The sequence below is a fragment of the Salmo salar genome, chromosome 20 (genome assembly GCF_965601325.2).
Source record: "Salmo salar chromosome 20, fSalSal1, whole genome shotgun sequence".
Taxonomy (NCBI): domain Eukaryota; kingdom Metazoa; phylum Chordata; class Actinopteri; order Salmoniformes; family Salmonidae; genus Salmo; species Salmo salar.
In genome coordinates, this window is record NC_138310.1 from 35,192,178 (window position 1) to 35,264,266 (window position 72,089).

A 72,089-nucleotide genomic window follows, 5' to 3' on the forward strand; every position below is an offset into this window, starting at 1 on the left:
TGAAAAAAATCTATTTTGGTTAATTAACTACAGTAGGTAAAGTGGATTAACACCTGGTAACAGAATTGCGGTAACAGAATGACATTATGGGTCCCTGATCTGTACTATACAGAAATGCATAATTATGAAAGTCATTCTCTTCATGGTGATGTATCCTGAATAGGCACACAAAGGTAGAAATACGTAATATTTTGAGGTATTATTCTACACACTGGCTATTATTCTATTTGTATTTAACTAGGAAAGTCAGTGTAGAACAGATTGTTATTTACAATGACGGCCTAGGAACAGGGGCAGAACGACAGATTTTTACCTTGTCAGCTCGGGGATTCGATCTAGCAACCTTTTGGTTACTGGCCCAACGCTCTAACCACTAGGCTACCTGCCGCCCCGAATGAGGCTCCGCCACCAAACAAGACCATATTTGGTTGGTCCGCACTGAACCAAATCTGTACCAATCAGACTGATGTGTTTCACAAGTTTGAACATCACAGTAGAGTACAGTATAGCACAGCACAGCACATTATAGTAGAGTACAGTACAATACAATCAATTATACTGTACACAACTCTAGTGTGCTCTACTGTACTAAACCTTATTCTACTGTACAGTACTGTACTGTATTGTACTGACCAATACTCTGCTATATTTTTCTTTACTGTTCTGTTCTGTACTGTACTGAACTATACTGTACTGTACTGTGTTGTCCAAAATTGTGAAACAGACATCTATGATTATTTCAGATTTGGACCGACAAAATGTCAACTAATTTTCCACGTCCGGTATCAGTTGGTGCTGTGTGCATGAGAGGGCTGGTTATAGTACAATATATGGAAAGAAAGGGGAATCATGGGTAGGTGTCAGTAATAGTTGGTAGTGTTGACATTAACTGGAGAGAGAAGAGAGAGAGGGAGGAGTTGTCCAGACTGTTTTCACATTCTTGCTTTGACCACCACATGACAGAAAGAGAGAGACAACAGTTATTAGCTGAACATAAAAGTATGCCAGTTGAAGAGAGAGATAACAGTTATTAGCTGAACATAACAGTATGCCAGTGGAAGAGAGAGACAACAGTTATTAGCTGAACATAACAGTATGCCAGTGGAAGAGAGAGACAACAGTTATTAGCTGAACATAACAGTATGCCAGTGGAAGAGAGCGACAACAGTTATTAGCTGAACATAACAGTATGCCAGTGGAAGAGAGAGACAACAGTTATTAGCTGAACATAACACTATGCCAGTGGAAGAGAGAGACAACAGTTATTAGCTGAACATAACACTATGCCAGTGGAAGAGAGGACAATAGCAGTTGAGCCAACAGTGGTTTGTGACTACTATGAATTCCCATTGTAGCTAATTCAGTTGCAGTCGTTCTGTTACTGAGTTTTGGGGAATTCTGTTACCGATTTGGTAACATAATGACACATTTGAATCACTTAATAAATCATAAACCAAATTGTTATCAGTAAAAACACTATAACAATTGGTAGGTCTACCTTTACTTGTTACTTCTGTGAACTTTCATGATCCTCTCTCATGAGGGAGAGAAATTAGAAAATATCTTAAAGATATGGGGTTTTTTTGTAACAGAATGGCAAGACACGAAGCAATATTTCTTAAACTTACAGAAGATAAATCAGTTCTGCAAAACGAAATATGTGCTGATATTAGTTGGCAGGAGTCTTTACTTCAACATTGTGTTGATGTATTTCTAACACCTTTTAAGACTTTATCTGATAGATGTTTTCTAAGACCCCTTTTCCATCTGTTTGACCAGAAATCATATCCCAATGTTTAGGATGAAAAATAGTTACAAAATGTAAATATCTCTTATTTAAATATATATATATATATATATATATATAGACTCTTAGCTTTCATTTGACTTCAAATGTGTTGTGCCCCTATGAACATCATGGGGCTTTTTACATGGAAATGCCCTCAGGCTACTTTATGAATGTGTAGTTTAGTCAGTATTGTTCATGAACTTTGTGTACCACGTTATGATGTTACCTGGGAATAGTAAGACACACAAAAATGAGAAGCCTAAGTATTGTGAATGGCATTGCCCCATATCTAGTGGTATGTCAAAATGTCACGTGCATGAAGTACTCTGCTCATCTGTTTTAATTATTACATTTCCATTGAGTTGGCCTGCCATTTAATTATTTCCACATTGATCTGTGATCCTCAGCAGCAGCAGCCTCACATGCAGGTCAATGCACAGGGCTTACTGCTCCTGGGCTTACCAGGCTTCAGTTGGGTCTCACGCACGCACGCACGCACGGACACTCACACACACGCACACAACTACAATAGTAGCTATATAGTCAGTCACATCCATGCAAGCACTCTTCTAAGTGCATACAGTATAAGTGAACTGTCTCGCCCCTCGAATCCTTGGCATGTTCGCTACATTCTCAGGGTCTCCCAGAAATGGGAAATGTTCGGCACTCAGTCTGTACACACACTGACCTGTAATTTGTGAACATGATCGTTGTGTATTGCCTGGCTATCCAAACTTTTTTCTTCGGCCAAATGCTACTCACTGACAATATTTTCTTCTCCGCAATGCTTCTGGATCTGAGTACCTCTCCGATGATTTCTAGAACACAAATACATTCTAACCATTCTGATTGATCGTAGAAACCGATGGGTTGTCAACTAAGATTGTGTAAACTGTGCTAAATACACACAGTTCTTCCCCTTACTGTCTTTCTTTTTTCCAGGATGGACCATGAGCGAATGGGAGACCGGGGTATGGGAGACCGGGGTATGGGAGACCGGGGTATGGGAGACCGGGGTATGGGAGACCGTGGTATGGGAGACCGGGGTATGGGAGGCATTCACCATGGATATGATGAGGAGGAGGGTAAGTGAGACACAGCACAGTACATCAGGAATCTGTCCTCATCTACAATAAAAATTCATGATGTATAATGTACAATAGACCTATCATGATGGAATAGGTCTAACAGTCTGTTGCTTACAAGAATGGACATGAGAGATTTACAGTTACAGTTAGTTTGTTTTCAATTCCAGTATTGTGTAAAACAGTGGCAATTATTACTGAGTGGACTATCCTGGCTAAAATTGAATGAAATGACATTGATCATTTCAGTGTATTTAAGTATCTAATGTATCATTATTAGATCTGATCATTTGTGTAAATGTGCTGTTTATCTTGAAGAATGAATCATGTCCTATGTGATGATAATTGCCAATAACAAAGATGAAAGAATAACATGATCATGATGGGCATTGAATACCATTTTATATGTGAATATGAGTTTGTGTGTGTGTGTATGTGTGTATAAATGATTGTGTGTGTGGGTGTTTGCATGTACTTTCAGTTTGGTTCACCATGTCCTAAGCAGGCCCCTATCTATCCATTTGGCAGCAGGGCTGTGTGTATTTTCAGCAGGGCTGTATGTTGTTGTTCCAGCATTGATTTCTCTGTATTTAGCTTTGCACTGAGGCGGATGTCACAGACTTTTCATGTTTCAAGTTTTATTAGTCGTATGTACAGGGTACACATGGTATACACCATCCAAATAAATTCTTACTTGCGGGTTCCTTCTCGACAATGCAACAACAATAATAAATAATAAAATATAAGAATACGAACATAAATGGCTCAGTAGAATAGAATAAACATTTTAGCATAAGTATTATACAGGAAGCCACAATTTATAGTCCAATATTTACACGAGTATAGGGGATTGGGGGGCAAGCGTTTAAATTGTGCAGTATTAGCAATAGTAAATAAGAATCTTGTAGCAGCAGTTGTGATGGATTTGTTTAACAGAAGTCCCCACAAGAATAGTAAACAAACAACAATTTGACCAACTGGGGACATTTTGTTAGTCCCCACAAGGTCAAATGCTATTTCTAGTGGGTTTAGGGTTCAGGTTAGAATTAATGTTAGGGTTCGAATTAGGTTTAGGGTTAGGGTTAGGAGCTAGGGTTAGCTTTAGGGTTAGGGTTAGGAGCTAGGGTTAGCTGTAGGGTTAGGGTTAGGAGCTAGGGTTAGCTTTAGGGTTAGGGTTAGGGTTAGGAGCTAGGTATTAAGTTTGAAGGTAAGCCCCAGGTGCAGACAATGTCGAAGTAACAAAAGTTTATTAATTAGAACACGGGCAGGCAAAGGTACAGGATGGCAGGCAGGCTCAGGGCCAGGACAGGCAGAGGTCGGTTATCCAGAGTAGAGGGGCAAAGGTACAGGACGGCAGGCAGGCTCAGGGTCAGGACAGGCAGAGGTTGGTTATCCAGAGTAGAGGGCAAAGGTACAGGATGGCAGGCAGGCTCAGGGTCAGGACAGGCAGAGGTCGGTTATCCAGAGTAGAGGGCAAAGGTACAGGATGGCAGGCAGGCTCAGGGTCAGGGCAGACAGAAAGGACAAAACCAGGAAAACTAGAAAACAGGAATATAGACCAGGCAGGAGCAAGGGGAAAAACGCTGGCAGGTTTGAGGAACAAAACGAACTGGAAACAGACAAACAGAGATCACAGGTATAAAGACAAAGGGGATAATGGGGAAGATGGGCGACACCTAGAGGAGGGTGGAGACAATCACAAAGACAGGTGAAACAGATCAGGGTGTGACACTAGAGTTAGGTTTAGGGTTAAAGTTAGGTTTTTGGGTTAGGGTTAGGGTTACGGTTAGGGTTAGGGTAAGAGTACGGGTTAGGTTAGGGTTAGATTTAGGGTTAGGGGTTAAAGAAAATTGGATTTTGAATGGGACTGAATTGTGTGTCCCCATTGTTAGCTGTACAGGACTGTGTGTGTATGTGTGTGAGTGGGTGCATGCGTGCGTGCGTGTATGTGTGTATGTGGATGTGTGTCTGCGTGAGTGAGTGAGTGCATGTGTGCTAAGGTGCGGAGAATCAGAGCAGGTGGACAATCCAGTTCAAGTGTTTAGCAGTCTAGTGGTTTGTAGATAGAAACAGCCTCTGAGCCTTTTGGTATAAGACCTCACGCTTCTATAACGTCTCCCTGACAGTAAGGGATTGAACTGCTCGTGTTTCCTGGATGGGTGGGAACACAGTCCCAGTGAAATACTTGGCGAACTTCACCACACGCTGGAGGGCCTTGCGGTCATGGACCGAGCAATTCCCGTACCAGGCCATAATGCAACTGGTCAGGATGCTCTCGATGGTGCAGCAGAAGTATTTGGCAAGGACCCGGGGTGGAAAGCCGAATTTCTTAAGCCGCCTTAGGGTGTAAAGGTGCTGTTGAGCCCTCTTGACAAGAGTGGTGTTGTTGTTGGTCCATGTCAAGTTATCTATGATGGGGACGCCCAGGAACTTAAAACTGCTGACTCTCTCTAATGCAGTCCCGTTGATGTGGATCGGGGCTTGTTCCCTCCTCTACTTCCAGAAGTCAACAATCAACTCCGCTGTTTTGCTGACATTGAGGGAGAGGTTGTTGTCCTAGCACCACAATGCCAGTTCACTTACTTCCTCCCTATAGGTAAATTGGAGTGGGTCCAGTGTGGCTAGCATGCTAGCCTTGATGTGGTCCATGACCAGCCTCTTGACGTACTTCATGATGACAGTGGTGAGTGTGATGGGTGATAGTCATTTGGGCATGTCACATTGGTTTTGGGCACTGTGACAATGGTGGTCTCCTTGAAGCAAGTGGGGACTACATCCTGGGACAAGGACAGGTTGAAGATGTCAGAGAAGATGCCCACCAGCTGGTCAACACACACCTGGCCAGGGATGCCATCTGGCCAGGTGGCTTTGTGAGTATTTCATCTTTTGAGAGTTTTCCTCATGTCAGCCTTGGAGAGCAAAAGCACCTGGTCACCTGGAGCAGCGAGAGCCTTCCTGAATACCTTGGTATTATCTGCCTCAAAGTCAACATAAAATGTGTTAAGCTCGTCTGGGAGGGAGCCTTCAGTGGGCACCACACATTTGGATCTGCCTTTGTAGTCCCTGATAGCCTGTAGTCCTTGCCACATGTGTCGGAAGTCTGTGTTGTCGAACATCGATTCAAGTTTGAGTTTGTATCATCTTTTTGCGGAGTTCGTACCTGCTTGGCTTGTAAGCTTTGCGCGTCAACGAGTCATCGGGGTTTGTTCTGCTGACATTGAATGCTGCAGTATGGGCTCTTAGCATGGTACGGATTTCACCATTCATCCACTGTTTTTGGTTTGGGTATGTACAGATTGTTATTGTTGTTACAACATCATTAACACTTTCCTAATGAAGCCTGTGACTGATGATATATATTCCTCAATGTTGATGGATGAGTCCTGAGTAGACTCTTTGAACATATTCCAATCAGTATTCTCAAAACAGTCCTGCAGCATTGATTCTGCGTCTGTCACGGATGTTTGTATATCCTCTTACAGATGGTCCATCACATTGTTTCCTCTCATGAGACAGGATACATGTTGGTGATACTTTGGAATAATTTGTTTTAAAATCTCCTGCGACAATAAAGACTGCTTCCGGGTGAGAGGATTCTTGCTGGCTAATGTCCTTGTACAGTTCGCTGAGTTCTGCCTTGATGTTTGCTTGTGGCGGTAGGTACACACTGTGATAACAACACCGGAATTCCTTCGGCATATTTTAGCATCAGAAACTCAAGGTCAGGTGACCAGGAGCTTGAGATGTTTTGTTGATGAGGATGCATACCCCTCTCCCTACTCTTACCAGAAGCCGCCGTTCAATCCATACGGAAAATGGAAAAGCCGTCTGGTTGAATAGCAGAGTCAAGTGAATTGTCTGTAAGCCATGTCTCTGAAAAATAAAGACACAGCATTCCCTGATGTCCCTCTGCGATTGAAGCATTAGCCATCAGAATGCTAGGAAGAAGAGGATGTGTAGCCAGTCTTTTCAGCCTAGCTTGGAGTCCCCCTTACCTTCCTCTTCTTCATCACCAGCGTTGCCTTCGGTCATCTTGGTCAGCAACAATGGGTAAGACCACTGTGAGGGGAAAAAAGGAGTGGATGTAGTATTCCAGATCTGGGAGGCTGAGAAATGCAGTTAGTATGTAGCTTCCGATTCATGACCCAGAAGTGTTTGTCGGTCATAGGAAATTATTGCACAAACATTCTGAGCAAACAAAGTAGAAATAGCAATAAAAAAGTAGAGAAGGAACCGGCAAGATGCGCTCCTTCCTCAGTGCCTCCATCTTTAGTCACCCCTAAAGCTAGGGGTGACTAAAGGTAACTTTGGTCAACTCTGAGTTCAACTTGGGATAACTGGTACCACGAAAGTGGATCACCTTTTAGCCAAGTAACTTTCTATGACAATGAATCCTTCAGATCTAACCTGCTGGTTAATTCAGGGTTAATGACATTTATGCTGAATGAAGTGTCTGAGCCATGAGTTGAGGACCAATCAAATCAGATTCCCTCCCTCTCGCAAAGATTGCGTCATCATCCACTTTATATTAATCAAATGTTTTTTTGTGTGTTAAAAAATAGGGTAACACTTCATTTGGATAGTCTGGATTATCCATCTGTAGATACTTATACTATCTGTTGATAAGAAACTGCTTGCTAAGGTTACAGTTAGGGTTAGCGCTATGGTCAGGGTAAGGGTTACATTTAGGGTTAGGATAAAGGTTAAGGTTAGGGTATGAGCTAGGTTTAGGGTTAGTAGTTAGTTAGTTGAAATGTTACTGATGGATTATCCAAATAAAGTGTTACCAAAAATGGTAATGTTAAAATAACTATCACATTAAACATTTACTAATGACAAAATTATTTGAAACCTCAAACACAATAAAACGTTTGTATGACTTAATACAATTATTTTATCGATAGGAGTGGGAAAAAAGTATTTTACATTAAAGTAATAAAGTAAAGACGGAACTTCTAAAAGCCTGCTGAATTTTCAAGACAGCTTTTCTTTCATTTTGATTTCGGCACAAATGAAAAAATGACACTAACTTGCCCATGGCTTGATGTTTCAGCATTGTCTCAATGAAGAGTTTGGAATTCGACTAGTCACGTGCGACTTGCACGCGCAGTTACAAGCCTGCTAGAGTTAGTGGCAGGCAGAAGAGCAATATCCACCGTCCTAGCACAGATGAAGCCTGAGATGGAATGGGAAGCTAACTGAAGCTGGATAACTTTAGAAAACCCTGAGTAGATCTGGCTTGCCCCTCAGGCCTCACATGCTAGGTTCATTTTTGGGGGGTCCTTTCGGCAAACAGCGTATTATTCAATTATTGGTTTAGAACAATGTTCTAATTGTGTTTTAATGTAGTTGTTGCGTAAAATGAACTTGATCATGCATTGATAATCAAAAAGGAGCCTATTGCAAAGCGACAGTACAGTTGGTATCAAAGTAATGTAAAACAACACAAACGTTGACATGGTTCCTGCTGTTAGTAGCTGACAGAAAAACATGACAAAGTATGTAATGTAAGAAAAGACAATGTGTAGAAGAAGAGTCAGCTTTTACATGCAAATCATTGATTAGAATGCATTTTCTTTGTCATTCAACCCTGGCTTAAATACTTGAGAATGGTTTATTTATTACAGAAACAGACATGAACACTGTATCATAATTTATTCATTGTTTGTTTCAATGATTGAACACTTATGGAAATATCCCTTTGTGTACCAGGGATTAATGAGTGATGTGGTAGGACTCAGTGATTATGTTAGTCTGTCAAGGTTGTTGTTTGGCTTTTCTAGATACTATTAAACTATTATTAAGCCCAGTTTAATCTCTTTTTGAGGATGTTCTGTTTCTGTAGTACATGTTTGCAGTACGTTCTCCTCAATGACTGAGTTAAATCATGTATGATATTGTGACTTTACATTACGGTTTGTTTACAGGCCATTAGTCCATCTGCATTGGTGTCCCAGTAACCAACTTTGATGTTAACGGAAATTGCATTACCGTTTGACCACAGACCAGCAGAACATCTACATCGGTGTCCCGGTGCCTCGTGGGTACAGACGGAAACGCCGGCGAAGACGTTCTGCGGGTGGCCGTGAGGCAGCAGACAAGGAGAGGGGGGACAGACACTACGACCACCACAGACACCATGACCATGATGACAGAGACAGATACAGAGACCTAGAGGAGGGACTCATGGACCCACATGACCTCCAAGTCCCTCAAGACATCAACCGCACAAGTGAGTCATGGTCTGCGTGACAAATGGCACCCTATTTGCTATGTAGTGCACTACCTGGGCTTCAATCACATCACACTCCAGTGCCTATGCACCAGAACAACCAATGATGTAAATGCATGTCTAATCACTTCACACATCACATCACAAGTGAGTCATGATGAGTCACATGTCACTATGCTGCACTCCAGTTTGGAATGGAATGAATGGTATCAAACACATGGTTTCCATTTGTTTGATTTCATTTCATTCCATTCCCTCCACAAGTCACATCAGACTCCTGTGACGCTGGCTGCATCATAACAACTCTCAGTGACGCACGGTTTGGACAGTTGACGAAGAAAGTATTTCAGATTCAATAGCCAGCTGTTATTTCCCTTTTGGAGGCAGGTAGCCTAGAGGTTAAGCATGTTGGGCCAGTCATTGAAAGGTCGCCGATCCGAATTCCCAAGACGACTAGGTGAAAAACCTGTTTATGTGCCCTTGAGCAAGGCACTTAACTCTAATTTCTCCTGCAAGTCCCTCTGGATAAGAGCATCTGCGAAATTACTAAAATGTCAAATGTAGATAACTGCATATGTTTTCCTGTATGAGGAAGTGGATCTGTAATGCTTACAGGAACCAAAATAGAACTTAAATCAGGTTTGGTTGGAATTGCATCCCTTAGCCAGAATGCTGACCTGGTTGAATTGCTAGGTGAAGCTGTCCACATCACTCTATGTGGTGTAATTGAGTTCAAAGCAGCACAGTAGTTTGAATACGCAGTTGTTTTTAATCTCAGTCAGCTTGTTAGCTGGTGTAAGAGAGCATCTGCATGGCTGCAATCTTAGGAGAGGGCTGTTACACAGGAATAAAAGGAACACTATGTTTGAATATATTTGAGAGAAGGAAATACACGGTATAGTTCAGTTCCACATAAATATGTTGTTTTGTAGAACTATCCCTATAAGATTAGAAGCTGTTTGAAGGTTGTGAGTCGTACAGAAGTACCTTCAGGACAACAACGTTTTGGGAGATGAGAGCTTAGAAAACGCTGAATAAAGGGAATTTCAGGAAAGTGAATGAAACTGCTTACTGTAGCGACAGTCTCTCTGTCTACCCGTACCTGTCATTTTCTCACACTTTGTAAACAGTTTGTGTCAGTGTTTTTATTACAGTTGGATAAATACGTAAAGGTTATATATATATATACACTACCGTTCAAAAGTTTGGGGTCATTTAGAAATGTCATTGTTTTTGAAAGAAAAGCACATTTTTTGTCCATTAAAATAACATCAAATTGATAAAAAATACAGTGTAGACATTGTTAATGTTGTAAATGACTATTGTAGCTGGAAACGGCTGATTTTTAATGGTATATCTACATAGCAGGCCCATTATCAGCAACCATCACTCCTGTGTTCCAATGGCACGTTGTGTTAGCTAATCCAAGTTTATCATTTTAAAAGGCTTATTGATCATTACAAAACCCTCTTGCAATTATGTTAGCACAGCTGAAAACTGTTGATCTGATTAAAGAAGCAATAAAACTGGCCTTCTTTAGACTAGTTGAGTATCTTGAGCATCAGCATTTGTGGGTTCGATTACAGGCTCAAAATGGCCAGAAACAAAGCACTTTCTTCTGAAACTCGTCAGTCTCTAACCAGAATAGAAAGAGGAGTGGGAGGCTCCATTGCACAACTGAGCAAGACGACAAGTACATTAGTGTCTAGTTTGAGAAACAGATGCCTCACAAGTCCTCAACTGGCAGCTTCATTAAATAGTACCTGCAAAACACCAGTCTCAACGTCAACAGTGAAGAGGCGACTCCGGGATGCTGGCCTTCTAGGCAGAGTTGCAAAGAAAAAGCCATATCTCAGACTGGGCAATAAAAATAAAAGATTAAGATGGAATAAAGAACACAGACACTGGACAGAGGAACTCTGTCTAGAAGGCCAGCATCCCGGAGTCGCCTCTTCACTGTTGACTTTGAGACTGGTGTTTTGCGGGTACTATTTAATGAAGCTGCCATTGGAACACAGGAGTGATGGTTGCTGAATATTTGTTCCTCTGCTGAATATTTGTTTCCCAGTAGTTTTCATGTTTTCTACATTAGGAAAAAGTCATATGCTCTGTCTCATTCGCATGTACTGTCTTTCTACATAGAAATAGAATCACTATGATGATGGGATTCTGTTTCTATGGTCCTTCTCCATAGGCTGACAAGTGAGATCTTTGTGGGTACTAATGTATGCAAACAGGCAATATAACAGGAATTCACTCCCGGGTTGGTTCCTGTCGATACAATGATTTAAAGCCATTGATCCATCATGGCCTTTTACAGCTCAGTGTGTAATTTCTAGCCGGCTCTGGTCCATCCATCGGTTAGGTTAGAACACTGTGACCACCAGCTGTAGTGCAAAGCTCCCTTCCCCCAGCTAACTACAACCCACATATGGAACGTGTCCCAAATGGCACCTTGTTCCCTATTTAGTGCACTACTCTTGACCATAACCCATAGGGCTCAGGTCAAAAGTAGTACATTATATAGGAAATGGAGTGTCATTTGGGACGCAGGTATGGACATCTATGTCAATCTTCATGTAAATGTTAGAGAAAAAAAAACAGATTTTCAAATGAATTTATTGTGTTATAGGTTTTATGATGCTTGTATCTAAACCCAAGTAGATCGTTTTAAGATTGTTTTATACATCAGTTGGGGTCTCTCTCAGCTACAATATGAGGTCCTAAACCTAGAATGAAAGTGCATACTTGTACCTGTATGGGCTAATATGAGCCAATGGCCACCATACATACCCCCTGTTAGGTTCTAAGTTCAGGTACAAATCCAGTTGGACTACAGTTGGAGTCACCTCCTTGTATTTCTAGTTCAAACAGTCTGTCACTGTTGCTGGGCAACAACTAAGTCTGTTCCTCCTATTGGTGTTGTGATGGCCTAGTCTGAGTCCAGAATCTTCAGTCAGATAGTCTCCAACACGTTTAGTCAGTTTTATGCATAAATGCATCGTACTTTAGCAAGGTGTCATCCATATGAACTCAAGATTTTGTATTGTTACAGAGCTGACATCATCAAGCCCCGTGTAAACAAACGGAAAACAAGCAGGGGTCTAGCCCCCCCTTTGAGATTCTTGACAGAGCAGCCAAGGAAGTGAGAGAAGGGAAGAAGTCCATAAGAGTATCAGCAACTAGCAAGGGCTGAAAAAATAGACTGAATGACACTGAAGAGGTACAGTGACAAACAAACATGTAGCTGTGTGAAAGTGAGGCTGTGACAGAGTAGCAGAGGAACACAAGGTCTCATCTGATGACTTGGAGTCTGAGCTTGATAAACAAATCAAGAATCTCGCGGATCAGTATCATGGGCTTAGTAGCCTCAAACACAGAGAACTTGCCTATGAATTGGCAGATTGAAACATCCCTGTCCCAGATAACTGGTCAAGAGATGGAAGGGTAAGTGATATTGAATAAAGAGATCTATATCTGAATGTAGGCATACATTTAAGATAATACACCACAACCCTCCTTCCATTAATTAAACTTTGACCTACCAGCACCTTCACCCAGTCACAGGACACCGTCACTCACATACCCTGAACCTATGCTTAATTTACCTCATACCCGGGGTAAGTTGTGCCAAGATATCACTTTTTCTGGACAAGCTATGTTGTTATTTTTAAAATAATTCTGATTATTTCCAGGGATACACAACATCCTGAATAATAGATATCTTTGTTAGAAAAAATACTATATTTCCCTTGACGTAGCGATGTTGAATGTATAAAACGTCTCAACACACCCCATTCTCCCCTATATTGAGGTTGTAATGTGACAAGCCAGGTCGCTGATTTAGCCTAAGCATTGACCGCTCGGTGTGGAGACCAAACCCTCTGGTTATGGGTGTTCCTGTTGGATTGATAGAAATGCTGTCAAGCTCAAGATTAGATCATTACCATTTCAGTGGAATGAAAGGGGAAGACAAGTTCAACACTTTCTGATGTATCAGCAAACCATCCCTAAATAATAACGTGTGAGGAATTATAACAACAAGCCAGTCACATTCTAATATTCAGCTTGACCTTTTCGATATTAGGAAATGTGATCATCACTGTCTGTTGTTACACCATTTCTTGAAACTAATAAGTGGGCACACCGGGAAAAGATGATGCATGCTTAGATTTCTGATCCATAAAAGTAAAAATAAATAAATAATCTCCAGAGTAAATATGAGTCTGACATCAGTGATGATATCTGACGTGTGTGTGTCCGGTGTGTGTCCGGTGTGTGTCCGGTGTGTGTCGCCGGTGTGTGCGTGTGTGTGTGTGTTCATCCCAGTGTCCCCTGCAGCTGAGCGGCTGCGCTATATCCTGGGAGAGGATGATGACATGCCCACCCCCACACTGTTCACTGAGATGGACACGCTGCAACAGGACGGGGATGAGCTGGAGTGGAAAGAGTCTGCTAGGTGACTGCTGACCCACAGATTATACACACAGACCTACAGAATCATAACAGATTACTCACACAGACCTACAGAATCATAACAGATTACTCACACAGACCTACAGAATCATAACAGATTACTCACACAGACCTACAGAATCATAACAGATTACTCACACAGACCTACAGAATCATAACAGATTACTCACACAGACCTACAGAATCATAACAGATTATACACACAGACCTACAGAATCATAACAGATTACTCACACAGACCTACAGAATCATAACAGAAACATACAGTAGAAGCCAAACAATGTCAAATATGTTCATGCCAAAACAAGTTCTTGCCAAGAAGTTGACAGCCTATGTTATCAACGTCTGAGTCACCTGTAGTATAGGCTAATTTATATTTTAACATGTGCATGGTGATTCCAAAAATACATGCCATAAAACAAATTGTCCCACTCCTTCACCATAGACAGATGTCATTCTAGAACCCACCAATTTTGAATGAATGAATGTCTGAGCTACTGAATATCTGAGCTACTGAATGTCTGAGCTACTGAATGTCTGAGCTACTGAATGTCTGAGCTACTGAATATCTGAGCTACTGAATGTCTTAGGTACTGAATGTCTGAGGTACTGAATGTCTGAGGTACTGAATGTCTGAGCTACTGAATATCTGAGCTACTGAATATCTGAGCTACTGAATATCTGAGCTACTGAATGTCTGAGGTACTGAATATCTGAACTACTGAATGTCTGAGCTACTGAATGTTTGAGTGTGAGTCATTCCCAAGACAAGCAGTCAGTGTTGACCTAATACCAGATTCGACATTAGTAATTTTTAACTTCCAACTCATTTGACACCTCCAACTCATGTACTCTATCTGTCCCTGTGCTGTGGTCCAGGTGGGTGAAGTTTGAAGAGAAGGTGGAGGAGGGAGGAGAGAGGTGGAGCAAGCCCCATGTGTCCACCCTGTCCCTGCACAGTCTGTTTGAGCTGAGGACCTGTATACAGACCGGCACTGTGCTGCTTGATCTGGAGGGATACTCACTGCCACAGATAGTTGGTGAGCAACACAAACTCCTTTGTACAGAGCACTAATGCATGCCAAATCAGGTTTGTGTGATTCTTGCCTAACGTTTAGATGTAGTACTGTAAACAATGTCAAGTCTCTGTCACAATTGACAAGCAGAGGCATTTCAGCATGGTTGCCCTTCTAAGAACAGTTAGCTTAATGTGTACAGATGTAGGATCTTAATTTGATCACCCTATTGCATGAGAACTTTCCTGCAATACAGGAAATGTAAAACCTGTAGTGTATTTGAGGTTTAAACGGCTTCTGAAGTTTGTAATTACCACTTACAAATTTCAGACTTGATTTTCCCTTACAACATTTTGTATCAACCTCGACAAAAATGTCCATGAATTATAATCTACATAATAATTTACATTTCTTGTTGCTGCAGGATTATTTTCCTGCTGTAGCAAATTGGCTCAAATTAAGATGCTAGTAGCCTTCAGTTGTTGACAAGAAATGTGTTATGGTACCAAGAAGGAAATTAATTGGTGATCGTGAGTGATTCTACACAAACAGTAATAAGACCACATTCTCCTCCAGATGAAATCATTGAGCAGCAGGTAGATGAGGGCATGCTATCTCCTGACCTGAGAGAGAAGATCAGCTTTGTCCTCCTGAGGAAGCACAGGCACCAGACCAAAAAGCCCATCCACCGCTCTCTGGCTGACATGGGCAAGGCCAGCGGCGGTGGTGCCCGTGAGTGTCCCTCTGCTCTCTGGTCAAGTATGGCCGTCAGTAGCTTGAGACACATTATAGTACTTCCTAAATGTTACATTTGTATTCTACTTATATACATTAAAACATCAAATTGTATGCCCACTGCCCAGGCTGTTACACTTTCATTAATTGCAATTGACACATTTTCATGCAATATTCTCAGTTTTATTCAATTAAATTCAACAAACGTTATTTATCCCCAAGGCGAAATTATAATCTTGTTCAGCAGTCTCCCATCTCTTTATTTGTATTACCTCCTCAGCCCGTAGTCCAGGTGCAGCGGCCGCATTCAACCGCTCCACAGAAGACCTCCGCATGAAATCACAGCCAGGAGGCTATGGTCGTCTGCGTGAGTCTGCCTATTCCTCTGTCTCTCTCTGTCTCGCTCTCTCTCTGTACCTCTGTCTCTCTCTCTCTCTCTCTGAACCTCTCTCTCTCTCTCTCTCTGTACCTCTCTTTCAATTCAATTCAACGGGCTTTATTGGCATGGGAAACATATGTTAACATTGCCAAAGCAAATGGAGTAGATAATATGCAAAAATGAAATAAACAATAAAATGAACAGTAAACATTACACTCACAGTTTCAAAAGAATAAAGACATTACAAATGTCATATTATGAAACAATGTGTTGTAACGATGTGCAAATGGTTAAAGTACAAAAGGGAAAATAAATAAACATAAATATGGGTTGTATTTACAATGGTGTATGTTCTTCACTGGTTGACCTTTTCTTGTGGCAACAGGTCACAAATCTTGCTGTTGTAATTGCACACTGTAGTAGTTCACCCAGTAAATGTGGGAGTTTATCAAAATCTGGTTTGTTTTCGAATTCTCTCTCAATTCAATTCAAGGGGCTTTATTGGCATGGAAAACATATGTTAACATTACCAAAGCAAGTGAGGTAGATAATATACAAAAGTGAAATAAACAATAAAAATGAACAGTAAACATTTAACATACAGAAGTTTCAAAAGAATAAAGACATGACAAATGTCATATTATGTATATATACAGTGTTGTAACGATGTACAAATGGTTAATGTACAAAACAGAAAATAAATAAGCATAAATATGGGTTGTATTTACAATGGTGTTTGTTCTTCACTGATTGACCTTTTCTTGTGGCAACAGGTCACAAATCTTGCTGCGGTGATGGCACGCTGTGGTATTTTACCCAGTAGATAAGGGAGTTTATCAAAATTGGGTTTGTTTTCGAATTCTTTGTGGATCTGTGTAATCTGAGAGAAATATGTGTCTCTAATATGGTCATACATTGGGCAGGATGTTAGGAAGTGCAGCTCAGTTTCCACCTCCTTTTGTGGGCAGTGTGCACATAGCCTGTCTTCTCTTGAGGGCCATGTCTGCCTACGGCGGCCTTTCTCAATAGCAAGGCTATGCTCACTGAGTCTGTACATAGTCAAAGCTTTCCTTAAGTTTGGGTCAGTCACAGTGGTCAGGTGTTCTGCCACTGTGTACTCTCTGTTTAGGGCCAAATAGCATTCTAGTTTGCTCTGTTTTTTTGTTAATTCTTTCCAATGTGTCAAGTAATTATCTTTTTGTTTTCTCATGATTTGGTTGGGTCTAATTGTGTTGCTGTCCTGGGGCTCTGTGGGGTGTGTTTGTGTTTGTGAACAGAGCCCCAGGACCAGCTTGCTTAGGGGATTCTTCTCCAGGTCCATCTCTCTCTAGGTGATGGCTTTGTTATGGAAGGTTTGGGAATCGCTTCCTTTTAGGTGGTTGTAGAATTTAACGGCTCTTTTCTAGATTTTGATAATTAGCGGGTATCGGCCTAATTCTGCCCTGCATGCATTATTTGGTGTTCTACGTTGTACACAGAGGATATTTTTGCAGAATTCTGCATGCAGGGTCTCAATTTGGTGTTTGTCCCATTTTGTGAATTCTTGGTTGGTGAGCGGACCCCAGACCTCACAACCTTAAAAGGCAATGGGTTCTATAACTGATTCAAGTATTTTTAGCCAGATCCTAATTGGTATGTTGAATTTTAAGTTCCTTTTGATGGCATAGAATGCCCTTCTTGCCTTGTCTCTCAGATCATTCACAGCTTTGTGGAAGTTACCTGTGGCGCTGATGTTTAGGCCAAGGTATGTATAGTTTTTTTGTGTGCTCTAGGGCAACGGTGTCTAGATGGAATTTGTTTTTGTGGTCCTGGCGACTGGACCTTTTTTTGAACACCATTATTTTGGTCTTGCTGAGATTTACTGTCAGGGCCCAGGTCTGGCAGAATCTGTGCAGAATATCTAGATGCTGCTGTAGGCCCTCCTTGGTTGGTAACAGAAGCACCAGATCATCAGCAAACAGACTTCAGATTCCAGTAGGGTAAGGCCGGGTGCTGTAGACTTTTCTAGTGCCTGCGCCAATTCGTTGATATATGTTGAAGAGGGTGGGGCTTAAGCTGCATCCCTGTCTCACCCCATGGCCCTGTGGAAAGAAATGTGTGCGTTTTTTGCCTATTTTAACTGCACACTTGTTGTTTGTGTACATGGATTTTATAATGTTGTATGTTTTACCCCCAACACCACTTTCCATCAATTTGTATAGCAGACCCTCATGCCAATTTGAGTCGAAGGCTTTTTTGAAATCAAAGCATGCCTTTGTTTTGGTTTGTTTGTCAATTAGGGTGTACAGGGTGACTACATGGTCTGTTGTACCGTAATTTGGTAAAAAGCCAATTTGACATTTGCTCAGTACATTGTTTTCACTGAGGAAATGTACGAGTCTGCTGTTAATGATAATGCAAAGGATTTTCCCAAGGTTGCTGTTGACGCATATCCCACGGTAGTTATTGGGGTCAAATTTGTCCCTACTTTTGTGGATTGGGGTGATCTGTCCTTGGTTCCAGATATTGGGGAAGATGCCAGAGCTAAGGATGATGTTAAAGAGTTTTAGTATAGCCAATTGGAATTTGTTGCTGTATATTTGATCATTTCATTGTCACGGCTGTCAAAAGGATCGAACCAAAATGCAGCATGGTTGTAGTTCCACATATTTATTTAATCCGTGAAACGTCGCGATACACAAATAACTAGAATAACAAAAACAACACACCGTGAGGCACAGAGAAATAAACACTATTCAAAAGATAAATCACCCACAAAACCCAGGAAGAAAAACCCCTACTTAAATATGATCTCCAATCAGAGGCAACGAGGACCAGCTGCCTCCAATTGGAGATCAACCCCCCAAAAAACAACATAGAAATAAAAAAACTAGAACTAAAACATAGAAGTAAAAGAAATAAAAACACACAAAACACCCCCTGTCATGCCCTGACCTACTCTACCATAGAAAATAACCTCTTACTATGGTCAGGACGTGACAGTACCCCCCCCCCCCCCTCCCCAAAGGTGCAGACTCCGAATGCTACCCAAACAAAAAATAAACAAAAGGGAGGGTAGGGAGGGTGATAATTGTCTATGGCGGCTCAAATGCAGTCCACATAACCTTAACCTCCAGCAGAGGAGGTGGCTCCGGTTCGGGGCGTAATCCCCGCTCCACCCGCTGATCCCTCCGCTCTAGTACCACCGGACCGTGGATCGTCGTCGGAGGAACTGGACTGTAGATCATTGCTGGAGACTCTGGGCTGCAGGCCGCCGCTGGAGACTCTGGGCTGCAGGCCGCCGCTGGAGACTCAGGACTGGGGAACTTCTCAGGAGGTTCCGGACTGGGGAACTTCTCAGGAGGTTCCAGACTGTAGGGCGTCTCAGGAGGTTCTGGACTGTAGGCCGTCTCAGGAGGTTACGGACTGTAGGCCGTCTCAGGAGGCTCCGGACTGTAGGCCGTCTCAGGAGGCTCCGGCCTATAGGCCGTCTCAGGAGGCTCCGGCCTGTAGGCAGTCTCAGGAGGCTCCGGCCTGTAGGCAGTCTCAGGAGGCTCCGGCCTGTAGGCCGTCTCAGAAGGCTACGGCCGGTAGGCCGTCGCTGGAGGCTCCGGACTGGGGAGCGTCGCTGGAGGCTCCGGACTGGGGAGCGTCACTGGAGGCTCCAGACTGGGGAGCGTCGCTGGAGGCTCCGGACTGGGGATGCGCCGCTGGAGGTCTGATGCGTGGGACTGGCATAGGTGGCGCCAGACTGGTAACACACACCTCAGATTGAGTGCGGGGAGGAGGCACAGGACGTACTGGGCTGTGGAGGCGCACTGGAGGCCTGATGCGTGGGACCGGTACAGGTGGCACCGGGCTGCTGACACGCACCTCAGGGCGAGTGCGGAGAGGAGGCACAGGATATACTGGGCCGTGGAGGCGCACTGGAGCTCTGGAGTTTATGGCTGGCACAACCCGTCTTTGCTGGATGCTCAATCCAGCTTGACAACTGCAAGGCGCGGGCAGAGATTGCACCGTGACGACACAGTGCGCATCACCGCATAACACGGTGCTTGCCCCGTCACTTGCTCCCCACGGTAAGCACGGGGAGTTGGCTCAGGTCTCCACCCTGACTCTGCCAACCTCCCCCTGTGCCCCCCCAAAAACATTTTTGGGGGTGCCTCTCGGGCTTCCGTTGGGCTAGCTCCTCATAGCATCGCCGTTCCACTTGCTTCCACCTGCTTCCATGGCAGGGTCTTGTCCCCTGCCATTACCTCCTCCCAGGTCCAGGACGTCCTCCATTCTCTTTTCTCCCGAGCCCAGGATCCCTGCTCCTCCTGGGCATGCTGCTTGGTCCTTTTGTGGTGGGTGATTCTGTCACGGCTGTCAAAAGGATCGGACCAAAATGCAGCATGGTTGTAGTTCCACATATTTATTTAATCCGTGAAACGTCGCGATACACAAATAACTAGAATAACAAAAACAACACACCGTGATGCAGAGAGAAATAAACACTACTTAAAAGATAATCACCCACAAAACCAAGGAAGAAAAACCCCTACTTAAATATGATCTCCAATCAGAGGCAACGAGTACCAGCTGCCTCCAATTGGAGATCAACCCAAAAAACAACAACATAGAAATAGAAAAACTAGAACTAAAACATAGAAATAGAAAAACACAAAACACCCCCTGTCACGCCCTGACCTACTCTACCATAGAAAATAACCTCTTACTATGGTCAGGACGTGACATTCATTGAGAATACCATCAACACCACATGCCTTTTTGGGTTGGAGGGTTTTTATTTTGTCCTGTAGCTCATTCAAGGTAATTGGAGAATCCAGTGGGTTCTGGTAGTCTTTAATAGTTGATTCTAAGATTTGTATTTGATCATGTATATGTTTTTGCTCTTTGTTCTTTGTTAAAGAGCCAAAAATATTGGAGAAGTGGTTTACCCATTCATCCTCATTTTGGATAGATAATTCTTTGTGTTGTTGTTTTTCTCTCTGTACCTCTCTCTCTCTCTCTCTCTCTCTCTCTCTCTCTCTCTCTCTCTCTCTCTGTACCTCTCTCTCTGTGTACCTCTCTCTCTCTCGCTCTCTCTGTACATCTATCGCTCTCTCTGTACCTCTCTCTCTCTGTACCTCTCTCTCCCTCTCTCTCTCTGTACCTCTCTCTCTCTTTCTCTTGCTGTACCTCTCTCTCTGAACCTCTCTCTCTCTGTACTTATCTCTCTCTCTCTCTCTCCCTCTGTACCTCTCTCATTCCCTCTCTGTACCTCTCTCTCTCTGTACCTCTCTCTCTCTGTACCTCTCTCACCCTCTTTCTCTCTGTAGCTCTCTCTCCCTCTCTCTCTGTACCTCTCTCTCTTTCTCTTGCTGTACCTCTCTCTCTCTCTGAACCTCTTTTTCTCTCTCTGTACCTCTCTCTCTCTGTACTTATCGCTCTCTCTTTCCCTCTGTACCTCTCTCATTATCTATCTGTACCTCTCTCTCTACATCTCTCTCTCTGTGTACCTCTCTCTAACATTGCCAAAGCAAGATACGTTTATATCTCTATCTCTCCGTACCTCTCACTGCTTTCATCATCTCTCTAGAACCTGTTTGTCTCTCTTTCTCTCTTTCTTTCACTCTCTCTTCCTTTGACTTCTTGTATCACTTCTAAATATCCAATTATTTCCCTGTCTTTTCAGATGTGTTTAAAGCGCTAGAATACTAGACAATATATAATAATATGTACTATAATAGACAATATTTCATCGTCTTCATGGCATGAACTCATTTCAATTGAAGAAGAAGAAAAAAATTGATTTGCACATTTTTCATTGATAATTAGAACCCTCTCCATATCCTAAGCAATTGTTTACATGTACTGTGTTGTTTTGCAGGTCATGCCCAAAGTAGGAGCATGAATGACATTTCAGACACTCCGAGCACAGACCAGGTGACCCACTAATATAACATTACAACTCAGCAGGCTCAATTCAATCAAACATTATCCTTGCACAGAGAAATGACTGGTTTTACTGAATTATTTTCATAATATAATGTATTTTTATTTCATGTAGGTTAATCTAGGTTAGTTACATTACTGAAAATATCATTATCTCTAAGCAGGGATGATGTTAGTTTTCTGCAAAGCTGTTTGACTGAATTGCAACCAGAGTGTTTTTAATGCAGGAATTAATGTTTCTTATTTTGTAATGGCAATACGTGTTGGGTGTGTGTACTCCATGTGAACGCTATGATCCCTTATTGATGTCACTTGTTAAATCCACTTCAATCAGTATAGATGAAGGGAAGGAGAAGGATTTTTTAGCCTTGAGACAGTTGAGACATGGATTGTGTATGTGTGCCATTCAGAGGGTGAATGGACAAGACAAAAGATTGAACTGCCTTTGAACGGGGTATGGTAGTAGGAGCCAGGCGCACTGTTTTGTGTCAAGAACTGCAACGCTGCTGGGTTTTTCCCGCTCAGCAGTTTCCAGTGTGTATCAAACTACCCAAGGGACATCCAGCCTACTTGACACAACTGTGGGAAGCATTGGAGTCAACATGGTCCAGCATCCCTGTGGAACGCTTTCGACACCTGAAGAGTCCATGCACGATGAATTGAGGCTCTTCTGAGGGCAAAATATATTCAATATTAGGAAGGTGGTCCTAATGTTTGCTATACTGAGTGTATATGTGTGTTTGTACATGTCATATAGTGCATTAAATAACATTTAACCGGTAATCTAATGTTACTTTCTGTACATATGCTGTAGAGGATTTGGATTGCAGTTGTGTTTCATTGTTGCCAGGGGAGCCCGATGGAAACAGTGTTGTTAATTAAATCTTGGATTGTGTTTGTTTTAGTGCTCATGTCACAGAGTTATCTGGGGAGGAGGCGGGCTCACAACTCAGTGTTGTCTAAGGATGATTTAACAGTAGCATTTAAACCCAGTGAGAAATACAGCCCCTCCGTGAACACAGGAGACTTCCGTTGTAAGAGTTGTAATGCTGTGAATGATAGGTCAGGTGTATTGTGCTGAGCATTGGGTTGAAACAGTTGCCTCTGCCAAGTTTATGCCCAAATAATTGTCTTGAGATAGTGTGCTGGACAAATATGCCATGTTTAACTCAGTAGACACATCCATGAATACATCTCTGGGTACTTGACTGTTCCTGCATCTGTTTGGCTAGCGTAAAGCAGAACCAGGCTGGTTTCCAGGCTATGCCAATCTGCCTTGCTCAGGGGCAGAACAACAGATTTTTACCTTGTCAGCTTGGGGATTCGATCCAGCAACCTTTCGGTTACTGACCCAACGCTCTAACCACTATTAGTCTCTGGTTGAGTGGTTTTTACTTAACGTAGTCGTAGGGGCATGTTTGAATAAACAGTAGGTCACGTGCCAGTTTGCTAGTGATAGCCCACGTGTCGTGTGTGTCGCTGGCAATGGCCTCCATAGATAAGCTGAGATAGCCCGTGACTGTGCTAGGTTTGTCTGGGTCAGTATTGAGCTGCCGTTGGGAAAACGTGCTTCTCAGTGTCCCATCCTCGTGCCTCTGCTGCCTCACATGTAGAGACTGGGATTGGCAATGGGATTGTACGTTCATATCGGGTGAGATCGTTAGTATGTCATTTGCAGCCCACCTTCGCATGCGATCGGTCAGTTCAGGTTATACGGCCACATCTCTTTCCCACAGTCAAGCCCCAGTCTCCAATGGATGTAGTATTTTTTTTACATTCACTAAAATTGCTTTAAATGTTATGCTCAGAGACTAGTTTATTTTATCCAGCAGAAACATAAGCTGCCAGAACAGCAGTGAGGTGAAATGTAATGATATTTTCAAACAGATCAGTGAGTGGATAGATGAAAGGCCAAGGGCATTGATAGAACACAATGACAACATCATGCAGGAGAACACTATTGTATACACATATCTAATGTCTTCCCTGTCACAACTGAATCATTTATTAGTGTCATATTAGGATATTTATGTGCGTATATATGTATAAAACAAAACTAGAAACTTGAACTTGAAAATATTATGAAATTTCATATAAAAATGTTCTTGTCAGTTATGCTGACAATAAATCCAGTGTCCATACCATATATGCCCTGATATATCAACTCTCTCTGACTGTCCTTCTTACTCCTCCCTCCCTCATTCCCTCCCTCCATAGCTAAGGAATAAGTTCATGAAAAAGATCCCTAGAGATGCTGAGGCATCTAATGTTCTGGTGGGTGAAGTGGACTTCCTGGATAAGCCCTTTGTAGCCTTTGTTCGCCTGGCCCAGGCCACCACTCTGGGAGGACTGACAGAGGTTCCTGTGCCCACCAGGTAATGATCAGTCTGTCTGTCTGTCTGTCTGTCTGTCTGTCTGTCTGTCTGTCTGTCTGTCTGTCTGTCTGTCTGTCTGTCTGTCTGTCTGTCTGTCTGTCTGTCTGTCTGTCTGTCTGTCTGTCTGTCTGTCTGTCTGTCTGTCTGTCTGTCTGTCTGTCTGTCTGTCTGTCTGTCTGTCTGTCTGTCTGTCTGTCTGTCTGTCTGTCTGTCTGTCTGTCTGTCTGTCTGTCTGTCTGTCTGACACATATTACCAGAGTTGACTCTAGCATCCAGGCACGTATTACCAGGGTTGACTGTAGCATCCAGGCACGTATTACCAGGGTTGACTGTAGCATCCAGGCACGTATTACCAGGGTTGACTCTAGCATCCAGGCACGTATTACCAGGGCCGGTTCGGCTCTTTTATCCGCTACTCTTTTCTGTCTATTGGTCTAGCTGTCTGTCTGTCAGTCTGTCTGTCTATATGTCTCTTTCTCTGTGTTCTTTGTATCTGTTCTTAAGCACATATTTTGACATTTTGTGGACCCTAACCTATTCCCCACACAACCTTACCTAACCTTGGTTGACAGTAAGTTGCTCTGGATGAAAGCGCCTGCTAAAGGACTAACATGTAACAAATGTCTGACATATACGTACTAGCTGTACATAATGGCTACATCTTGCCTTGTCCATTGTATCTGTTCTTATGCCCATGCAGCACATACTGTAGACATTTTGTGAGCCATTGTTGAGGTTTCTTTTCCCCCACACTACCACAGATTCCTGTTTATTCTGTTGGGGCCCACAGGAAAAGCCAAGTCCTATAATCAGATCGGTCGAGCCATAGCTACCCTAATGGTGGATGACGTAAGTGTCTGTCAATGTTTCTTTATTTCATGAATACAGATGACATGACAGATGACATGGAAATACAGGCTTGATGGTGTGTTAACTTGAGTCAGCCAGAACTCCGCATGGTGATAATGAGGCCTTCATGGCTTCCTGTTGGTACCAGTCAGCCTCTCATTATCAAAATATCATGGATATAAATGTTTTATGTCAGACAGGCAACAGCCTGTTATTTCCCATAATAGACTGGCAGGTGTTTTGAACAGAGTCCCACCACTGTCATACATGAAGAATAGGTCCCTGGGTATGCATCCCATTACCTAATGAGGAGAGAGGTCAGAACCTTGTATCAGATACTGCAGCGCAAAGTAATAACTCTCTATCTCTCTCTCTCTCTTTCTATCTCACCCCTTCTCTCTCTCTCTATCTCACCCCTTCTTTCTCTCTCCCTCTCCCTTCTCTCTCTCTCTCTCTCTCTTTCTCTCTCACTATCCACCCCCTTCTCTCTCTCTCTCTCTCTCTCTCTCTCTCTCTCTCTCTCTCTCTCTCTCTTTCTCTCTCTCTATCTCACCCCCTTCTCTCTCTCTCTCTCTCCCCCTAGCTGTTCAGTGATGTAGCGTACAAGGCTAGAGATCGAGAGGATCTGATTGCAGGTATAGATGAGTTCCTGGATGAGGTGATCGTGCTGCCGCCCGGAGAGTGGGACCCCAAAATACGTATCGAGCCCCCTAAAAAAGTGACCTCGGCTGACAAGAGGTTGGACTCTAGTCATTTCCCCCTACTTAATAATAATACATAGTATTTTTTGATAGCGTTTTTCTAAAACCCAAAGACGCATTAATTTTCAAGAGTCAACTCTGAGACCCAGATGTGGCAGTCTTTCTCAGTATGTCTGTCATCATCACTTCCTATACCTCTCTTCTCCGCCGGTGTGTACTTCCTGTTTCCTGTGTGTACAGGAAGTCAGTGTTCTCTCTGAATGAGCTGGGTCAGCCGAACGGTGCGGCGGGAGGAGGTGGAGGCCTCGCTGAGGATGAGGAGATGCCAGTGGCTCATGAACTGGGAGAGGAGCTGGCACACACTGGGAGGTAGGCTACTGCGTGGGAACTGGGATTTACACAGTTTGCATGTATGTTAGGAGACTAGGAAGTATGATAATGTGAGAGAAACTGGGTCTGAACTGGGATAAGAGAGGAAAACTACTGAGCGAATTGAGATATGAGGTAGAGTACTAGAGTGGAATTGGAACCTTTAGCTGGCCTTTGCATAGAGCTGAGTTGCTGGGACAACCTATTAGTATTCAAGGGATATTGCATCTAAATGTGCTTTAAAATGTCCTGTCTCTTGTTAATTCACATTTGGAACATTCACTCACTCAGGAGTGATGAGTAAAGTGACTGGTCAGGCAGTCAGGATAGCCAAGATAATCGCCTCTCCATTTCTCATCGGCCCGAAATTATTGTATTAAATCATCAGCGGTTCAATTGGCCCACCCAGTCACACGGTGAAACGAACTGACTCAGTGATGCATTAAATAGATGATAAAACATTTTAAACAGAACGTGTGCAGCATCATAACCAGAGTGTCTGTGACAAGCATTTTGTAACAATTTTGGATATAAAAAGGGCTTTATAAAATATATTTGATTGATGTCTGTGGCAGATTCTGTGGTAACCAGTTTATTGTTTTTTTGTGTCTGTAGCATGTTCTGCATCATAACCAGAGTGTTTGTGTGTGTGTCTGTGGCAGGTTCTGTGGTAACTAGTGTGTGTGTGTGTCTGTGGCAGGCTCTGCATCATAACCAGAGTGTTTGTGTGTGTCTGCGGCAGGTTCTGTTGTAACCAGTTTGTTTGTGTGTGTGTCTGTGGCAGGTTCTGTTGTAACCAGTGTGTTTGTGTCTGTGTCTGTGGCAGGTTCTGTGGTAACTAGTGTGTGTGTGTCTGTGGCAGGCTCTGCATCATAACCAGAGTGTTTGTGTGTGTCTGCAGCAGGTTCTGTTGTAACCAGTGTGTTTGTGTCTGTCTGTGGCAGGTTCTGTGGTAACTAGTGTGTGTGTGTCTGTGGCAGGCTCTGCATCATAACCAGAGTGTTTGTGTGTGTCTGCAGCAGGTTCTGTAGTAACCAGAGTGTTTGTGTCTGTGGCAGGTTCTGTGGTAACCATTTTGTTGTTTTTTGTGTCTGTAGCATGCTCTGCATCATAACCAGAGTGTTTGTGTCTGTGCCTGTGGCAGGTTCTGTGGTAACTAGTGTGTTTGTGTTTGTGTCTGTGGCAGGTTCTGTTGTAACCACAGTGTTTGTGTCTGTGCCTGTGGCAGGTTCTGTGGTAACCAGAGTGTTTGTGTCTGTGCCTGTGGCAGGTTCTGTTGTAACCAGAGTGTTTGTGTCTGTGCCTGTGGCAGGTTCTGTTGTAACCACAGTGTTTGTGTCTGTGCCTGTGGCAGGTTCTGTGGTAACCAGAGTGTTTGTGTCTGTGCCTGTGGCAGGTTCTGTGGTAACCAGAGTGTTTGTGTCTGTGCCTGTGGCAGGTTCTGTTGTAACCAGAGTGTTTGTGTCTGTGCCTGTGGCAGGTTCTGTGGTAACCAGTGTGTCCGTTTATTTGTCAGTGTCTGTGGTAAGTTCTGCATCATAACCAGAGTGTCTATGGCAGGTTCTGTGGAGGTCTGTTTCTTGACATCAAGAGAAAAATACCCTGGTTGCTTAGTGACTTCTATGAAGGCTTTCACATCCAGTCCATCTCTGCTGTGCTGTTCATCTACCTGGGCTGCATCACCAACGCCATCACCTTCGGAGGCCTGCTGGGAGACGCCACAGACAACTACCAGGTTGGGCTGATTTAGCCTGAAATCCAGAACCATTCCATCCCTTATACGCCGTGTCATATGCCAATATGTTTGGCATATCACAAAGTACAATGAATGGAATGTTAGCACAAACAGACTGGGACCCAGGGTAGGGCCAATTAATTAATATCCTAATTTTCTGAGTCGATGATTTGCAAAATGAGGCAAAACAAATAAATGTATGGTAGTTAACTTACTATAGCAGGTAATTGGGGGGGAGGGATAGAGATAGAGAGAGATGGATTTAGTTCAGTCACTGGCCCTATCCATCACATACATACAGTATATGGACCAGTGACTGAACTAAATCCATTTGTTCATCTCTTTCTCTCTCTCTCTCTGTCAATTCAATTCAGAGGGCTTTATTGGCATGGGAAACATACAGTAGGTTTACATTTCCAAAGCAAGTAAAATAGATAATAAATAAAAGTGAAATTAACAATACAAAAACATTACACTCACAAGTTTCAAAGGAATAAACACATTTCAAATGTCATATTATGGCAATGTACAGTGTTATAATGATGTGCAAATAGTTAATGTAAATAAACATAAATATGGGTTGTATTTACAATGGTGTTTGTTCTTCACTGGTTGCCCTTTTCTTGTGGCAACAGGTCCGAAATCTTGCTGCTGTGATGACACACTGTTATTTCACCCAGTAGATATGGGAGTTTATCAAAATTGGATTTGTTTTGGAATTCTTTGTGGGTCTGTGTAATCAGAGGGAAATATGTGGTTATATATTTGGCAGGAGGTTAGTAAGTGCAGCTCAGTTTCCACATAGCCTGTTTTCTCTTGAGAGCCAGGTCTGCCTACAGCGGCCTCTCTCAATAGCAAGGCCATGCTCACTGAGTCTGTACATAGTCAAAGCTTTCCTTAATTTTGGGTCAGTCACAGTGGTCAGGTATTCTGCCAATGTGTACTCTCTGTTTATGGCTAATTCCAGTTTGTTCTGTTTTTTGGTAAATTCTTTACAGCGTGTCAAGTAATTATATATATTTTTTTCTCATGATTTGGTTGGGTCTAATTGTGTTGCTTTTGCTGTCCTGGGGCTCTGTGGGGTCTGTTTGTGTTTGTGAACAGAGCCCCATGACCAGCTTGCTTAGGGAACTCTTCTCTAGGTTAATCTCTCTGTAGGTGATGGCTTTATTAGGGAAGGTTTGGGAATCGCTTCCTTTTAGATGGTTGTAGAATTTAACTCTATCTCTCTTTCTCACTTTCTCTCTCTCGCTCTCTCTCTCTTTCTGTCTCCTTTTCTCTCTCACACTACCCTCTCCACCACCTGCTCTTTCTGTCTCCTTTTCTCTCTCTCACACTACCCTCTCCCCCACCTGCCCTCTCTCTCTTTCTCTGTTTCAGGGTGTGATGGAGAGTTTCCTGGGCACAGCGTTGTCAGGAACAGTATTCTGTCTGTTTAGTGGTCAGCCCCTCATCATCCTCAGCTCTACTGGACCTATCCTCATCTTTGAGAAACTGCTCTTCGAATTCAGCAAGTGAGCGAGCTCAACCCCACCCCAGTTCACAATCAGACACTGTAGCCTATATGTAGTATTTGAATACATATGGTTCCTCCTCTTGATTTGATGAGAATTCAAGCAACACGCACATCAGACATTTATATGAATGGCACAACGGTGAGATAAGATTTGATGTGTCTTATTGGAGAGTGTGCATCCATTCCATCTTCATAAAAAGACTGTCCTGCCTTCCATGTTCTGCCCCTATATCAATAATGTTCTTATTTATAAGGAACAATGGTATAGACTACATGGAGCTGCGTCTGTGGATCGGGATCCACTCCTGTTTGCAGTGCTTCCTCCTGGTCGCCACGGACGCCAGCTACATCATCAAGTACATGACCCGTTTCACAGAGGAGGGCTTCTCCAGCCTCATCTCCTTCATCTTCATCTCTGACGCCATCAAGAAGATGGTGGGTCACACACATGCATGCACGCGGACGCGCACACACACACGCAGGCGAGTGCACATGTACTCATGCAGGCACAGACACACACACACACACACACACACACACACACGCGCACACACACACACACACACACACACACACACACACACACACACACACACACACACACACACACACACACACACACACACACACACACACACACACACACACACACTTAACTGTTGATATAATATGTTGCTACAGATGGGCTCCTTCAAATACTACCCCATCAACACTGACTTCAAGCCAGACTACGTCACCGCCTACAAGTGCGAGTGCCTGGCCCCAGACCCCAGTGAGTCCATCTTTGTCTGTATAAAATATTACTGAAGTGCAGAGTCCCCAGCAGAGGATATAAGGGTTGTTAAAGGGTTGAAGAGTGTTATGATGAGGTTATCAGGACCTAGTAGCCTGGGTGTCAGTCTGTTTCCACTCTCTCATTACAGCTCCTTATGGAATTGTCTCGTCAAACATGTCAAACGTTTGACAGGGATAGAAATGGCAATAGCACAAACAAATGTGGGTATAAACAGGACCTGGCTACTGCCAAGGGGTTTGGGGACACCAAGATAATAGAATGGTTTGGTAATATAAGGATGTATTATACCTTTATGCCTGTCTGGAGACGTTTATTGCATTGCGAAATCTTATATTGCAAATGTTATGAGAATTCACTGAAGATACTTGACTACTGTAACTGATTTGTCTCACGTTTGTTTTTGCTGCACACAAATGGCTGCTGTCTGATGCGAGTGAGTAGCACTTCCTGTGTATGCATGAGCTTTAACTAGCTACTCTTTCTCTCTGTTTAAAGTCTCAAAGTCTACCTGTTAAAATCTTGTTTCATTTTGTATTTCTCTTGTCCCCTGACTCTGCGGTCATCTCGTCTTCCCTCTCTACATCTCAATTTCTCCTTCATTACCCTCATCTCTCTGTCTCTTTCTCCCTTCTTCTAACTTAAACAGTGGCTTCAATGATCTTCAATGGTTTAGTGCCAGTGCCAACTGATAACACCTCTAGTCTCTTTGGAGTAAGTTGTTGTTTTTATTCTGTGTATTTTGTCATGTATTTTTAAGGAGATGTTAGAACTGGTGTTATGTTGGAAACACAACACACCCTTCTGAATACCCATTAGGCCTTAAGGGCTTCTCAATATTTCATTTTTTGACACAACAGACTTCCTAGTTGTTGTTTGTTTGAACTCAAACTTGAATGATAGTACTTAAAAAACAGGAGTATGACACTTATCCAAGTGGGAACTATTTGTTAAAAGAGTCTGTTCATTTTCTTTTTGAGTCTGTTCATTTTCTTTTTTTGACTCCCTTTTGTTCTCCTGCACTTTCTTCCCTGTTATTTTCTTTCTTTCTTTCTTTCTTTCTTTCTTTCTTTCTTTCTTTCTTTCTTTCTTTCTTTCTTTCTTTCTTTCTTTCTTTCTTTCTTTCTTTCTTTCTTTCTTTCTTTCTCTCTTTCTCTCTTTCTCTCTTTCTCTCTTTCTCTATCTCTCCCGACAAATCCTCACATCCATGCCAATCGTTTTCTCTACACATCACCTTTTTCTTCCACCTGTAAAACTGTGTCCCCCTCCCTGCCCCCCTCCACCCCTCTCTCCCTCTCTCCTACCAGTTAAACATCACAGGCCTGGACTGGAGCCAGCTCAGTAAGAAGGAGTGTGTGAAGTACGGAGGCTCTCTGGTGGGCAACACCTGTAAGTACGTCCCTGACCTGGCCCTCATGTCCTTCATTCTGTTCTTCGGGACCTACTCCATGACCGTCTCCCTCAAGAAGTTCAAGTTCAGTCGCTACTTCCCCACCAAGGTGAGACCAGAACGAACTGAAGAGGGGCTGGATCTTTACACAGTGACATACAGGCTGCATCACAATTGGCAGCCTAATGCAGCCACAGTTTCATATTTTTCAAGACAGATAGTCTGTTCCAGGGGTCGGTAACAAGTGGCCGACGGGCCAAAACCCTCCTGCAAGTGATTTTAAAAAAGACTTAAAAAAGACTAAAATCACCAGGAATTCAGCAGAAAATGTGTTTCATTTAACAAATCTGTTCAAAAGAAAGACATGTGATTGTATTTAAAAACTACATTGAGACACAATCCATTTTTTTTGTCTTAGTTGTGGTCAGTTTTCAGTATACCAATTATTATAATTATGTTCCGCCCCCACGACCATCCGCTCCGACAAAAATCTGATATGTTCAAAACTCTCCAGCCAGTGGAAAATACACATTCCTGTGGTGATTTAGTATAAATGTTCATAGAGATTGGGTGGAAATAAGAGCAATGACCAAAACATGTTTATATCCAAACCTTTGTATACCATTGTCTCCCCCAACTCCCCCTCCATGTTTTTGCTCCTGCTCTCTCTCTCTCGCTCTCTCTCTCTCTGTCTCTCTCTCTCTCTGTCTGTGTGTGTGTGTGTCAAACAGTGAACAATGTTCCCTCCCTGATCCTCAATGTACGTACCGGATCCCCTGGTGACCTGAAACTGCATGTTCCTCACAATATTCTATTCCACCTATGTTACAGTTTATGATTTTCAATGCATTTGAGATGTTTTTAATGTGTTTGTGTCTCTGCATTTGTTGTTCTTTGAGAGATGATTTGTTTCACACTAGACTTGTTTTGTATTTTTTGCTTTGCTTTGTTCTATGTGTCTGTCTGCATCTGTGTGTCTGTGTCTCTCTCTGTCTCTGTCTCTGTGTTTGTGTCTCTGTCTCTGTCACTATGTCTGTCTCTGTCACTGTGTCTGTCTGTGTCTCTGTCTGTCGGTTGCTCTGTCTGTTGCTCTGTCTGTTGCTCTGTCTTTGGCTTCTGTAAACAGCTGCGGAAGCTCATCAGTGACTTCTCCATCTTCATGGCCATTATGACCTTTGTCGGTCTGGACAGGTTAATTGGGCTCAAAACCCCCAAGCTCATCGTTCCCACAGAGTTTAAGGTAAAGAAACAGGTTTAAAATATTAGTCATGTTCCTGACCATACCCTGGGCATAAACCTATAGTGAATGTAGAAAAAATTTATGAACACCTTCTCATTCCATGACAAAGACTGACCAGGTTATTCCAGGTGAAAGCTATGATCCCTTATTGATGTCACTTGTTAAATCCACTTCAATCAGTGTAGATGAAGGGTGGGAGACAATGCCTTTGAACAGGGTATGGTAGTATGTAGACGCCAGGCGCACCGGTTTCTGTCAGAATTGCATTGCTGCTGTGGTTTTCACGCTCAACAGTTTCCCCTGTGTATCAAGAATGGTCCACCACCCAAAGGACATCCAGCCGACCTGGGAAGCACTGGAGTCAACATGGGCCAACATCCCAACGAATTGAGGCTGTTTTGGGGACAAAAGGGGTGTGTACATGTTTGTGTTTGTCCTTTAATCAAGGAATGGTCACTCTGACACTGCCCCTTACTGACTCCCTTTAGCCCACACGTCCAGACCGGGGTTGGATAGTGCTGCCGTTTGGGAAGAACCCATGGTGGGTGTATTTGGCCAGCTTTGTCCCTGCTCTCCTGGTCACCATCCTCATCTTCATGGACCAGCAGATCAGTGCTGTCATTGTCAACCGGAAGGAGAACAAACTGAGGGTAGTTGGATGTTTTTATTGATTTATTTAACCTTTAATTATCCAGAAAGTCCCATTGAGGTTAGGAGACCTCTTTCACAAGGGAGACCTTGATGTGCTGTATTAAATACACAGCCAGCCTGTTATAGTGAAGACATTGATAACTAGTTTAACCTCAGCTTTTGGAGGACACAATGGGCCTCAGACATGTTGTTTGCAATGATGAGTCATTTATATTGGAGATAAGACATACCTGTAGTAGTAAAATCTAGTTCCTAGACCCTTAATTGGGCTCTGGTGTCACGTTAGGGCCTACAGTACATACTTAATAGGACAGTTACCTCAATGACATCCTGCAGTGTGAATTCATGTCCTGCTCTACTCTGTGTGTCCCTTCCTGCAGAAAGGGTGTGGCTACCACCTGGACCTGTTCTGGGTGGGGGTGTTGATGGCTGCCTGCTCCTTCTTGGGCCTGCCCTGGTACGTGGCCGCCACTGTCATCTCCATCGCCCACATTGATTCACTGAAGATGGAGAGTGAGTCCAGCGCCCCTGGGGAGCAGCCTCAGTTCCTGGGTGTCAGGTGAGGGAGCACAGAGAAGAGAAAATAGAGTGTGACTATAGACCAGTAGTATTCAAACTTTTTCAACTGGGACCCCATTTTTTCTGTCAGAATTTCTGGGGACCCCATTTTTTTTCCGCAATAGTTTCTCGCAACCCCAACCCACCCCAAATCTAATGGCACAACCTTAAAATCAGTACATTTCAATTTTTACATCAACAAATAACCTTCAATTCATTAAATGTTTATCTCTTATCAAAATTAAAAGAAACCAATAAATACATTACGCAATAACATTTTATTTTTCAAGATATCTTTCTCAAAAACGTTTGTTCCCTGGGTCGCAACCCTGATTTTTAATACCACTTCTATAGAGGATATACAGGACAGTACAGTCCAGGCAGAGCTTGTCTCTTGTGGAAAGGTTTGCTGGTAGTCATTCTCTCTCTCTCTATATATATATATCTATATCTCTCTCTCTCTCTCTCTCTCTCTCTCTCTCTCTCTCTCTCTCTCTCTCCTCTCTCTCTCTCTCTCTATATATATATATATATATATATATATATATATATATATATATATACACTGCTCAAAAAAATAAAGGGAACACTTAAACAACACAATGTAACTCCAAGTCAATCACACTTCTGTGAATTCAAACTGTCCACTTAGGAAGCAACACTGATTGACAATAAATGTCACATGCTGTTGTGCAAATAGAATAGACCACAGGTGGAAATTATAGGCAATTAGCAAGACACCCCCAATAAAGGAGTGGTTCTGCAGGTGGTAACCACAGACCACTTCTCAGTTCCTATGCTTCCTGGCTGATGTTTTGGTCACTTTTGAATGCTGGCGGTGCTTTCACTCTAGTGGTAGCATGAGACGGAGTCTACAACCCACACAAGTGGCTCAGGTAGTGCAGCTCATCCAGGATGGCACATCAATGCGAGCTGTGGCAAGAAGGTTTGCTGTGTCTGTCAGCGTAGTGTCCAGAGCATGGAGGCGCTACCAGGAGACAGGCCAGTACATCAGGAGATGTGGAGGAGGCCGTAGGAGGGCAACAACCCAGCAGCAGGACCGCTACCTCCGCCTTTGTGCAAGGAGGAGCAGGAGGAGCACTGCCAGAGCCCTGCAAATGACCTCCAGCAGGCCACAAATGTCTATGTGTCTGCTCAAACGGTCAGAAACAGACTCAATGAGGGTGGTATGAGGGCCTGACGTCCACAGGTGGGGGTTGTGCTTACAGCCCAACACCGTGCAGGACGTTTGGCATTTGCCAGAGAACACCAAGATTGGCAAATTCGCCACTGGCACCCTGTGCTCTTCACAGATGAAAGCAGGTTCACACTGAGCACATGTGACAGACGTGACAGAGTCTGGAGACGCCGTGGAGAACGTTCTGCTGCCTGCAACATCCTCCAGCATGACCGGTTTGGCGGTGGGTCAGTCATGGTGTGGGGTGGCATTTCTTTGGGGGGCCGCACAGCCCTCCATGTGCTCGCCAGAGGTAGCCTGACTGCCATTAGGTACCGAGATGAGATCCTCAGACCCCTTGTGAGACCATATGCTGGTGCGGTTGGCCCTGGGTTCCTCCTAATGCAAGACAATGCTAGACCTCATGTGGCTGGAGTGTGTCACCAGTTCCTGCAAGAGGAAGGCATTAATGCTATGGACTGGCCCGCCCGTTCCCCAGACCTGAATCCAATTGAGCGCATCTGGGACATCATGTCTCGCTCCATCCACCAACGCCACGTTGCACCACAGACTGTCCAGGAGTTGGCGGATGCTTTAGTCCTGGTCTGGGAGGAGATCCCTCAGGAGACCATCCGCCACCTCATCAGGAGCATGCCCAGGCGTTGTAGGGAGGTCATACAGGCACGTGGAGGCCACACACACTACTGAGCCTCATTTTGACTTGTTTTAAGGACATTACATCAAAGTTGGATCAGCCTGTAGTGTGGTTTTCCACTTTAATTTTGAGTGTGAGTCCAAATCCAGACCTCCATGGGTTGATAAATTGGATTTCCATTGATTATTTTTGTGTGATTTTGTTGTCAGCACATTCAACTACGTAAAGAAAAAATTAGTTAATAATAAGATTATTTCTTTCAATCAGATCTAGGATGTTTTGTTTAAGTGTTCCCTTTATTTTTTGGAGCAGTATATATATATCTATATCTCTCTCTCTCTCCATATATATCTCTCTCTATATATATCACTCTCTCTCTCTCTCTCTCTCTCTATATATATATATATATATATATATATATAACTCTCTCTCTCTCTAATGTACAGGGAGCAGAGACTGACAGGGATTCTGGTGTTTGTTCTCACTGGAGTCTCCATCTTCTTGGCTCCCATTCTGCAGGTCAGTAAAATATGATCATTTCCTCCAACCTAAACTAGGCTTATTGATGAAAGATAACAGTGGTTAGTGGCCCAAATGGCACCCTATTCCCTATACTGTGCACTACCTTTGACCAGAGACTTATGGAACCTGGTCAAAAGTAGTGCACTGAATAAGGAATATGGTGCAATTTTGGGTGCAATCAGTGTGTTTTCTATACCAACACATGCCATTACAAGGGATCAACAGGATTATGTGTTGATGTTGTCTATGTAGTTTAATTGTGTGTTCTCCCTCTGGTCCACTCACAGTTCATACCCATGCCAGTGCTCTATGGTGTGTTTCTCTACATGGGCGTGGCATCTCTCAGTGGCATTCAGGTACGTAGAGACCAGAAAACACAGTCGACAACCGGTGGTTCTGTGTCAAATCAAAGTCTCATGGTATGGGCTTCTTAGCACGGCATGTATTTCAAATGTCATCACATTCTCTGTGGTGCGGTTATTTTCCTTCTGAGAATGTGTGTGTCTGGAGGGTAGGTAACTATGTATTCTAGCAGCATCTAAGCCGCAATTGGAGATGCATTTTGATCAGGGTGTGTGTGTGTGTGTGTGTGTGTGTGTGCGTGTGTGTGTGTGTGTGTGTGTGTGTGTGTGTGTGTGTGTGTGTGTGTGTGTGTGTGTGTGTGTGTGTGTGTGTGTGTGTGTGTGTGTGTTCTCATTATGTCTCCCCTGCTAGGCTGCTCAGAGCACGGCTAGGGTCTCACGTGTGTGTGTGTGTGTGTGTGTGTGTGTGTGTGTGTGTGTGTGTGTGTGTGTGTGTGTGTGTGTGTGTGTGTGTGTGTGTGTGTGTGTGTGTGTGTGTGTGTGTGTGTGTTCTCATTATGTCTCCCCTGTCACTCCTCTGTAGTTCTGGGAGAGGATCAAGTTGTACATGATGCCGTCCAAGTACCAACCAGACTTCCCTTTCCTGCGTCACGTGCCTCTGAGGAGGGTCCACCTCTTCACCCTGGTCCAGATCATCTGTCTGGCTGTCCTCTGGGTGCTGAAGTCCACCGTCCTCGCCATCCTCTTCCCTGTCATGGTATTATTCATGACTCACTTTTGAATGGAACAAGTATTAATGCAGGGGTGTCAGACTCGTTCCATGGAGGGCAGAGTATCTGTTGTTTTTTACTATTTCCTTTCAATTTGTGTCTAATTAAGACCTAGAAAAGCAGGTGAGGGAAGTTCTTACTAAATTAATTACCTTAACTGATCAATCAGGAACATGGGAGGAGCGAAAACTTGCATACACTTGGCCCTCCATCAAATTAGTTTGACCCATGCATTAATGCATAAAAAAAGTATTACTTAGATGTATTACCAACAGTCCTAATGGCCGTGTTTTGGGATACATTCAAGCACCCATCAACATACAAATGATAGGATGTAAATGTTGGTTACTTATGAAGTAATGTTGGTTACTTATGAATTAATGTTGGTTACTTATGAAGTAAATGATGGTTACTTATGAAGTAAATGTTGGTTACATATGATGTAAATGTTGGTTACTTATGAAGTAATGTTGGTTACTTATGAAGTAATGTTGGTTACTTATGAAGTAATGTTGGTTACTTATGAAGTAAATGTTGGTTACTTATGATGTAAATGTTGATTACTTATGAAGTAAATGTTGGTTACATATGATGTAAATGTTGGTTACTTATGAAGTAATGTTGGTTACTTATGAAGTAATGTTGGTTACTTATGAAGTAAATGTTGGTTACTTATGATGTAAATGTTGATTACTTATGAAGTAAATGTTGGTTACATATGATGTAAATGTTGGTTACTTATGAAGTAATGTTGGTTACTTATGAAGTAATGTTGGTTACTTATGAAGTAATGTTGGTTACTTATGAAGTAATGTTGGTTACTTATGAAGTAAATGTTGGTTACTTATGATGTAAATGTTGATTACTTATGATGCAAATGTTGGTTACTTATGAAGTAAATGTTGGTTACTTATGAAGTAAATGTTGGTTACTTATGATGCAAATGCTGGTTACTTATAATGTAAATGTTGGTTACTTATGATGTAAATGTTGGCTACTTATGATGTAAATGCTGGTTAATTATGATGTAAATGTTGGTTACTTATGATGTAAATGTTGGTTACTTATGATGCAAATGATGGTTACTTATGAAGTAAATGTTGGTTACATATGATGTAAATGTTGGTTACTTAAAATGCAAATGTTAATTACTTATGACGTAAATGTTGGTTACTTATGAAGTAAATGTTGGTTACTTATGAAGTAAATGTTGGTTACTTATGAAGTAAATGTTGGTTACTTATGAAGTAAATGTTGGTTACTTATGAAGTTATGTTGGTTACTTATGAAGTTATGTTGGTTACTTATGAAGAGTTTTACATGTATCTTCTTTCCTGTTGATGTTATTTTCTTGTCACAGAAGTTGAGGATAGTGATAATTTGCTTGTGCGGCCATCAGATCCTGGGGTTGCTGGTGGTGCGTAAGATGTTGGACATGGTGTTCTCTCAACACGACCTGGCCTGGATAGATGATATCCTGCCTGGGAAAGACAAGAAAAAGGAGAAGAAGAAGAAAGGTGATAAAGATGACACGAAGAAGAAAGACAAGAAGAAAGGGAGATCAGACGACAGCGAAGACGAGGTGAGAAATGTTAGGTTTTACTGCCACCAACTGGCTGGTTTAGAGAAAAACAATCCTTGCTGAATAATTAATTTCTGATGGCTGTGTTTTGTGTGTGTTTGTTTTGTGTGTGTGTGCATGTGTTTATATGCAGGAGAAGTACCACGCGTACTCCAACTGCTCGCCCAGCTCTGAGTCTGACGTGGACCGCAGGTACTGTGTGCTCAAACTACACGTCCCCTACAGTGACCTCCTTCAGCCCGTTGACGCCCAGTCACAGTGGGCTGCTCACTGCCAGCCAGGCAAATACTTCCCCTGATTCATAGATTACATAAACATGAAACATCAGCCTGGCAGATATAAGCAGACATACAGAAACATGCACACACATGCACGCACACACACACGCACGCACGCACGCACACACACACACACACACACACACACACAGCATCCATAATTCCACACATAATTTCTCACAGACACAGTATTCCATTGTGTTCAGCCAAGGCTGGGCTGAAGTATAAGCTATATCTCAGAGAATATGCCTTCATACCCTTCTCTCCATGCACTTTAATGCAATGCAGATGTTATTTTGGGTTTTGCTAAGCAGCCCTTGCTGCTATTTTCCCTGCACTCCTATGCGTTATGAAAACTAGCTATGTGAGTTGTGTAATTTTGTGTCAATGTGTCTCACATGCATGTGCATAATTCCAACACACTAGTCATACACTATCTCCTATGTATTCTTACTTCCTACTTTTAAGGCACTGGCTTGGTTTATATTCTGTAGAAATGTGTGGCATATTTGAATAGATGAATAAAAGTTTGACATTCTATCTGTATGTAGCAGATAGCAGTATTTGAGAGTGAACAGTGTTTGGTGCACTGTGACCTCATACCACATGCATCAGGCCTTTCTCAGAGTTTTGGTTGTTTCTTTTTCCTCCATGTGTTGTTGTATGTACCCAATAGTCTGGTAGTCTATCGATGGGTCCCATTCACAAACACTACTGTTTTGTTCTTAGTTGTGTCTTCATCCCATATAGTTGAATATTCCTCTCCCCTCTATCCTTTTAGTCATGTTATCTGCGTGTTGTCTTTGACTCCTTATGTCAAATAGAAACTATGATCAAATTCATGTCTGCATTGCTTTTAAGGAAGCATGGTTCAGCAGTATACAGTAGGCCTACATATTTGCAAATTTTTTTTTTGAAGAATGTGAAACTAAGAGTGGGGAAACTGCAACATGGGGAGAAACTTTGTTTCTTTTACTGTTAGTTTCACATCACAAACTGTGCATTGCATTCCTCCCCACATCTCACATTCCCCATAGGCTGAGAACGACACCACAGAAAGGCTTGGAACACTACGGCATCAAGAACAGACATCAATTACAGTTGACAGCTAGTCTAACTCTCTGTCATGTTGTTTCACATTAATTTGCCCAACCTGTCCTCTAGTCTAATTCACTCTCTGGTACTCTCTGGCACCAGCTCCAGATGACATCTCACTACTGACCCCCCCTGTCTAGCCCAAGGTTACCTTCCCCCTCGCCTGTCTCCAGTCCCCCTCCCTTCTGTGTTTCTTTCACTGTGTATGTCATATATGTCATTTAGCAGACTCTTTTATCCAAAGCGACTTACAATAGTGCATGTATACATTTTCGTATGGCTGGCCCCAGCGAGAATCGAACCCATCTGAACCACACAGGACATACATACAGGTATGTATGATATGTATGATAACTGGGACTTGCCGTTCCTCAGCATCACCCTGCATCTGAAGATCTCCTGCCCCTCGTCCCCGGCGGTGCCTATGGCCCACGGCCGTGGCATGGCCTTCCCCGTGCCCCAGGTGAAGATCGAGATGGAGTCGGACTACGACACAGACACTGACCACCCCCGCCACAGGGACATGAGCAGCGAAACAACGCTGTAGGCACTGACTACTGTGTGACAGAGCAGTGGTATACGTGGGTCGAATGCGGACGCTCTACAGTACATAGCTTTAGAGCGCTGACCCACTCACACACTAAGACTCTTCTAGAATGCCTGCAGAGGACAGTGCAAGGTGTCATGGACTAACAGCTGACAGCATATGACACCTAATGTAAAGAAATTAGATGCTGGGAATACATGTACATGGAATAACTTAGCTTGAATGTACAGTACATTTATACTTGATCTGATTCCTCATATAGCTGTCCATTTTGATGTGTCCGAAGTCCAAGCAACAGCTTCTGCTTTTAACCTAGGAGGCACTTTGCTGTCTTAAACTGTCATGGATATCTCTGTTGAGAACATGTTGACTGTATAAGCTTCAGGACACGCGTAGCTTTAGAAACAACGTAGAGGGGTATAGGAGAAAGGGGGAGTGAAGGATCTCCTCTGTATGTGCTGTATATAAGAATATATTTTATGTCAAGATATTTATATTTCTATAAATATATACAGTACCAGTTAAAAGGTTGGACACACCTACTCATTAAAGGGTTTTTCTTTATTTGTACTATTTTCTACATTGTAGAATAATACTGAAGACATCAAAACTATGAAATAACACATGTGAAATCATGTAGTAACCAAAACAGTGTTAAACATTTTTGATTATTCAAAGTAGCCACCCTTTGCCTTGATTACATCTTTGCATACTCTTGGCATTCTCTCAACCAGCTTCATGAGATAGACACCTAGGATGCATTTCAATTAACAGGTGTGCCTTGTTAACTGTTAATTTGTGGAATTTAATTCCTTCTTAATGTGTTTGAGCCAATCAGTTGTGTTGTGACAAGGTAGGTGTTGTATACAGAAAATAGCCCTGTTTGATAAAACAGCTCAAATAAGCAAAGAGAAACGACAGTCCATCATTACTTTAAGACATGAAGGTCAGTCAATCCAGAAAATTTCAAGAAATTTGAAAGATATTCAAGTGCAGTCGCAAAAACCAACAAGCGCTATGGTGAAACTGGCTCTCATGAGGACCGCCACAAGAAAGGAAGACCCAGAGTTACCTCTGCTGTGGAGGATAAGTTCATTAGAGTTAACTGCACCTCTGATTGCAGCCCAAATAAATGCTTCACAGAGTTCAAGTAACAGACACATCTCAACATCAACTGTTCAGAGAAGACTGCGTTAAATCAGGCCTTCATGGTCGAATTGTTGCATAGAAACCACTATTAAAGGACACCTATAAGAAGAAGAGACTTGATTGGGCCATGAAACACAATCAATGAACTTTAGACCGGTGGAAATCTGTCCTTTGGTCTGATGAGTCCAAAATTTAGATTTTTGGTTCCAACCGCCGTGTCTTTGTGAGACGCAGAGTAGGTGAACGGATGATCTCTGCATGTGTGGTTCCCAACGTGAAGCATGGAGGAGGAGGTGTGATGGTGTGGGGTGCTTTGCTGGTGACACTGTTTGTAATTTATTTAGAATTCAAGGCAGACTTAACCAGCATTGCTACCACAGCATTCTGCAGCGATACACCATCCCATCTGGTTTGCGCTTAGTGGGACTATCATTTGTTTTTCAACAGGACAATGTTTAACACTTTTTTGGTTACTGTATGATTCCATATGTGTTATTTCATAGTTTTGATGTCTTCACCATTATTCTACAATTCATGAAATGAGTAGGTGTTTCCAAAATTTTGACTGGTACTGTATATATAGTGTTTCTTTTTCACAGTTTGTTCATACAGAGAGTTACACTGAGTGTACAAAACATTAGAAACACTTTCCTGATATTGAGTTGCATCCCCTTTTGCCCTCAGAATAGCTTCAATACGTCGACTCAACGTTCCCTCAAATTGTTTGGGGCACTGAGTAAATTTCAGGTCTGCTGAGCGCAAACTTGAATGTTGTGAAAATTCTGTGCAACTTCCAGCGTGCATTTACTATGACCATTGAAGCTGTACCTGCTTTAACTTACAGTTGCAGACAGTGGTCAAGTAGGCTGCTGTGGCTATTTGATCATAATTCAGGCCTACCAGAGTGGCCTATCATCAAAAACAATGGATAAAATGCATCCCATAACATTTTAACATGGAAATAAATAGCTGTTCTATCATTCAGCCTACAGTAACAGCCAATGTGTGGTGTTCAATGTAGGCCAACATTCCATGACTTGAAAAAAAACATGCATGGCTTGACATTAACCTCTTTATCAACTTGTCCTTCAGACAAGGAGGTGACTGAAAATGTTGTTGTGTTGTTTGATGCAAGAAACCACTTTACAAAATAAAATGCACAATTATTCCCATACAATTATTATAGAAAATCAGATAAATTATGCTACCCTATGCCTATGGGCTACTTAGCTTATTCAAGCCTGTCTCAAAATAGAACATTGACCCCTTTAAGACAAAAAAAAAGCTCTTTACCTGACTCGCTTTTGAAAGACGTCTGGAAATGTACACATTTTGTGCTCTTGTTGGAAGCAATTACTCCCCCATTGCTGACTACGAATTAGCTATAACTGGGCTAATAGCTCACTAACTAGCAAAGGATATGAACAAATGTGCCCAGGTGGCTATATGCAACTCTGGCTTTGATCTCAAAACAAGCGCATCTACTCACTACCACTCATGCTGTAAACACAGTCCTGTGTTTGTATAGAGTACAGGCTGAGTGGTGAGAGTCAATTTATTAGAAAGCCTACAACAAAATCTCTTGCATACTTAGCCATGCATACTTGCATAGTTCTTGCATAGTTTGTTTTATTTCGGTATGCTGCATTGAAAGTGACTAATATTGGGTGGATTCAATCACAATTCCCACAGTAAAGGGAAACTTGGATAGTATTAACTAAGGGGGAAAACTCTAGAAAGTTGAGTGAAGTTCAATCTCCTGCTTCTCTGCATGGGCTGATATTTCTTCTGCACACACTCGCAGCTTAGAGGGAACATTGTCTACAAGGTGTCGAAAGTGTTCCACAGGGATGGTGACCCATGTTGACTCCGATGGTTCCCACAGTTGTGTCATGTTGGTGGTGGACCATTCTTGATACACACTGGAAACTGTTGAGCATGAAAAAAACAGCATGGTTACAGTTCTTGATACAAACCGGTGCGCCTACCATACTCCGTTCAAAGGCACTTAATACATATTTTCTGTTGCCCATTCACCCTCTGAATGGCACATATACACAATCCATGTCTCAAGGCTTAAAAATTGTTCTTTAACCTGTCTCCTCCCCTTCATCTACACTGGTTGAAGTGGATTTAACAGGTGACATCAATAAGGGATCATAGATTTCTCCTGGATACACCTGGTCAGGCTGTCTTGGAAAGAGCAGGTGTTCCTAATGTTTTATACACACAGTGTATAGTAAGTATAAAGTATAAGGTCCAGGATAACTTTAAGTGCAATCCAGAATTTCAATGTACTGTAGGTGATTGTAAAAATGGCCTGCCTTTTCATGTGACAAATTAGTTTTTGAATATCCTTCTTTAGCAAAAGAAAATAAGTGTTTTGGTGTGTGTGTGTGTGTGTGTGTGTGTGTGTGTGTGTGTGTGTGTGTGTGTGTGTGTGTGTGTGTGTGTGTGTGTGTGTGTGTGTGTGTGTGTGTGTGTGTGTGTGTGTGTGTGTGTGTGTGTGTCTGTGTGTGTTTTGAGAGGTTGTATGGTCCATCTCTTCTGCTAGCAAACTAGCTTTCCTATTCCCTGTTCCCTCTTGTGTTTTCAAGCCACTGGAAAAAAGAAACAACCAAAGAAATTGAATAGCCCACTAGACTGAATATTGTTTTTAGTGCTGAAAAGGATTGATTTGATAATAACATGGTTGAATACAGTGTTTTGCAATCACGTTATTATCCCCTACTGTGTGCAAATGACTGCGTGCAATTACTGTGCAGACACTGAACAAAAGGGTGTAATGAAGGACAATTAGGGAGGAGGGGTTACCATACTTGACAACAAAAGAGGCATGCACAGAGGGGAAATAAATTGATTAACAATTATGGTTTATTAAATTCAATATTATAAATAATATGTACAAATTGTATTCTTGAGATATTTGGTGTGTAAATGTGCTGTTGATCCTTTCAATATTATTGATTTTACCAATACAGAGAAATGCCTGTGCATTATTGTTTTCTAAAAATATATTACTGATGTACTAAGATAACTACAGCTATGAATTTATTTATATTACTTACATTATGTATAAAGTTTACAGCATTTCAAATATTTTCCAATTTCTGTGAACAAGAAGCAAGCCCACTAAAAGTAAGGTACAAAGGTGAAAGCTCAGGTTTTCTTCACAGTGTCTATTGACTTTTGGATATGTAATACCCCTACCTGGACAAAAGACCATTCAATTCACAGGCTACACATATTTTATGGACATGATATTTTAGAAAAGATTGTAATACATTTGACACTGCGTAATGAAGTTTGTAGTGCAGTGTTATGTAGAAATAGTGATGAGCCTACCGATGTTCCTAATGTCTACCACTCTTCCTCTCTATAACTCTTTTTTGGCACATGCGATAATCTCCATGATAAGCAGACATCCAGACACAAGTCATACTAACATACACAAATACATATGGACCAGCAGCATGAAGTTAACGCGGAACGCATTATACATTCTGTAGAAGAGACATCCCTGAGTCACTGGTGAAGCCATCTGTGAAGCCCTGTCCCTCGACCAAGATGGGCTTCTTTTTGCACATGGGGCACAGTTTTTTTCCTCTCCTGAGGCCCTCAGACAATGAAGTTCCAGCACTGGCCAGAGGAGATGGGCAGGGCACCGTGCATGTGTTGTCCTCTATAGAGGAGACACTGTCATTCCCTGCTCTACCTCTGTAGACACTCTCACTCAGAGGCACCTGCCGGGTCAGGAAAACACTATCAACCAATGAGCCACACTAGACTAACAATGAGAATGTTTACTCATAGGGCTGTGGCGACTTTTGTTTGTGCAACTAATACTTCTGGGAGATTTCCCAACCCGAAATATAACAGTGTGTAACCTGTATGAACTGGCATGGTTTTAAAACTACAGTGTGTGGAATCAATGAGAGACAGTATGAATCTAAATCAAGATCACAGCTTTATTTGTTCCTTCATTCTACATAAGGTCAATGCAAATATTTCAATATCTATAATAAATTGGTTATTACACTTCACAATCTGGCTCTGATTAGGCACCTGTCTCATGTCACCAAAGTAGAGGTTCCCTTCAGTGAACTTTTCCCCCAGAGACACGTTGAGAGTGACCTCTGCGTTGTCGTAATGGTAGCTGAGGTCCAGGTCTTCATGAATGTCGTATTTCACCATGAAGGCCTTGTGGCTGTCTAGGCAGTGTCCGCAACAGTTAGGGTAGAGCAGAGATGTGAGAGGCTACAGATACTGCACACGGAGAGGGGTGATGAAGCCATCGTCAAACCCTAGCTCGTTCAGAAGGATCTGTGTGGACAAAAGAACATCGCAAACAAAAGGAACATGACTTACCACAGGTAACACTTGATACATTGAATATTTTGCCTGAGGTCTCCATATCTAATAGCCTACAGATGTATTTTATATGAATGAGGAAGCCTACCCTGTAGTTGTTCATTGTGTTGGGTCTGTAGACTGTTCAAAGTGTTCCATCTCTTCTATCAGCTCATCACAGAAGCTTTTTTTTTAAACACAGGCAAGCGCAAGATCCTTGGGGCTTAAAAAAATGGAAAATAATGACATGCACCACCTATTTCAAATAGGAACTCTTTATGGAAAACTCACCTGCTTCTGTCTGCATTAAACTCAACAGTCCCTCTTCACTGGTCTCATCACTTTCAACAATAATCCATCATCTGCTTAAATTCTGGAGCCAGATAGGATTCCTAAAGAGATAGTGTAAGTCAAATATTACACTTTACAATTTTAGTGTGTATGGAGACTACAGTATTGTAGGCTTCCTTCCTACCTGTAGATGGTAGACATGGTCATGGAGGGGTTTATAAATCTCCCGTATGGCGGCAGCAGCTCTCTCAGCTGACTTCACAACAAGGCTCCGACGCCATTAAACTTTTTTGGCAATCTAGAAAGGAAACATTTAACCACACATCAAAATGGAAAGATCATTCAGTAGTGTCTAGACATCCGCGTTGCCTCCCACAATTTTCAAACGCTCCGGTTTTCGAGACTAATCATTCAGTACAATTTTAATAAATACTCAAAATGCGTGGGCCTACTTTGCTTTGTCAGGATATCCTCGAACTATGTGTCAGTGGAGCAGCCAAGCTTTCTTAACACCTGTTTGGCAAACATATTTTTGGTTACTAAAAGTTTGGTTTCTAGCTAACTAGCTAACGTTAGCTCACAAACTAGTATATTTATCCAACAAGATGTTTTAACATGACAATTATTTGTAGATCTACTGTACTGGCTAGCTAGTAGATACCCACCGCTTGATAATAAGTTCTAACTGCTGCTGATCTGACATGACGTTTGAACTCAAGGAAAATATTCAGCGCTAAAACAACTAGTGTAAACATTTGCGTTACGATCCTTACAGTTTTACACGATTATCATATGAAGATAATACACATAAACGTATTCAAGTTATAGGAACATTCATAATAAAAAGCTATTGTTAGTAGTTAAATGAGAGTGAAAAAGGAGCTGTCAGAAGCAGTTATGGTATTGCTTCCGGAGTTGTTTGTTGTGATCCAACGTTGTTATGTGTCCGATGTGAACCGATACTCTTAGCATTTCGTTTCCAAATCAACAAAACGGCTTTAATAGAGACACATTGCTAAATATAAAATTTCACAATATTAAACATTACTTAATTATTTAAATGTGTGGCAATTTTACTTGGTGTAAAATGTATTCAAGAGGAACTGTAAAAAATAAAACTGTTCGAGTTGTGTTTCCGCGTGCGTCAACATAAATCGTCCGTTCTCTGAATACCAGGGCAACATGCGAATCTTTCCTCCGTTGATTCACTCTTTAGCTAGTTCTTCTTTTATCATATTTCTTTGCACGTAAGTCGGTTTCTCCTTCCATTATATAATTTGGCTTGCATATTTTACGTAGATTGAGGTCCATTTCGCTGCAGAGATGTTGAGTGTGGACTCGTTGCAAGTGGTGGCTGAAGAGGAGGTGGTGGAGTCGAGCTCAAACCGCTTGGGTGACATCTACACGTTTGTGGCCGAGGGCTGCTACCCCCAGACAATGAATCCCATACGAAAGAAGAATCTCAAAAGATATGCTCAGAAATTCATCATTGATGGTAAAAAAAAAATAAGAAAATGCTTGAGACGTAGAGCGATCTGAAATGTGTGCCGTTGAATGTAGCCTAGTGTCTCTTTCTAATGGCATGTTTCATTGATTGTTGTCTGTGTGGTTGTGTCGTCCTAGAGGGTCGACTCTACTATGTGGGGCCCAAGAAGGAGGAGAAGCGAGAGGTTGTGATTGAAGCTGAACGTAAGAGGCAGATATTCCTAGAGTGCCACTTTAATGACATTGGTCATCACCTGGGACAGAAGAAGACTGTTCACAGGATCCAGAGCAAGTATTACTGGCTGGGTATTGTAAAAGATGTCGTGGACTGGGTATGTTTGTCTATTTGGAGTTCAGTGTAATACAGCTTGGAGGCATACATTCATTCTTCTTACAAATTGTGCACTTGTCTGTCTCAGATAAAGGTATGTGAAACCTGTCAACACACAGAGAGGAACAAAAACATGACAAGGACTGTTCGGCCAATCAAAGTGGATGCTCCCTGGGAAATTCTAGGGATTGATATATTTGGTAAATAAACTCTCAGATATCTTATCATAAAATGAAATTACTTGGCTAGTCTCACAACAATAGATGAACTCAGACTACAATTGTTTGTATGACTTTGTTGAATTTGTTCATGTTTTCACCAGGGCCTTTCCAAAAAACACAGCAAGGTAATGCCAGCGTGGTAATCGTCACAGATTACTTCAGCAAGTGGGTGGAGGCGTTTCCCATTCAAAAAAGAGATGCCCTCTCTGTTGCCAGATGTATATCTACATCCATTTACAGGTAATTCTACACACACACAATTTCATCTTGATTTGACAATTATTTGCAAGATACAACCATCATCACCAACATGAGTGGATATGAGATGGAGCACCATATTTGTTTTCCTACCAGGTTTGGAGCAGCAAAAACAGTTATCTCCACACAAAGCGTTGACTTTTGTGACGAGGTAAGACATTATTAGCCTGTTTCTATTTACAAGCTCTTAAAGTAACTGTCCAGTGGAAATCTCACTTTTAAAAGTTCATATTCTATTAACTCGTACCTAAATAATGTTGACTCGTCATTCTATACTCATATCTGAGGCCAAAGCATGAATTTGAGAGAAAACAAAATCCAGCTCAAACTTGTATCTCAAACAGACTGTTTAAATAATGCTTGCTATTTTCTCATAGAACATGCCGTCATGTTGGCTCATTGACTGAGCTGACCAATCAGGGGTCTACTTGCATTAATATTTTTAATGACCTGTTTACGCCCACACGATTCTGCTGTTGGGGATTGCCCACACTATTCAAACACAGAAAAGCTGCTAGAATTGTTTTAATAAAACATTTATTATAATCACAAATAGGTGCTATGTTTGCATGAAAAAAATTCAAGTCCAGGCACTCGTGTGGGTTTGCAAGTTAAAAAGCATTTGATGTGTGGGCTAAGTCATTAAAAATACATGAATGCCTTCATCAGGGTGTCAGATACAATGTGTGACACACTTGTGTAAAGGTGATCACAGGTACAGAAAATATGCTTTTTTACACTCATATTGTAATTAATTATAGGTCTATCAACATTGCCTCTGTAATGTGTTGCTTCTAGGTGACAAAGCACCTCTGTAACAGGTGGAACGTAGTGCAGAGAGTGTCTGCTGTAGAGTTGAACCCGCTACATGACCACAGCAGTGGACTACTGAAGGAAGCCATCACACAGGTGGTGGCAGAGAAGCAGGCAGAGTGGGACGATTTCCTGGACCCTGTCTTATGTCTGTTTAGGACGACCATCAACCCCACAACAAAGTTCACACCCTATTCACTCATGTTTAATAGGAAAACAATTTTACCTAGTGAGGTGAGGTTTTGTTTTTTAAAGACATTTATTTGCGTTAATACTATGTCTTAGTTGTTGTTAATATTTCATTATTAATTTAAAATGTATTTTGTCAAGACCGACCAAGAGACGGATTTGTATCACTCAAAGGAAGAGGTCTCTGCGTGTATGACAGTGATGCAGGAGCAGCAGAACTCTGTGAAGCAACTGGTGAGTTTGAAATGGAATATCTTGCCGTTTGGGAGACGCTGTGCTACACTGCCAAAGAGAGCCTGATGAGCTTGTTTCATGGTTGCCACTTTTCATTTCTACTTCAATGCTAACTTACTTTGACCTACAACCCTATTGCGCTCTACGGAGCATAGGTCATTGTATGACATAAGTCATGTGTGTAATTCCCATGTGAGCTTTCTCTGGATTCCACTGGAAATGGTCAATAATTGTTTGTGTTTACAGGTGATTGCCAACATGAATGCGGCGTACAAACAGGAGAAGAAGAATGCCAAGAGAAGAGCTCGGAACATGCCCTCCATTACCTTCAAAGTCACAGACCCATTGTTTGGCTCGGGTGAGTCGTCCTCCCAGAAGAAACTGAAACGGAGCATTTACCTTTCTTTCCCGGTAGAAACGGTCCTTGCCACTGAGCAATGCAGCTCTGATGACAAAAAGAGTGACTTGGAATACCCCCTGCCGATTTCCGATGCGCATTGAGGCCTGCTATGCTAGTGGTTATAGTATACAAGAAAAATAATCGAGAAGCACACAGTGGCTGTATTAATGGATTAACAATTCCTCTTGCTTCAGTGGTATGATGGAGACATGATATCCTCATAAGATGCTTCATCTCAGAGAGAAGATTGGTGAACATGGAGGCACCGGAATCAAGAAGCCTGACCAAAAATATTGATAAGAAATTATATTGGGTTGGACATATGTCCAAATACATAGGTTTTCCCAGTCAGTGCCTGGTGGATTTGTGGCCTAGTCATTGATATTGTGAGGCATGTAGGTGCTAAAGGCCAATTTGTTTGCGAATAGGTGAATGAAATGAGTACGTTGTCACTATCCTATGATGTAGGATACACCTTTCTCCAACCCTGTTAAAAATGTGATATGAAGTTGTATTGACATCATGGAGCAGGGTATGTGCACTTGGGGTCAGCATCAGTTTTTTTGTGGCCACACTTAGAATACTTTTTCTTCACAATCAGTGATTCATTCATAGTTCTTTGAATTCCGGCTCTGCTACATGCTTTAGGGAAGGACTTAAAATAACTGGTTAGGGTCCATATCAAATGATGGCATTTGGTTTATTGCTGTGCATGGGATTCAATATTTCCAATAGCCCCAACATTATATTGACCAGTGCAACCTTGAAGAAATGTGGATGGAAAAGCACAATAGAGTTCTAAAGTAAAAACAATGTATTTTAAAATAAGCTAACACAAAACAAATCAACCTTTTAATCTATGAAGGTGCAATATTCAGAAATCGCTCCACCAATTCCTGGTTGCAAAAATTCTAATAGTTCACCAAATTTTAGTTTTGGACAAAACAAGCAATGTATTGTGTAGAGCAGGGTTCCCCCATTGTCTGCCCCGGTGCCAAATCTTGAACCCGAGATGCAAAAACTCTCAAATGTAATGTACCAAGAAGGAAGTTACCCTACCTCAGTAATGCAAACGTTACGTTTTACCTTCATGAGGATAGAGCATGCAGGAGACAGTCAACTAATAAAGCAGGCAGCGGACCATTTTGTCGTGCTGACACATAAAGCTGCAAGCGCAGCGCAATCAATAGGACGTGAACAGCGCCTGGTGCTGAAAATATAGGAAACTTGTTATGCAAGGGTTGCACAGCAACTGATGAAGAACCTACACCAGTGGATTAATTTCAACAATAATCTTAATTGTAATTTGACTTTACAAACAACAAGAGGGCTTAATTGGAGTCTTTCTTCGAGACTATATAAAATACTTTAACTGGCTGAGGTAGGCTATGAGGCTTTACAGCATCGTTCACAATAACAGAACATATGGCCTTATAGAAGTGGGACATTTTTTATTTGGTCTGCTTACAATTGCAACTGGACAAAAATGTGGCATCCTACATAAAACAATACTTAAAAGAAAAAAAGGCGATATTTGTATCGGGGTAGCCTGCTGTTTTAACGACAGAACAAACAGAAAATACTGTCAGCTTGAGACCTAAATATCCCTGGATAAGCACTCACAATAATAGTAGTATTTACTAAATACAGTCATATAGGCCACTAAGTAACTTACTCAATGGAAAAAAAGTTGCATTTCCCCTCAGACACGATCTTGGATGTCGTGCGAGATGGGTGTGATTTTTGATGCGCAGTCAGTCCTTGATTGACTTGTGTGAAAGCTGTCGTGAGTCTATATTATGTTCATAGAGGAAAATTAGGACTTCCTGAAGTTGTCCCTCAGCTGCTTGATGAAATATTCCATCACCTCTGTGACAATGCTGCGGCCTGGTCCCTCTACCTGTCGTTTCTTCAGTGTTCTGAAGTGCAGTAGCCTTCCAGATGACAAGTCCAAATCGAACAACTCAAGCTTTCTAGTAAAGGCCTCAAGTTTTTCCACCATGTCCACGACTGTTTTCCCTCTTCCTTGTAACTGGATATTTAACCCGTTTTACTGACAGAATATGTCAGCCAAAAAAGCCGTGTGTGTATCTTGTAGTTAACTCTTCAATGTATCTGCGTCGGGCCTCTGTCTGGGGCGGGAAGGCCACTTTGAAAGTTCCATGCTTAGATTCATAATGACGTCTGAGATTGAATTATTTTTTAACAACGACATTTTCATTGCAAATAAGATACTGGCTTGGCATTGGGAATAAATGGTAAGATGAACGCATATCTCTCTGTACATTCTTCCCGGAAACTTCGATTTTCATTATTCATCTTTTGATACTTTTTGATAGGGACTTTTTCTCTTGTTATCAAGCTAATTATTCTGAACGAATGATGACGTTAAAAAAGTAGTGTATCTTACAGTAGGCTGTAGACCTGTTTTTCCCATTAATCAACAGAGAAATAGACAAAATAATATTTGAATAGGGACATGGTGATTTTATGAGCGTAATCATATCGAAATGATTGTTATTGTCACTGAATTTGTTATGTACTAATCGGATGTGTTAAACAAATGGTACAATTTGTAGTGTAGGCCAGTTAAATGTGATAAGATGATATACTAATTATGTTCTGGACCGCCGACTATTAGCTCAGAAAGAAAATTGGCCTAGGGCCAAACCTAGTTGACGAACCCTGATGTTGAGAAACAGTGTACTATCTAAATCTCTGTGAAATATATTTTCAATAACCAAAAATATTGTATTTTCAGCTGTTTTGTACCTAGTATACAAAAACCGATAGTAAAAAATAAAAATAAAATAGCTCACATAGAACATATCTACCGCTTCTTAGCATAGACTGTAAAAATATTGGCAAAGCCATCGATTACATCACGGCATATTTTGTATGGGAACGCTCAGTGGCACATTTTGAAGACCAGAAAGCGCGCGCATCAACGACGCTATCTTGTTTCATGGAAGAGTTTTTGGAACATCGCATGCGCCGTTTGAGCTAGTCCAGAAAGTGACGTCACAGGCTCCGACAGTTGAAAGGAGTTTAGGAGTGGAGTTTAGGCAAACTGCCGGTAGTTCACATGTATGGTAATAGGCCACTGCATGCAAGAGCTGTCCATGTGCCAGAGGCAGCTTTTGTTGGGGTTTTTTGTCAGTGAGAGCTACAGTACTCTTCGATCTGCTTCGGTACAAAAGGTGATTGTTTAACTAAAATGTTATTGGTCACATACCCATGTTTATCAGATGTTATTGCGGATATAGCGAAATGCTTGTGTTTCTAGCTCCATCCGTGCAGTAATAACTAACAAGTAATATCTAGCAATTTCACAACAATACACACAGATCTAAGTAAAGGAATGGAATTAAGAATATATAAATATTTGGATGAGCAATGTCAGAGCGGCATAGACTAAGATACAGTATATGGGTCATTCTTGGGTAATATTTCAGTCCCTCTGACTTTTTGTATTATATTTCAAGTATTGGGTCACCAAAATGAAATGTTAAGATTTTGTATATACATTTAAATGTCCTGTATAAATGCATTTAAATAAATAAAGCATTCATTTAAACTTTTTATTTAATAAATCTTATTTTTTTTAACTGACACTAAGAATTGTGTCATGTCACACCCTGATCTGTTTCACCTGTCCTTGTGATTGTCTCCACCCCCTCCAGGTGTCACCCATCTTCCCTATAACCCTCAGTGTATTTATACCTGTATACTCTGTTTGTCTGTTGCCAGTTTGTCTTGCCAAGTCAACCAGCCTTTTTCCAAGCTCCTGTTTTTTCTAGTCTCTCTTTTCTAGTTCTGACCTTTTGCCTGCCCTGACACTGAGCCCGCCTGCCTTACCATTCTGCCTGTCCCTGACCTCGAGCCTGCCTGCCGCCCTGTACCGTTTGGACTCTGACCTGGTTATGAACTCTTGCCTGTCCTCGACCTGCCTCTTGCCTGCCCCTCGTTGTTCAATAAATAAACCATCTATCTGCCTCCTGTGTTTGCATCTGGGTCTCGCCTTGTGCCGTTATACCCCCAGGCATTTCACTTAATTTTTACTTGGGAAATTAATATTAAAATGTGCACATAATAACTTTTGCCATTAATGCAAACATATATTTGTGTTATTTTGTTGAGAAAGTATTTTTATCAAAAAATGCATGATTATTGATTAAAATCACACAATTTAGCTCTGTCCCCCAGTCTACACTCAAGCCTGTCACGCCAACCAAACTCTGCCAATAAAAATGGTCAGCCTTATGTGCCATCATTAACAGGAAGTGACATCATTCAACAATTTTCAACTGCATGGTATAGAAACAGGCAAGTAATCGCATTCTTTTATAATTGTATTTTGTTTTTTAAAGTCAGGTGGGGATTGTCGAGCTGACCAACTCAACCCTGTTACATGAAATAAAGATGGAAAACTAGTACTTATCAAAATTATACTTCAACCCATGAAAATATACAATCTATGAATTTCATGCACACCATGTGGTCTCCTGTCCTTCACCATATGAGGAGCAGTGGCCATTTTGAGCCAAAAAACTCAACCCTGTCACATATAGTAACAGGGTTGTAAACCTGTGACAGGGTTGAGTTATTTACTTTATTTATAAATATTGCATCTAAACAAATGAATTATTCAACATATTATACATTATATATTGTTAATATTCACTTATGAAACATGCTGTAATGTGTTCCATGTGAACAAAAAATATATTTTAAAGCAGATAGCCTAGTGGGCAAGGCTCCTAACTTCAGTTGTTCCTTTAATTTGCTCTAGATCCTAAATTGCTCAAGGATTATAGTGTATACATGTACATTTTCTAAGAATCTTTGATTTAACGTTATCCATTGAAACATCTAGCGAATGATGGTACCATCAGCAGCAGAAAGACAAAGCTAGCGTTGAGCACGTCAAAATGCTGACACAGAAAAAAGGGAACAATACATTGAGAGAGAGCGTCAGATGGAAAAGAAATGTTGAGGCAGGGAAAAAGAAAAAGATCAGTGATTAAAGTGAGAGATCAGCGTCAGAAGCGTAAACAGTGGAGAACAGCATACAAAAGCAGCAAGGAGAGGAAAGGAGCATGTGAGATTGAGATGATGCCAAGCTCGATAAAAACGGTACCCTCCACCATGAGAATACACCAGGTCATCACCCTTGCTCCTGGTCAGCTGATGTCTCGTGATGGCAGCTGCCTTTGTTCAACAAAGAAGGACCTAAACTGTACATGCTTTAACACACAGCACTTCAGTTTCAGGCTGCTCCAGAACAGCCAGCCAATGAGGAAGATCCACAAACTGTGGATGAAATCCAGTGGGGAAATCCAGGTCATCTTGGACAATGGTGTGTAGTGGAATATGATGATGACCTTTATCCAGGCATCCTCCTGGGCATGGATGAAATGAGTGTACAAGTGAAATGTATGCATCGTGTAGGACCAAACAGATTTTTCTGGCCTTCTCGAGACGAGACTGGTATCAGTTTGATGAAGTCCTTGAGATGATTCCACCCCCACAGCGTGTGACATCCCGCCACGTAGAGGTTGAGAGAGATGTGTGGGCCAGACTCTCAGGAAGAAAACCATGAATGAATATGGTGCTCCTGAGAAGGATAGACATGGTGACACTAGTGCTGTAGTTACAGCTGTTATCGCATTCTAAATACCCTCGGAAAATGTTTCTACAGTTTGATGACACAATTAACTTTTCTGATGAAACCTGTTGAATGTTATTAATTACCCTAATGCCTGATGTGTTTTTATTTGTTTCGATATTTACTGCAGTTTGGTTAATAAAACCCAGATTATTCTAAATATATCTAATGTCCTTATTACATGGTTGCATACAATGAAATGCAATGTTTTGGGGTAAATCTCGGAGGGATTTTGACAGTAAACTAAAGTAGTTTATATGGAAACCGATGTGTCTCTTCAACCCCGTTACAGTATTCAACCCTATCACCCTAGTCTCAACCCGTTACAGTATTCAACCCTATCACCCTAGTCTCAACCCCATTACAGTATTCAACCCTATCACCCTAGTCTCAACCCCGTTACAGTATTCAACCCTATCACCCTAGTCTCAACCCCGTTACAGTATTCAACCCTATAACCCTAGTCTCAACCCGTTACAGTATTCAACCCTATCACCCTAGTCTCAACCCCGTTACAGTATTCAACCCTATCACCCTAGTCTCAACCCCGTTACAGTATTCAACCCTATAACCCTAGTCTCAACCCCGTTACAGTATTCAACCCTATCACCCTAGTCTCAACCCCGTTACAGTATTCAACCCTATCACCCTAGTCTCAACCCCGTTACAGTATTCAACCCTATCACCCTAGTCTCAACCCCGTCACATGACAATATTTGTTAAATAAAATAGCAAAGATGAATAAATATAAATGTAATGTTTTCTGAGCTCAGTCTGAAATGTTAAGGACAATCCCAGGAAGATTAGATTTATGTTAAAATTCAGAATTGAAAGCAATTTTTTATTTAAATGATGAGCCCACTGACACATATGTCTATTTCGGAGTTTAATATAGAATATTTCTGAGATTTTACATACATTTTAAATCCAGGATCCAGTTGCACAGGGCGGAGTTCAGACCCAGGGCCTCGAGCTTAATGATGAGCTTGGAGGGTACTATGGTGTTGAATGCTAAGCTATAGTCAATGAACAGCATTCTTACATAGGTATTCCTCTTGTTAAGGTGGGATAGGGCAGTGTGCAGTGTGATGGCGATTGCATCGTTTGTGGATCTATTGGGGCGGGAAGCAAATCGAAGTGGGTCTAGGGTGTCAGGTAAGGTAGAGGTGATATAATCCTTGACTAGTCTCTCAAAGCACTTCATGATGACAGAAGTGAGTGCTACGGGGTGATAGTCATTTAATTCAGTTACCTTCGCTTTCTCGGGTACAGGATCAATGGTAGCCATCTTGAAGCATGTGGGGACAGCAGACTGGGATAAAGAGAGGTTGAATATGTCCATAAACACTTTTTTGATATTGTCTGTCAACGCAATCACAACAATACATACGAAAACTAAAGTTAGTCAGCCATATATCAAAGTAAGCTATTCATGGCTTGTGTTGGACGTATCTTCTGATACCCAAAACAAATTAATAATGAGATGTCTATTAATAATTCAAGCCTTGTCCCAATAAATCAGTCAATTGCCTTGTATAACCAGACTGGTTGTTATTGTAATCATCATATACAACTTAAAATCAAAAGGCTATCATCTTTCTGGTGTCCTCCAAGGTCATCAATGATAAAGGACTGAACAGAGCAATCATTGCCCAGAAATAGGAAGGGCAATCGTTTTTTATGTGAGGATGCCTAACCCAGTGGCAGGTAGTTTAATATACCAACTCCAGGATACACTAAGATGCTCACATTCAAGAATTGCTCTAATATTCACTGCAAACATTAGATATCAATATAATTTCACACGTGAAATAAAAATGTCACATATTTCACACAACTGAAAATAATTATGTTTGATGAGCTGAGCTGGGGATCCCTCCTTGCGGCAGCGCGGGCAAAGTGGGATAGAGAGCGTGAGTTTGTCAGTCTTGAGTTTGATAGAGAGTGTGTGTTTGTCACTGTAGTCGGCCAGGTAGCTCTCTGCTAGAGGCAAGAAATCAGCAGCAGCAGTGTCTTTGGAGCTCTGGCGTCGGGTGGCCTGGAACACACAAGTGAAATTTGATAAATGGCATGCAATTAACAATGTTAGCTGTCACACTCAAGCTAATGAAGGAATTAGAAACGTCCATCCCTGTTTGCATGAGTAATAAGAAAATAAAAATTAATTGTCACATACACCGGATAGGTGCAGTGCCGTGTTTTTTACAGGGTCAGACATACCTACTGGGCAGACACTGGTTGAATCAACATTGTTTCCACGTCACTTCAATGAAATAGAAGTAACGTGGAATACACGTGGAATGCAAAGTGGAATAGGCATTGATTTGATGTCTGTGCCCAGTGGGTAGTAGTATGGCGCCCCTGGAGCAAATTAGGGTTAAGGGTACATCGACAGATGTTCACCTCGGATACTGGCCCAACGCTCGAATGTTTAGCTCAGCTAAAAATGGCGCCGGAGAATAAGGCAGACGTTTTACTTGTTCCCAACCGATTGTGTTTTTTGTTAGTTTATTTGCGTTTTTTTGTAACTTATTTTGTACATAATGTTGCCTCTACCGTCTCTTATGACTGAAAATAACTTCTGGACATCAGGACTGTGATTACCTACCACGGACTGGCAGAATCCTTTGTTCCCTTTAACGAGTCTGATGAGCCCGATGCGACAAAAAATATACTGCTTTCTCGGGAACAGGCCCAGATCCCGGTGATTTGCGTGAAGAGGAGGCGGAGAAAAAGGGGCCAAAGGGCGGGCTGCCTTCTGAGAATTCGTAGGTGATCGAATAAATTCTCACTTCCTTCCATTCTGCTAGCAAACGTGCAATCTTTGTAGAATAAAATAGATAACCTACGCGCAAGATTAAACTACCAACGGGACATTCAAAACTGTAATATGTTATGCTTCACGGAGTCGTGGCTGAACGACGACACTATCAACATACAGCTGGCTGGTTATACGCTGTACCGGCAGGATAGAACAGCGGCATCTGGTAAGACAAGGGGTGGCGGGCTATGTATTTTTGTAAATAACAGCTGGTGCACGATATCTAAGAAAGTCTCAAGCTATTACTCGCCTGAGGTAGAGTATCTCATGATAAGCTGTATCTACCTAGAGAGTTTTCATCTGTATTTTTCGTAGCTGTTTACGTACCACCGCAGACTGAAGCTGGCACTAAGACAGCATTGAATGAGCTGTATTCCACCTTAAGAAAACAAGAAAATGCTCACCCAGAGGCAGGCTCCTAGTAGCCTGGGGACTTTAACCTCTCTGGTATCATTGGGACGCTAGCGTCCCACCTCGACGACAGCCAGTGAAATTGCAGGGCGCCAAATTCAAACAACAGAAATCCCATAATTAAAAGTATTGTACACCATTATACACCATTTTAAAGATAATCTTCTTGTTAATCCAACCACAGTGTTCGACTTCAATTGGCGCGTTATGGTCAGTAATGCATTGTCTCAAATAACATCCGGTGGAATTGCAGAGAGCCAAATCTAATTACAGAAATACTCATCATAAAAATTGATGCAAGATACAAGTGTTATACATAGGATTAAAGATAAATGTCTTGTTAATCCAGCCACTGTGTCAGATTTCAAAAAGGCTTTACAGCGAAATTACACCATGCGATTATGTTAGGACAGCACGTAGCCACAAAACACCATACAGACATTTTCCAGCCAAGGAGGACTCACAAAAGTCAGAAATAGCGATTAAATGAATCACTTACCTTTAATGATCTTCATCTGGTGGCACTCCCAGGGCTCCATGTTACACAATAAATGTTAGTTCTGTTTGATAATGTCCCTCTTTATGTCCAAAAACCTCAGTTTTGTTGGTGTGTTTAGTTCAGTAATCCAAAGGTACAAAGACGAAAGGAAAAAAAGTACAATAAAAGTTCATAGAAACATGTCAAACGATGTTTAAAATCAATCCTCAGGTTGTTTTTGTCATAAATAATCAATAATATTTCATCCGGACAAAAGCTTCGTCAATAGAAAAGGAGAAACAACAAATGCCCGCTCCCAATCACGTGCTGGGCTCATGTCTGGAAATTTCCACTGTCCACTCATTGAAAGTGCTGTATCTCCCTCATTTTTCAGAGTAAAAGCCTGAAACAACGCCTAAAGACTGGCCACATGTAGAAGAAGACATAGAGATCGTGAATTGGGTCCTAAGTCTTTGTATGGTGGATAGGCTTTCAATGGAAAAACAGCCTTTCAAAATAATAGTACTTCCTGGATGGATTTTCCTCGGGTTTTCGCCTGCCTTATCAGTTTTGTTATACTCACAGACATTATTTTAATAGTTTTGGAAACTTTAGAGTGTTTTATATCCAAATCTACCAATTATATGCATATCCTAGCTTCTGGGCCTGAGTAGCAGGCAGTTTAATTTGGGCACGCTTTTCATCCAAAATTCCGAATGCTGCCCCCTACCCTAGTGAAGTTAATGCAGGGAAACTCAAATCCGTTTTACCAAATTTCTATCAGCATGTTAAAATGTGCAAACAGAGGAAAAAAAACTCTGGACCACCTCCACACACAGAGAAGCATACAAAGCTCGCCCTCGCCCTCCATTTGGCAAATCTGACCATCATTCTGTCCTCCTGATTCCTGCTTACAAGCAAAACTGAAAGCAGGAAGCACCAGTGACTAGATCAATAAAAAAAAGTGGTCAGATGAAGCAGATGCTAAGCTACAGGACTGTTTTGCTAGCACAGACTGGCATATGTTCCGGGATTCCGCCGATGGCATTTAGGAGTACACCAAATCAGTCATTGGCTTCATCAATAAGTGCATCGATGATGTCGTCCCCACAGTGACCATACGTACATACCCCAACCAGAATCCATGGATTACAGGCAACATCCGCACTGAGCTAAAGGCTAGAGCTGCCGCTTTCAAGGAGCGAGACTCTAACCTGGAAGCATATATGAAATTCCGCTATGCCCTCTGACGAACCATCAAACAGGCAAAGCATCAATACAGGACTAAGATCAAATTGTACTACACTGGCTTTGATGCTCGTTGAATATGGGAGGGTTTGCAAAACATTACAGACTACAAAGGGAAGCACAGCCGAGAGCTGCCCAGTGACACGAGCATAACAGACGAGCTATACTACTTCTATGCTTGCTTCAAGGCAAATGGCACTGAAACATGCATGAGAGCACCAGCTGTTCCAGAAGACTGTGTAACTGCACTCCACACTGCCCTTTCCCACCTGGATGGAACACCTATGTGAGAATCCTATTCATTGACTACAGCTCAGCTTTCAACACCATAGTGCCCTCAAAGCTAAGGACCCTGGGATCAATAAGCTAAGGACCCTGGGACTCAACACCTCCCTCTGCAACTGGATCCTGGACTTCCTGACGGGCCGCCCACAGGTGGTAAGGGTAGGTAACAACACATCCGCCACACTGATCCTCAACACAGGGCCCCTCAGGGGTGCGTGCTCAGCCCCCTCCTGTATTCCCTGTTCACTCATGACTGCACGGCCAGGCACGACTCCAACACCATCATTAAGTTTGCCGATGACACAACAGTGGTAGGCCTGATCACTGACAACAACGAGACAGCCTCAGAGACCTGGCCGTGTGGTGCCAGGACAACAACCTCTCCCTCAACGTGATCAAAACGAAGGAGATGACTGTGGACTACAGGAAAAGGAGGACCGTGCATGCCCCCATTCTCATTGACGGGGCTGCAGTGGAGCAGTTTGAGAGCTTCAAGTTCCTTGGTGTCCACATCACCAAAAAACGAACATGGTCCAAGCACACCAAGACAGTCGGGAAGAGGGCACGGCAAAACCTATTCCCCCTCAGGAGACTGAAAAGATTTGGCATGGGTCCTCAGATCCTCAAAAGGTTCTACAGCTGCATGATCGAGAGCATCCTGACTGGTTGAATCACTGCCTGGTATGATAACTGCTCCGACCACAAGGCACTACAGAGGGTAGTGCGAACGGCCCAGTACATCAATGTACTGGGACCAAGCTCCCTGCCATCCAGGACCTCTATACCAGGTGGTGTCAGAGGAAGGCCCTAAAGAATTGTCAAAGACTCCAGCCACCCTAGTCATAGACTGTTCTCTCTGCTACCCCATGGCAAGTGGTACCGGAGCGCCAAGTCTAGGTCCAAGAGGCTTCTAAACAGCTTCTACCCCCAAGCCATAAGACTTCTGAACACCTAATCAAATGGCTACCCGGACTATTTGCATTGCCCCCCCCCCTCCCCCTCTTTTACACCGCTGCTACTCTCTGTTGTTATCATCTATGCATAGTCCCTTTAATAACTCTACCTACATGTACATATTACCTCAACTAACCAGTGCCCCCACACATTGATCCTGTACCGGTACCCCCCTGTATATAGTCTTGCTACTGTTATTTTACTGCTGCTCTTTAATTACTTGTTACTTTTATTTCTTATTCTTATCCGTATTTTTTTAAACTGCATTGTTGGTTAGGGGCTCGATTGTAAGCATTTCAATGTAAGGTCTACACCTGTTGTATTTGGCGCATGTGACTAATAAAATGTGATTTGATTTAATTTGAGTGTGACAAAGTGTTCTTTTTTGGAGGTGAAGGTGCAGCAGTGGCGCAAGGTTTGCTTCGGGCATCAGAACACACAGGAGGACCTCATTTAAGTCTCAGGTGAACACAAAACGGTAAATGATACGCCAATGAAGAATAAAGTATAGAAAAATTGTCCCTCTCTGAAGGGCTTCCTCCTCGGCAGCGTTCTGCCAATGCTGCATGCTACGTTGATAGACAGAGTGTGTGTGTTTTGTGTGTGAGTGAAAAAGACAACTTAATAATAGTAGCACGAGACAATGGATGGTGCTTTAAGAGTTTGGGGAGGATGGAATCACACTTGAACACAAGATAAAACACATTCAACTATAGAGTAGCAGGGACAACAACCAGGCCTGCTTTGGTTTAAAGCCCACTCATCACTTCAAGCTACAGGCCAAGAGTGAGGTGTTAGTATGACTGAGTAAGTTAACATAGACAATAACACAGAGAGTGCACACTTAAAGAATACAAAACGGACAATAGATACAGTTGAAGTCGGAAGTTTACATACACCTTAGCCAAAATACATTTAAACTCAGTTTTTCACAATTCCTGACATTTAATCCTAGTAAAAATGCCCTGTTTTAGGCCAGTTAGGATCACCACTTTATTTTAAGAATGTGCAATGTCAGAAAAATAGTAGAGAATGATGTATTTCAGCTTTTATTTCTTTCATCACATTCCCAGTGGGTCAGAAGTTTACATACACTCAATTAGTATTTGGTAGCATTGCCTTTAAATTGTTTAACTTGGGTCAAACGTTTCGGGTAGCCTTCCACAAGCTTCCCACAACAAGTTGGGTGAATTCTGACCCATTCCTCCTGACAGAGCTGGTGTAACTGAGTCAGCTTTATAGGCCTACTTGCTCGCACCTTTTCAGGTCTGCCCACAAATTTTCTATAGGATTGAGGTCAGGGATTTGTGATGGCAACTCCAATACCTTGGTGTTGTTGTCCTTAAGCCATTTTGCCACAACGTTGGAAGTATGCTTGGTGTCATTGTCCATTTGGAAGACCCATTTGCGACCAAACTTTAACTTCCTGACTGATGTCTTGAGATGTTGCTTCAATATATCCACATAATTTTCCTTTCTCATGATGCCATCTATTTTGTGAAGTGCACCAGTCCCTCCTGCAGCAAAGCACCCCCACAACATGATGCTGCCACCCCCATACTTTATGGTTGGGATGGTGTTCTTCGGCTTGCAAGCATCTCCCTTTTTCCTCCAAACACAACAATGGTCATTATGGCCAAACAGTTTTATTTTTGTTTCATTAGACCAGAGGACATTTTTTCCTAAAAGTATGATCTTTGTCCCCATGTGCAGTTTCAAACCGTAGTCTGGCTTTTTATGGCGGTTTTGGAGCAGTGGCTGAGCGGCTTTTCAGGTTATGTCGACATAGGCCTCGTTTTACTGTGGATATAGATACTTTTGTACCTGTTTCCTCTAGCATCTTCACAAGGTCCTTTGCTGTTGTTCTGGGATTGATTTGCACTTTTCGCACCAAAGTACATTCATCTCTAGGAGACAGAACGCGTCTCCTTCCTGAGCGGTATGACGGCTGCGTGGTCCCATGGTGTTTATACTTGCATACTATTGTTTGTACAGATGAACGTGGTACCTTCAGGCGTTTGGAAATTCCTCTCAAGTATGAACCAGACTTGTGGAGTTCTACAATTGTTTTTCTGAGGTCTTGGCTGATTTCTTTTGATTTTCCCACGATGTCAAGCAAAGAGGCACTGATTTTGAAGGTAGGCCTTGAAAAACATCCACAGGTACACCTCCAATTGACTCAAATTATGTCAATTAGCATATCAGAAGCTTCTAAAGCCATGACATCATTTTCCAGACTTTTCCAAGCTGTTTAAAGGCTCAGTCAACTTAGTGTATGTAAACTTCTGACCCACTGAAATTGTGATACAGTGAATTATAAGTGAAATAATCTGTCTGTAAACAATTGTTGGAAAAATGACTTGCGTCACGCACAAAGTAGATGTCCTAAATGACTTGCCAAAACTATAGTTTGTTAACAAGAAATTAGTGGAGTGGTTGAAAAACGAGTTTTAATGACTCCAACCTAAGTGTATGTAAACTTCCGACTTCAACTGTATTTTGCCTCCTGAGAACTCCAGTTGTTTGCATTTAGCCTTCTCATCCACTATGAGAGCACAGAGTCACCTTGCATTCTTTCCTTATTATCTGCAACGTGAGATTTCAAAGCAATAAATGAAGCTTCAGTAAATCCAGGATCAGCTGAGACACTACTGTACCAGGTACGGATCATCTGGAGGTGTGATAATGCAAGATTAAAACTTTCCTGCACATACTCATACGCTGTCGCGGAGTAAACGTGGAGTCATTGCAAATTGCCTCAGTTCTTCTGAGAATTTTGCAGAATCTCTCTGTTGTAACCTGGACAGGACTTCCCTTGGTAAATTTTTTAAGGTCTTCATCAGTTTTGCACAGTCTGTTGAGATCAGTAGTTTCTATTTCAGTTCCTGTGTGACAGAGGACAAAGAGGAAACCTATTCTCTTCAATTGGCTGGTCTTCTGCCAGTGCATCTTTAACTTTTTATGGCAGGCTTTCAGCTGACCCTGTGTTGAATCCATTTTCCTCTTCACTGTTCTTGGAGATGACACATCAGTTGCCACAATTTTGGAGTGATCAGTCTCAACATAACCTTTACAAAATGCAGCTGTGTAACAATGGTCAAGTGAAAATAGACTTTTCTCAGGTACATCCTGCTCCCGAGCGACGCAGCGGTCTAAGGCACTGCATCTCAGTGCTAGAGGCGTCACTACAGACCCTGGTTTGATCCCGGGCTGTATCACAACCGGCCGTGATCGGGAATCCCATAGGGCAGCGCACAATTGGCCCAGCGTCATCCAGTTTAGGGGAGGGTTTGGCCGGGGTAGGCCGTCATTGTAAAATAAGAATTTGTTCTTAACTGACTTGCCAAGTTAAATTAAGGTTAAATAAAAAATAGAAATTCTCATTTGGTTTGACCCCACTAACGTTGCTGTCCACTGTCACTTCGATGACAACAAAGGTCTGCTCATTGATGTCCTCAATCATGACATCATTGTTGTGATTGGCAGCAACCCCACATACTCTACCCTAGAGTATCCATGTTCTGTAAGTGTGGTGCCACTTACCTCTGCAGTTGAATTTATCCACTTCTCACAGACTGTTACCCCACTTCCCACAGACTGTTACCCCACTTCTCACAGATTGTTACCCCATTCGTACAGACTGTTACCACACTTCCTACCCCACTTCTCACAGACTGTTTCTGCAAATGATTGGGGGAAGGAGAAAATGGTAGGCTTAGCTGTTTTGTTAAGGCGGCGCTTTCTCTTTGGATCTCGGTAGAAACAGTCATCCTAGAAGTGGAGGGAGCACAGATGAGAAGTTGCGTTGGGTTTCCAATTCTGTCTCCTGACATTGACCATCCACTGCTGCAGCCTGGCTTCGTTACCCAAAGGGAAACTGTAAGGTAAAGATAAAGGTTTAGAAATGTAGCCTGTGTTCATTACTAAACAAGGGAGTAATTCCTAAATCTTTACACGTTGTCCCTTTATCACTAATACATTGATTGTAGTTTGTGCATTTACCATTTTACTATATTTATTTCCCTTGTTTAGAAGCTTATTTTGTTTCCATAGTCTGTAATGTATTCTAGAAAATACACCTTAAAGACTCCATACCAAATAATATGACATAATGGGTTCAGATACAATAAAAGTTGTTTTGGAGTGTTTGTAAGGTGTTTTAGACATATTTTTTGAATGCTTGAAGATCAATACCAATATCGAAATCAAAACTTGGATGACAATTATGTCAATAACGGCAATAATCTATTTTTAAAAATTACCTTGGAGGATCAACTACGATTAAGGTAAGAGTGGTAGAGTCCACATTTCAAAACAGAGGATTTACTCTACGTGCCCAGCCACAGAAAGTTGAGGTTACAAAACTTTTAGGTTTGAGAAATGTTACCATTCTCAAATTCACAGAAAGGGCTCTGGATGCTAGGACTGATAGTCTAACATCCAAATAGTAGCTCTAAACATATTTTGAATGCAATAAAGGGTTTGTTCACATGTTTGTAATCATTAAAGAAAAACAGAGTTATATTTTGGGTTATGATGGAGTGAGTCATTCTGAAGTCATGAGGCATATAGCTAGTCAAAATGTACTAGAATCATTGGCTAATGGCTATATCATTAATGTTGGCCCTACATGTCCACAAAACCTTCCTTACTAGTCTCTTTCCATCAGGGGTGAAAGTAAAAATTCCCGATACAGACCTCCTACGTGTGCACGCACTTGTCAAACAATCACTTCAAAGGGCTACTGTACTAGGCCACCAATGCACATTCATCCACTTGCAACATACTGTATTTCCAGCCTCCAAACAGTGGTGAATGGAAAAAGACACCTGTTACACGAAACATCAAAAAGTGTAATGACATCTGGTGATTTTCATTAGGCCTGAATTTATGCGTCCACTGCTGCCCACGTGCAAAATGTAATTGTTCTAGCCCAGTGGTTCCCAAACTTTTTATAGTCCTGTACCCCTTCAAACATTCAACCTCCAGCTGCATACCCCCTCTAACACCAGGGTCTCAAATGTTGTTTTTTGCCATCATTGTAAGCCTGTCACACACACACTATACGACACATTTATTAAACGTAAGAATGAGTGTGAGTTTTTGTCACAACCCGGCTCATGAGAAGTGACAAAGAGCTCTTATAGGATCAGGGTACAAATAATAATATAATAATAATCTATAATTATGCTCTTTATTTAACCATTTTACATATAAAACCTTATTTGTTCATCGAAAAATTTTCAAAACTCACCACAGGTTAATGAGAAGGGTTTTGCTTGAAAGGATGCACATAACTCTGAAATGTTGGGTTGTATTGGAGAGAGTCTCAGTCTTAAATCATTTTCCACACAGTCTGTGTCTGTATTTAGTTTTCATGCTAGTGAGGGCCGAGAATCCACCCTCACATAGGTAGGTGGTTGCAAAAGGCATCAGTGTCTTAACAGCGCGATTTGCCAAGGCAGGATACTCTGAGCGCAGCCCAAACCAGAAATCTGTCAGTGGCTCAATTTTCACAGAACCACTTGTTGCAATATCGATGAGGCTCTCTTGTTCAGATATCGGTAAGTGGACTGGAGGCAGGGCATGAAAGGGATAACGAATCCAGTTGTTTGTGTCATCCGTTTTTGGAAAGTACCTGCGTAATTGCGCACCCAACTCACTCAGGTGCTTCGCTATATCACATTTGACATTGTCCGTAAGCTTGAGTTCATTTGCATACAAAAAAATCCTACAATGATGGAAAAACCTGTGTGTTGTCCTTGTGAATGCAGACAGAGAAGAGCTCCAACTTGTTAATCATAGCCTCAATTTTGTCCAGCACATTGAATATAGTTGCGGAGAGTCCCTGTAATCCTAGATTCAGATCATTCAGGCGAGAAAAAACATCACCCAGATAGGCCAGTCGTGTGAGAAACTCGTCATCATGCAAGCGGTCAGACAAGTGAAAATGATGGTCAGTAAAGAAAACTTTAAGCTCCTCTCTCAATTAAAAAAAATGTGTCAATACTTTGCCCCTTGATAACCAGTGCACTTCTGTATGTTGTAAAATGGTTACATGGTCGCTGCCCATATCATTGCATAGTGCAGAAAATACACGAGAGTTCAGGGGTCTTGCTTTAACAAAGTTAACAATTTTCACTGTAGTGTCCAAAACGTCTTTCAAGCTGTCAGACATTCCCTTGGCAGCAAGAGCCTCTCGGTGGATGCTGCAGTGTACCCAAGTGGCGTCGGGAGCAACTGCTTGCACGCGTTACCACCCCACTATGTCTCCCTGTCATGGCTTTTGCACCATCAGTACAGATACCAACATGAGCAGCAGCTACGTTTGGCAACATACAGATCATTAGTGGAATTCCCGCTAGAGAGTAACGGTTAATGTGATTGGATGTTAATTATTTGACTAGGCTACCTGTATTTTACATTGTGTTGTTATTTCTCTGAACACTAGATGGTTTAATTTTATTTTTGGCAGTGAAATGAGACTACTCAGGCGAGAAAAAAACCTCACCCAAATGTATAGCCCCGTTGGAGTAACCCCAGTTCGGAATACCTGTTCTAGTCCAACCATCTATCAAGTCCCATTTGCTAATTTTTCATGCCTTTGACATGCAGTAATCATAAATAGTGTTGTAATAGCCTAGTTTTCTTGAAATATTTTTTTAATTATTGTGATAGGTTCATGTTTTACCGGTACAGTGTAAGTTACCCCCAACTATTTTGCCTACCTGATAAGATAATTATCTAATAGAGGTAAATGAATCAATAAACCATGATGAATCATTAGTCATACAGCATGGTTAATGAATAATCAATGTAATCAATGTAATGATCAACACTTTCACCAGTTGTCCTCTGAAACATTCAGATGTTCATTGGCAAACTTCAGACGGGCATGTATACGTATTCTTGAGCAGGGGGACCTTGCGGGCGCTGCAGGATTTCAGTCCTTCACGGCGTAGTGTGTTACCAATTGTTTTCTTGGTGACTATGGTCCCAGCTGCCTTGAGATCATTGACAAGATCCTCACGTGTAGTTCTGGGCTGATTCCTCACCGTTCTCATGATCATTGCAACCCCACGAGGTGAGATCTTGCATGGAGCCCCAGGCCGAGGGATATTGACAGTTCTTTTGTGTTTCTTCCATTTGCGAATAATCACACCAAATGTTGTCACCTTCTCACCAAGCTGCTTGGCGATGGTCTTGTAGCCCATTCCAGCCTTGTGTAGGTCTACAATCTTGTCCCTGACATCCTTGGAGAGCTCTTTGGTCTTGGCCATGGTGGAGAGTTTGGAATCTGATTGATTGATTGCTTCTGTGGACAGATGTATTTTTTTCAGGTAACAAGCTGCGGTTAGGAGCACTCCCTTTAAGAGTGTGCTCCTAACCTCAGCTCGTTACCTGTATAAAAGACACCTGGGAGCCAGAAATCTTTCTGATTGAGAGGGGGTCAAATACTTATTTCCCTCATTAAAATGCAAATCAATTTATAACATTTTTGACATGCGTTTTTCTGGATATTTTTGTTGTTATTCTGTCTCTCACTGTTCAAATAAACCTACCATTAAAATTATAGACTGATCCTTTCTTTATCAGTGGGCAAACGTACAAAATCAGCAGGGGATCAAATACTTTTTCCCCCACTGTACGTATGCGAACTAATGTCCGATCAAGAGTCCCCTCTATAGATAAAGTTTCGAGAGAGATAGAGTAACTATGCTGGGATGAGTGATTGCATGTGAGGAGAATTCTGTCAACAATCTCGAGAAAAAGACAGGCAGTAAAACCTAAAAATAAAACTGGTTGCAGTGTTTGTCTATGAGTGAGGTAAAGACAGGGTGTCAGGATCGATACGTATGATCATTCTAGCAGAATAACTCTATATTGTGAGAAGGAAATTAATGGGTGTTGATACACATAGAAAACACATTGTTCAAATCAACAGTCGCGAAAAAAAGCTGGTTTGTTCTTTTAAGCGTGGGATAGAAGCAATGTGTCATATTGCATGCGAATAATTATTCCCCAAAATTCTAGGTTAATAACGAAAACATATTGTTCAAATCAACAGTCGCGAAAAAAGCTGGTTTGTTCTTTTAAGCGTGAGATAGAAGCAATGTGTCATATAGCATGTGAATAATTATTCTTCAATTCCAGCTTAACAACGGTAAATAGCATACACATAAAGATTAACAACGAGTAGACACTGATTGTATTTGATCCAGAGTTTTATAAATTAAAGCACATAGAATAAAAGATAGTTTAAGGTTCTTACGAATAATCCTTCTAAAATTCTAGATTGGGAGAAGAAGCAGAATAATTACGAGTGTACTTTAACAACATGGGTAGTAAATCCTCTAAGAAAATCCCGGTGTTGACGGGAGATGAACGTTTTATGCTGGGAAAAGATAAGAGGAACATTTATTTTGGCCCAAAATGGAGGAAGAAATACGATTTTGATGGATGTTTAAATGTTGAAAGATTGGAATTAATGGTAAAACAAATACATAGGGTCTGTGGGGATAAGACAGAGAAGAAGCGCACAGAAGGCCTTGACACTGCTCAGGTATGGCTGGCAGAAGCTAGAAAGAGAGCGGAGGGGGCCAAGAGTAAGGGAGTTACTAAGAATGAAGGTTTGGGTAGCCAGGAGCAGACAGAGAGGACTCCCACGGCTCCCACAGAGACACCATCTAAACCCAAATTGTACCCCTCCCTGGCTGACCAGGGTTGGCGGGAGAACCCAGATAACGAGGTGGTGGTAGTGAGACGGAGGCAACCACATCAAGTGCCGCCCGTACCGATACCCTCTCCCCCATATGCTGGTCCTCAGGGAGCCGAGTGAGGTGGAGAGGCAGAGACACAGGGAGGAGGACAGGATTTAGCCACTTTATTGAGAAAATGGATTGAAACAGAGGAAGGGAGAAAGATGCGAACTAGGGGAAGAGAGCGTGTTCGTGGTGCTGCACAACCTATAGCCCTCAGTAGACTCGTTTCCCATAACCAAAGTCCGGATAGGAATAGACAAGAGGGAAGTGGGGATGATTCGGAATGGATAGAAGAGAAGGAGAGGACAGTCAGACAGTACCCTCTGATAGCCTTACCTAACCCCCCGAGCTGGGGATGACGGACAGGGGCCGACACTGGAGGTATATAGAGCATGGACTCAGAGAGATGTAGCCAGGGCAGTAGAAGGGGTAGGACATCCCAAGACAGGAATGGATGGGTTCAAGAGAGATTTGGAGGCTCTGGCAGCCAGCTTTAAACTTAACACAGGGGAAGTAGAAAGAGCAGTGAGACAGCTGGTGGGAAAAGATTGGGCAGCAGTTCGGGGAAATTGGGTACCAGGACATGGTGATTTGATAGTAGTGCCCTGGGCGATAGATGGACAATATGTCGAGAAAATCACACAGCTGTGTAATAATCTGAGGGACCACTATCACCGACATGCAGATTTCTCTAAGGTTCACGAGTGTAAACAAGAAGACAGTGAGACTATAAGCCAATACCTAGAGCGATTAAAGGACGTGTTCAACGCAAATAGTGGGTTAATAGAACCCCCAGTAGTGGATGGATTTGATGCCCCGTATTATCAGCAATTAAAAATTGCTTTCCTCAGTGGAATGCGTCCCGAGATAAGTCGTGCCATAAAGCAGAACCTCATAGGGTGGGGGCTAGCAGATCTGAGGGAAGTAAAGAGATATGCAGTCCACTATGGGCAACACGGAAGAAGTGAGAGAGAAAAGAAGGAACGGAAGAGAGCGGAGTATTTGATG

General features: G+C 42.1%; 2 protein-coding genes, 1 long non-coding RNA gene and 1 pseudogene across 4 annotated transcripts; 2 read left to right on the forward strand and 2 right to left on the reverse strand.

Annotated features, from left to right (window-relative positions):
• The first annotated feature begins 2,740 nt into the window (after positions 1–2,740).
• On the forward strand, positions 2,741–41,326 carry LOC106580514 (electrogenic sodium bicarbonate cotransporter 4). The gene is made up of 26 exons (XM_014161672.3): positions 2,741–2,874; positions 8,879–9,106; positions 13,436–13,565; positions 14,462–14,622; positions 15,175–15,330; positions 15,614–15,700; positions 21,564–21,619; positions 23,846–24,003; positions 24,765–24,852; positions 25,436–25,590; positions 25,794–25,922; positions 27,483–27,657; positions 29,038–29,171; positions 29,428–29,608; positions 29,855–29,945; positions 30,643–30,680; positions 31,274–31,465; positions 32,483–32,596; positions 33,085–33,246; positions 33,628–33,806; positions 36,084–36,156; positions 36,447–36,515; positions 37,045–37,218; positions 38,631–38,813; positions 38,947–39,005; positions 40,562–41,326. Exons 1-26 carry the CDS (start codon positions 2,748–2,750, stop codon positions 40,731–40,733), a joined length of 3,471 nt encoding a protein of 1,156 aa, XP_014017147.2. The 5' UTR covers positions 2,741–2,747; the 3' UTR covers positions 40,734–41,326.
• A 3,412-nt stretch (positions 41,327–44,738) lies between these two features.
• Positions 44,739–46,803, reverse strand: LOC106580543 (2-oxoglutarate and iron-dependent oxygenase domain-containing protein 2-like; annotated as a pseudogene). The gene is made up of 5 exons (XR_014381834.1): positions 46,708–46,803; positions 46,524–46,624; positions 46,342–46,455; positions 45,948–46,205; positions 44,739–45,625 (listed from the first exon to the last, which is right to left on the reverse strand). The product of XR_014381834.1 is annotated as a 2-oxoglutarate and iron-dependent oxygenase domain-containing protein 2-like (transcript).
• Positions 46,804–47,667: 864 nt separating this feature from the next.
• LOC123729152 (gypsy retrotransposon integrase-like protein 1) lies at positions 47,668–54,036 on the forward strand. Its single transcript, XM_045703272.2, has 8 exons — positions 47,668–48,018; positions 48,147–48,340; positions 48,428–48,539; positions 48,662–48,800; positions 48,915–48,969; positions 49,617–49,865; positions 49,962–50,054; positions 50,301–54,036. The coding sequence occupies exons 1-8, from the start codon at positions 47,847–47,849 to the stop codon at positions 50,553–50,555; spliced, it is 1,269 nt and encodes a 422-aa protein (XP_045559228.1). The 5' UTR covers positions 47,668–47,846; the 3' UTR covers positions 50,556–54,036.
• Positions 54,037–56,930: 2,894 nt separating this feature from the next.
• Positions 56,931–59,316, reverse strand: LOC145862404 (uncharacterized). The gene is made up of 2 exons (XR_014381835.1): positions 58,731–59,316; positions 56,931–58,160 (listed from the first exon to the last, which is right to left on the reverse strand). It is a non-coding gene; the product is annotated as an uncharacterized LOC145862404 (long non-coding RNA).
• Between the last annotated feature and the right edge of the window lie 12,773 nt (positions 59,317–72,089).

Excerpts from the sequence above, each read along its gene's own strand:
- LOC106580514 (XM_014161672.3), top strand. The coding sequence starts at position 2,748 with ATGGGAGACCGGGGTATGGGAGACCGGGGTATGGGAGACCGGGGTATG. Across the intron at positions 2,875-8,878 it reads TGGATATGATGAGGAGGAGG|ACCAGCAGAACATCTACATC; the intron begins GTAAGTGAGACA and ends GTTTGACCACAG. Across the intron at positions 9,107-13,435 it reads TCAAGACATCAACCGCACAA|TGTCCCCTGCAGCTGAGCGG; the intron begins GTGAGTCATGGT and ends TGTTCATCCCAG.
- LOC123729152 (XM_045703272.2), top strand. The coding sequence starts at position 47,847 with ATGTTGAGTGTGGACTCGTTGCAAGTGGTGGCTGAAGAGGAGGTGGTG. Across the intron at positions 48,019-48,146 it reads TCAGAAATTCATCATTGATG|AGGGTCGACTCTACTATGTG; the intron begins GTAAAAAAAAAA and ends GTGTCGTCCTAG. Across the intron at positions 50,055-50,300 it reads AGAACTCTGTGAAGCAACTG|GTGATTGCCAACATGAATGC; the intron begins GTGAGTTTGAAA and ends TTGTGTTTACAG.